The sequence below is a fragment of the Astatotilapia calliptera genome, chromosome 15 (genome assembly GCF_900246225.1).
Source record: "Astatotilapia calliptera chromosome 15, fAstCal1.2, whole genome shotgun sequence".
NCBI lineage: Eukaryota > Metazoa > Chordata > Actinopteri > Cichliformes > Cichlidae > Astatotilapia > Astatotilapia calliptera.
This window is the reverse complement of record NC_039316.1, coordinates 25,979,087-26,048,440: the sequence shown is the minus strand read 5'-3', so window position 1 is coordinate 26,048,440 and position 69,354 is coordinate 25,979,087. Positions and strand designations below refer to the sequence as shown.

At 42.2% G+C, this 69,354-nt stretch overlaps 1 protein-coding gene and 1 long non-coding RNA gene across 2 annotated transcripts; one reads left to right on the top strand and one right to left on the bottom strand.

Moving 5' to 3' along the window:
• The first annotated feature begins 43,845 nt into the window (after nt 1–43,845).
• Nucleotides 43,846–44,457, top strand: LOC113037655 (uncharacterized). Its single transcript, XR_003274646.1, has 2 exons — nt 43,846–44,221; nt 44,303–44,457. It is a non-coding gene; the product is annotated as an uncharacterized LOC113037655 (long non-coding RNA).
• Nucleotides 44,458–63,563: 19,106 nt separating this feature from the next.
• LOC113037654 (uncharacterized) lies at nt 63,564–68,579 on the bottom strand. The gene is made up of 5 exons (XM_026194952.1): nt 68,555–68,579; nt 64,989–65,200; nt 64,729–64,876; nt 64,541–64,650; nt 63,564–64,210 (listed from the first exon to the last, which is right to left on the bottom strand). Exons 2-5 carry the CDS (start codon nt 65,052–65,054, stop codon nt 63,899–63,901), a joined length of 636 nt encoding a protein of 211 aa, XP_026050737.1. The 5' UTR covers nt 65,055–65,200; nt 68,555–68,579; the 3' UTR covers nt 63,564–63,898.
• Between the last annotated feature and the right edge of the window lie 775 nt (nt 68,580–69,354).

Genomic DNA, 69,354 nt, shown 5'->3' with positions numbered 1-69,354 from the left:
ACAACAGCTTATCAAGCTTAAACGTGCAGCTGTTGTTTATCCGCTGGTTTCCTCTTTCTGGCGCAAAGTGGGCGATAAACAAACAAGAGAGACGGGACGTGTGACCTTCAGGCTACACCTGACCTTCCTCTGATTTGGACAGAGAAACTGTCAAACTGGGCCAGAACTTTCTGGACACTTCCTGTGGGAATGTACCAAGTGTGGTATGAAGAAGGGGAGGCTATTTGTACTCTGATAACTGTTTCCTGTTGTTTTCAACAACAACCTCGGGACCCTCTCCCTGCTAACACATGGAGCAGGAGAAGCTCTGTGATTGGACGACACCTTCACAACCTGTCTGCGATCATTCCAGGTCAGCAGGCCTCGCCAAGTGAATCAGGACTGAGGTGGCTCCTGAAATGTAATCAGGTGATCAGATGACCTCTTGAAGACTTTAAAGTGCCCAGATGTTTCTGTACAGAGGTGAAAATGATGTGACAGATGTTTTTTTTAACAGCTTTAAATGGCTCTCATTTCTGAGAGCTCTTTGTGTGCTGATAAAGCTCTTCTCATTTAATTTTAAAGTGACAGAAACATGAAAGGAGGGGGGAGAGAGCCAACAAGGAAATCACAAGGATTCTTTTCTTTTTCCGAGGCACAGTGAGGCTTGCTGCTCCGGGCCACTGCACCTCTCAGGGTTACAGGCCAGCTCGCTAATAAGCTCCAACACAAAACCCCCAGCAGGCTGAGGGGGAGGGTGGATGAGAGTGGAGGAGGGTGGAGGAGGAGGTGGCAGATGCCAGACTTGGGACCCAGCAGATGGAGCCTGATGAATCCTGAAAAGAAGGAATTGAAACCCGGAGAAGTTGCCAAGCGGCCGGCTGTAATTATCGCCACGCCTGTGGGTTCATTGTCAATTAGAGAGGCGGTTGGGGCGAGTGACAGCTGTGGCAGATGGTAAAGTTCCAGGGAGAGAGAGAGAGGGGGGTTCCTCTCCAGTGCAAAGCTCAGACCATCAGGCTGCGATTCAGCAGCGGCTCACAGGAAACAACATTATGACCACGTTTAATTTCATTTTACAGTTATATAAATTTTTCATTGGTTGGTGTTTTGGTGACATCGCTCACGTTTCCACAGATTTCCTCATTTACATATTTTACATTTATCCCTTTAGTCTTTTTTTGGGGGGGGATGTGGCAGTTTTTGGGTGAGAGTGGGGTGCTGGCGCAAAGCAAGTAACAGACACGTCACAGCGCCCCCTGATATGCACCTCAGGTATATTTGAACAGTTTTCAGTTTGGGTGTTTTAATCCAGCTTCAGTGCCTCCAGTGTGATTTCATTTCATGAAACAAAACTCGAACACACTTTATGTTTAAAAAGAAGAAATGTAATCAGGTAAAAGAAGATTTCCCATTTCGGATCAGAATAAATGACAATTATAATTAAAAACTACCGGGGAGGGGATCCCGGAGCAGACCGAGAACACGCTGGGGACATGATGTCCCTCGGCTGGTTTGGTCCGACTCAGAAGAACTGCAAGAGGAGGCTGGAGAGGTGCAGGGCCTAGAATGGATGCATGGAAGGATATATCTTACAAGCTGCTCTATCCATCCATTCTCCGCTTATCCATGTCAACGACCGCACCACCCTCTGTTATACTAAGATGAGAGCACTGGTACTAAATCTTTGAATCTTTGGATGGGTAAATGGATGGGTGTTGGGTGGAGGCTGGGCCATGTATTTACATATTTCTGTAGGAGCAGGTGTGGTTGGACCCGTGCTCTCTGTGGAAGTGGCAATTTGGTGGTTTGGTTTTGCCATCACACGTGTTCAGACGCTTGAGAGCATGTTAAAGTTTAGATCATGGTCACCCGTGTGTCCGTCTGGTTTTGGTGTTGAACTTGTGAAGATGTAATTTTTTTCTGCTCTGCAGACATGCTGAACTGTTGTGTGTTTGACTCCGTCAGTGCTCCGCTCTGCCTCCACCTGAACCTGCACTGCTTGGTGATTGCCATGAGTCGATCTGAAGTTTATCTCAGACACACATGTGCACCCTAAACATGTTAATGATTCTCATTGAGTCCATTCAGTTCAGTCACTGTGCTCCTGATCTTTGTTTTACTCCGCCTCCTCAGCAACATCATTATTACACCTCAGACCAGTAAAAGTGAACCGAGTAATTGTGGAATAATAGCCTCCTGGGCTGCTCTGATTACTCGTTCATACAGTTATTTATAAGCATGAGGGGATTTCGTAGGGTGACGATGAGGAATACTGCGGCTCATCCTTCAACACAACAACTGTTTGATAAAGTTCATGAGCTTTTTTGTTTGTATCCTGAAGTGCCTTGAGGCGACTTATGTTGTGATTTGGCGCTATATAAATAAAATTGAATTGAATTGAATTGAATCCTGGAGATAATGTCTGGACAAGACACTGGGACCACAGACGATGGTTTTACAGTGAGTACAAGCACTTCAACCTCCAGAACAGCTAATGGGGTTAAGTCAAGCTAACCGCTAACATGAACAGTTAGGGCTGCTCAATTAATCGAATTTTAATCACGATTACGATCTGGGCTTTCAACGATCATTAAAAATGACTGAGCCGATTATTAGCCCCTCCCTAATTTATCCGCGACACCTTAAAGGCCGTCCGTGAAAATATTGTCGGGCATAAACCGGTCCGTGGCGCAAAAAAGGTTGGAGACCGCTGATTAAGAGGACCCGAGGGAAGCTCGGAAAGCTAAGCAGAAGTTATTTGGAGAGGAGAGTGACTGCCGTTGGTTGAAAAGAGTTTAAAAAAAAAAACTTCAGTGGTGTTGCACACTATTTTATATTATTTTTTAAAGTCATTGTTAACCCTTTAAAGCCGGTCAGAGCAGCACGCTCCGTTTTGCGTAACTATTTTTAAATCCCTGTAGAACCTGAACCTTGTAAGCTAGCGCAATAATTTGTTTTGCATATGAAACCAGAGGAGTTGTACTTACATCTTATGCCATCAGCTTGTCCTCGGTCACGGTTTCGTTCCACATATAGCTTTGCAAAAATTGCATAAAAAGCGCTTGCAGGAACAAAAACATAATATTCCAGAAACACGCTTTGCCGATCCATCAGCTGTTCGTAACACTTCCCACAGTGAAATGATGCACATGCTGTTTTCTTTGCAAATTTGCATCATAGGATTGTTTTTTGTTTTTCCTGCAGTATATAAAAATTGCTGTATCTCCAAAATAAAACTATGAAGACACTCAAAATAAATTTCCTGTTGTTGTAAACTATTTTTTGCAACTTAAAGTTTTGAGGGATAAACCTCTTAAATTTCTCCAAGTAGAAATATATGTAAACAAAACAAAAGCGATTTTCAATTTTTTTTGTAGTTTATTGCACTTTTTTGCAATTTATGTAATTACTATGGACTTAATGCATACATATTATTAAAATATGGGCTATAACAGTTGTATTGATGTATAGCAACTTGAAATGCTCCCACAAATGGCACTACAACATGTAAAAAAAATAATATAAGCTCTGGCGGACTTGGTTCTATAGTAGGTCTTAAAGGGTTAAATAAATATCGTCAAATAATCGTGATCTCAATTTCAGTGAAAATAATCGTGATTATCATTTTTGCCATAATCGAGCAGCCCTATGAACAGTGTCAGGTGATACCTGTGCAGGACCTCATGGAGCTGCTGGAGCTGATCAGAGAAGCTCTTCAGCTCTGACCACTGATAAGGAATCTGAGGTATCAACTGCTGGTTATTAGTAATTAAAAACTAGTTAGTTATTTAGTTAGTTACGTTTTAGTTGCTTATGAGTTTATCACCTGTCACCAGATAAAGGTAAAGATATTGTTAACAAGTATTATTAAGGAAGGACACCTGGTCACAGGTGGATGGCGAGCTAGCACAAATACATCTTGGTAACAGGTGCATTAACCATGGCAAAGGGCCCTACAACAGGTAGTAAAGACTAAGCCTACTGGCCAGTGATGTGTACCATGACCGCTGACCCTGTCACCTTAACAACAGCCTGTTTGATCACCTGACAGATTGGAAAGACTACAGGTGTCTCAAGTTTTTCCCTGTGGATTAAACTCACAGTTATGTACTGCATCATGCAGAGTGGGCCTGAGACCAGCAGATATTGATCTCATGTTAGTGCATGTGATATTATTTTCACCCTTCCATTGTTTTAATCCACTTTATCCTGTCCTGTGTTAGATGTTGTTGTGTTCTCTGCATGGCTGTGTTGGGCTGAATGATGCTGCAAATTTCCTGCTTTTAAAAAAAATGAAGGGGCGTCACTCCGAGACAGGATATTTCTAATTTTAGAGATGTTGCTCAAATGGAAGAAAGCAGTCCTACATATTTGTTTAATATGTACATTGAAGGTAGGGCTGCCACAATCAGTTGACTAGTCACGATTACGCTAACTATCAAAATTGTCGATGACTAATTTAATAGTCGATGCATCGTTTGAAGCTTCATAAGATTCCTGGGGTTCAAGGCTCACCAGAGCCGGCAAGAACAGGGAACTCCCCGGCACATTGTTTTCAGATCCTGAGCGGTCTTTCGCTACTCAGGTTAAACATGATATTTAAGTCACTTAGATGACTTAAAAATGTTATTGTTTGGCTTTTTTCAGTGTTTTATTTGTTCCTGAGTAAATCGGTTTGGCTGAGATTAAAGTTAAGGTTTCCTACAGCTGAATAAACGGCAAGCAGAAAACTGATCATTGTCTTGTTATATTTTAAACACCAAAGAGCAGACGGCTGAGTTTATTAAACTCCACCGAGACAATCTGCAAATTTCATTAAAAGTTTAATAAACTATCATCTTGTCTTTATTTTTGGTTAGCACATGCCTTAAACACTTCAAGCTGTAAGCTAATGATATAAAAGCAGATGCATGCTGGGCCAATACGCTATCCTTTTACATCCAATGGATGATGATCTGATTAGTCAACTAATCGCAAAAATAATCGGTGAGTAGTTGACTATCAAAATAATCGTTTGTGGCAGCCCTAATTGAAGGACATATCCTGGTCAAAAGATTCCTCACGAATGATTTAGCACTCCTCTGGGTCACGCCAGGCGCCAAAACCAACATGTTGGCAGCTTTGATCTGTGGGTGAAGAGTACAGCTGACTGTTGTTACTTTTACATATGTTTACATCATTATTCAAATCTTTGGTCCCATTTAACATGTACATACTTTATTCTCATACTGAAGATGGAAGCCCTACCCTGGTGGTTATCTTAGAGCCTGATTGGCTGACAGATAGTGGACAGCTTTAGCTGAGATGGTGTTCACTGGTAATAAAGAAGATAGATGGCTCTAATGCTCACTCACTCATCTTCATCATGGTTTTAATTCTCAGAGTAATCGAATCTGAAAGTTTACAGTTGAATATGATATAAAATTGGCTTCTAGATGTGACTCAGAGGGAGTCACGTTCAGAAGCCCTTTCACCTGCTCTCACCTGTCCCACAGGCTGATATAAGTACAGAAGTTTACCCAGAACACACTTTGTGACTTTTCCTGCAGCAATCATCACACTGATGCTGGTCACGTGATCTGAGAGTAAAACCAATCAGGTCGGAGTTTCTAGCAGAGCTTAAATGTGTTTGTAGCCCTGGAGGATTTTGAAAGTTTCACATGTAACTACATTTAACTGAGATGGAAACACACAAGGAAGAGAATTTGAGCAAGACTTTAAAGTCTTTAAAACTCCCAATTCAAACATGCTTCAAAGCAAGAAGAAAGACGTTTCAACACGTTAAATGTTATTCTGGGCCTCCGTCTCCTGTTTTTTGCAGCAGGCTCAGACTGAGGTGCCCCCAGAGGCCCCCAGACTCTTCAACCTGATTACAGCTGTAGGCAAACAGACTCACAGAGGAGGCAGCTGCACACTCCAGAGACATTAACATGAGAAAGAGGTCACACACACACACACACACACACACACACACACACACACACACACACACACACACACACACACACACACACACACACACAACTTTAAAACCCTCTGAAAAATAATATTTTCACACACAAATAAAATAAAATAGAAGCACATTGATTGTTCTACAGTGGGTGGATGTCTTAGTGCCGGGCTGGAACAGCCAGCAAATGAGTTTGTGGTCTTGGAGGAATCACCTGCTCCTAGGAGATGGTGACTGACATCAGCAGGTAGAGGATGGCGCATCCTGGGACACAAGGATGTCCATATCCAGAATGAGCAGGAAGACCAACCCAGAGGCTCTGTTTCCTACCAAAGCTGACGTGTGCATAAAAATGATTTCCTATCGGTCAACTGTGGTGAGTCCAAAGTACTGCTGTGGTCTGCTGGAAGCTGGTGATGACATCAGACACAGGACAGGAACGCTGGCTCTGTGATTGGCTGTGGTCGAGAGGAGGTCAATAAACAAACTGTTACAGATCATGGATCATCGTGACTACCCACCGCGCCACTTAGTGGATCAGCTCCTTCTCTACAGGGGACACATACAGGAGATCTGTCACATCACATGTTCTCACCCACTGAACTACAGTTCATCTGTCTGACTGACAAATATCTACCTCATCTTATTATCCATCGTTTCCACGAGTATTTCTAGTCTCATTTTATTAAAAAAAAAAAACCCCTGATATTTGGCCCCTAAAAGTAGAACTATGGCTGTCAGTCAAGTCTAAGAGTGACACAAAGGAATTTGTACACATGGTAGGAACAGTTTCCAGTTACAGGTATCTGGGACTGTTTGTACACTAACCTCACAGCAGCCATCTTATTGGTCACATGATGTCATTAAAATGCTCCAAAAGGCACCAACGGCACAAACACAGTCCAGATATCCAGTTCAGGGACTCCGGTTAACTAAGGTGAAGCTAGCAGACAGCTAGCAGCTACAGCCATCTGTTTCACCATCCACCTGTCAGTCAAACAAGCCACGCCCTTAATATTACAAACATTAAGCCTTAATACAGTTTAACCAGTTGAGTTATAAAAACCTCCTCCCCTGTACAGGTGTTATAGGTGTCTCTGACTTCTGATATGAAACCAAGATAAACCATTGGTCTCACTCATCTTCAGTATATAAAACTGTGTCATCTGCATATAGTGACACTCTTCTTCTGCTCATTCCTCTCTGTTACTTCCTCTTTACTCTGTAACAAAAGCTGAGTATAGTTGTTATAAAGGGAAAAATTATCTAGAACCAAAACAACAACCAAAATAGTTGTTGTATCAGGCTGTTAGTGTTTATTGTTGACTGATTGACTGCTGCCTCTGCTGGACATTAGTGGGACTGCAGGTCCTGCTGCTAGATATGGAAACAGTTTTACCTGCACTTTAATTATAAACAAGCTTTTGCCTGTTTTCTAATCAAAGTTTAGAATGGCCACAGCAGGCAGCTCCAGTTTTTTAAGACATCATGAGCTTCCTCCTCTTCCTCTTGGGATAAAACTAGGATCATTCACTTGATCACATGTGAATGTGTACAGCACTAAGCTGTGGATCCACTAATAAAGCATCAGTACATTACAAGCTGTTTCTGTTCCTGGTGGATAAACGGCTCTTCTGCTTGAGTTAAAAACCTTCAGTAGATCCCTGATCTCCCAGTTCAAACCAGCAGGACTGGAGCAGGATGATGTCATAGTCTAATTCTCTCAGCTGATAGGTTGATGAGTCACCCTGGGGGCGACAGTTGGCCCGCAGGCTGCAGATTTTTAATCTCTTCTTCTGCACTGTAATGAAGGCGAGTAAACAGCAGTAGCGTCTTTACCTCGTCCTCCTGCTGGGATTCAAATGACACATTAAATCTAACAAGAAAGCGATGAATATTTAGATTCTCCTCCTCACTGTTTTCTCCGAGGATGGAGACTCCTGAGTATTTTCTCCCACACAATCACTCTGCAGTTCTGTCTGCTCACTTGTTCTCTATTCTCTTGTCTTTGTTGTGCGTGCACGGTGATGGCTGTGCAGCATCCAGCGCTGGTAGTAATGATGTGTATTTTCGTGTGTGTGTTTGGAAATGGAAATAAGTCTGAGGATGTTAGATCCCTGCAGATTTGGGAAAATGTGAATACAATCAGTGTGTAAGAAACAGGCCAAGCTTAGCAGCTTATTAAAGACGGGGGATTACAGCGAAGGGCGCGTCACGCTGTTTTCATTCTGGTTTAATTCACACATTTCTACAGACTTTCATTATGTCAGCTGCTTAAATCTGAACTCGGAAAGTCAGCAGTGAGCTGAAAAACCTCTGACATTCAGCTCTTTAGTTTGAGGGCTGGGAACCATTTCACCCTCAGATCTTGAAATCAAATTGAGATCCAGACTCTTCAGGTCCAGTAAAGCAATGAGTGTGGCTGTTCTCTCGAAGCTTGATGTCTGGGTGTGGAAAAAAGAGGCTTTAGGAGGTTTAGCAGAGGAGGAACAGGTTTGTGAGCTGGTTTCACACCAACTCTGCTTGAGCTAAACAAAACAGGTCAGAGTCAGAGTCTTGTTGAGGGTCATCAATGGGAAGAGACAAACACTGTCATGTGACAGGAAGAAGATCATGAAAATGATCCAAGCTTCAGCCCAGAGAAAGTCTGAGATGATTCATCTACCGCTGGATGACTTGGATGGCTTGTTGTTTAAATGTATCCTGGTCTTCACTGAGATCTTCTCGTCAGCAACATCAGCTTTCATTCTGCCAACCTGCTGCTGTTGGCTGAGTAACGTCTGAGGAGTTTAGACTCCTTGATCCAAACTCAGTGACAAACCTGAAACTCTGAAGAAACCCCACCACCAACAGTAAAGCTCTGGTGTGGCTCCCATGGTCTTGTTAGAGGCGTGATGCCGGCTGAAATACACACAGTGTCTCCTGAAGACGACGGCAAGAAGCACAGGGTCACTGTCTGAGTTCCAATAGGATTCATTTTCTGTTTCAGTATCACTGAATGTTTATTCACACTCAAAAAATCAGAACAATCAAGCATGATATGAAAAAAAATCGTTGATGTGGAATAAGACATTTTTACAAATTTTGCACATCTAGCTTGCAGAGGTGTTCGTGGACCTCACGGTAAACTGATGGGGCTCCAGATTTCATACTTTAGAGTTTAGCTTCACAAGTCTAAACTCTAAAGCCTGAGGACTGAACCGGTGTCTCTCAGAACAAGTGAGAGAAGGTGAAAGGTGTGTTTACCTGCATTTGTTCCACAGATCTGGGTGTTAGCAGCTAGTTGATATCTGAAGATGATGTAATCTGCTCTGACTCTGCAGATCCTGCAGCTGAACCAGGATCTGAGCCAACAGACTGCCAGGTCTGATGCGAAGTTTCCTTCCTCTGTGGGTTTTAGTCAGTGATGAATGAATGAAACTTGTTTGAACATGTCCAGAAGACAAACCCCCAGAAACTCCGAGCTCTTCTCCTCCTGTGCAGGAGGTGCAGGTCACACACACTCTGCTCCTCACACAAGATTTAAAGGGTTAAAAAATGAGTCAGAAACAGAAAAGGAGAATGATAAATATTATTATATTATATCATATTATATTATATTATATTATATTATATTATATTATATTATTTTATATATTTACACTTAATATTATAATAAATATGAACTCAGTCCAGTGAGATGTAACCATGGATACCAGCTCCAAATTTAAAAGGTTAAATGTGCTCATCTCGCTCTGGGGTCCACAGATCGGCACCAGTGTGCTCTCAGTGATGAAGATCTACAGTTTATGATGGAAAAATAGCATTTAGACCCTTGTACTGAAAACTATAACACTGATACTGAACTGTTACTGAACTGTTGACAGTACAGATAGAAAGTACAAAAAGTTTGTTACTGTATTTCAGTACAATTTTCAGCTCTTTGTACTTTACTTGAGCATTTATTTTTTGAGTACTTTTTAGTTTCACTCCCTACATTTCAAAACAGGCTCGTTACTTTGGGTTCAGCTGCATCATTAGTGATAGTCTGGAGTTCAACTGGCTGGAACAACTGCAGGTGTCCACATGTTGTATTCATGGAACGTAGCATCTAGCTAGCCCTACAGAAGAGGAGTGGGCATAAAGGGAGCAACGTTTTTTAAGTGTTAGGGAATTTGAAATGCACCATTTCATTCAGCTCAACAGACATTAACAAATACACAAACTGTTTGTTTGCAGTTTGTCTCACAGTGTTTTGCAGCTAAAGGTCTAGCTGCTGTATTTCACAGGGAGAGAAAAGAAGGAGAGCTAATTTCACTCAGAGAAAGATAAGAAAGACAGAACAGGAGAGGAAGAAGAGCGCTTAGATTTAAAGGGAAGGACTGCTCATTTACAGCACACATGTAAGTCCTCATGTTTTTACATCTGTACATGTGACATTGTTTTTTCATATTGCAAAACCTGCTGCTAAACAAACTGAGGCAGATTAGCTGTGTTATTTAAGGGCTGCACGAAAATCCTCTGCAGGTTATTGCAGGATAAACAGGTTAGTTTGCTGCACTGTGGTGGATTTACAGTAAAGAACAGTGTGTGACTGGTGCACAGTGGCTGTGATTTCATGGTCACGGTTAGCTTACATCAAGTGTAGCAGAGATTCATATGCCTTGGTTGCATAGTGTCTAATATAAAGACAGCATAAACAGTGTACTGTCAGTGTAGAGAATGAAATCAGCCAGGACAACTCAGGGAACATCTGCTCACATTTGATTGAATTCAGGTGTGTACATCCACAAAGAGCAGCAGGTCAGCTGATCACAGCCTGTACACTAAGAAAATCTACTAAAGTTCTAAATAGAAATTATTATGAGTTATGATTATTTTCCCCACACTGAGACATTACAAGTCACCCCTTCCTCCTACCTGCTGAATCCACTTTAACACCTCACTGTACACATTTTCCTATTTAGAGGTAAAGTCCCCCTCTACAGTGGAGGCAAAAGAAAATGAGGAATGTGTGAGTATAATGAGGAAATGTACTTGAGTACTTACCAGAAGTAAAACAACCGCCTTACTTATTTATAATATTAATAATGCAATATTTACACACCATAAAGCTACTTATTAAAGAAGCATGCCTGTCTCGCCTCCATCCATTCCTCCCAGCAGGTATAAAGCATGACACGCCTCCCCCATAAACATAAAAAATATTGGTTTTATCATGGTGGTAATGATTATTTATGAAGCGTGCAGGAAACGGATGGAGGCGGGCGGAGGGCAGCTGAAGGCGGCAGCGTTATCAGCTGATGATAATGTGGCTATTTGAATTTCCAGCAGGCGATGCATCACATAGATTTACTGCAGGAGTCGTCTTCACTGCGGCTGATTAATGCAGGGAGAATAAAGGCAACACTTTACTACCTGCTGCACTCATCTCCATCACTTATGATGACTTATGTATATATATATGTATATATTGTACTATTCTTAGTTAGCGTATTGTCTGTCTTGTCTTAATGTTGGTTTATGTTGGTTTATAATGGAGCACTGTAACAAAAAATAATTTCCCCCAGGGATCAATAAAGTATTCTGATTCTGATCACCTCCACCCTGCAGTCAGTGAAGTAAGGCACATGTGAAAGGTTTGTATTGTTAATTCTGAGCTCTGAAATAACCACCATGGTGACTTACTGGGGAACTCTGTAGGATAAAGACTGAGTGGGTGCTGGATCACTGTTAGATCTGTGAAACAGCCCCAAGATGCTGAAACTACATCAGCACAGCGCCGCGTCATATTTAATAACTCTGATCCATATACTGAACAATAATGGCTTTGTGGTGTCACCAGGATTATCCCTCTGTGGTGGGTCCGCTTTACGTTTCCAGGATTGTGGCGCGCTACGTTATCAGCTAATCCTAGCTAGCTTGTGTCATGGTCCTGGGCCATGTGGGTCCTGGCTCAGCTTCGGCGCCTAATAAGCTCATCACTGGACCCACTTCAGTTTGCCTACCAGCCTGGCATTGGAGCGGATGATGCCGTCATTCACCTCCTACATCGTTCCCTCGCTCACCTGGAGACCGCTGGAAGCACTGTGAGAATCATGTTCTTTGATTTCTCCAGTGCCTTCAACACCATTCTTCCCTCGGTTCTAAAGGACAAGCTGGTGAACTCTGGAGTGGACCATCACCTCACTACCTGGATCCTGGACTACCTCACCGACCGACCACAGTATGTGAGGACTCAGGGCTGTGTGTCGGACAGGGTCGTCTGCAGTACGGGGGCCCCACAGGGAACGGTTCTGGCTCCGTTCCTCTTCACCATCTACACTGCAGACTTCTCCCACAATTCCACCCAGTGCTTCCTGCAGAAGTTCTCTGATGACTCTGCAATAGTCGGCCTCATCACTGATGGGGACGACAAGGAGTACAGAGGTCTGACCCAAGACTTTGTGGACTGGTGCCAGCTGAACTACCTCCAGATCAACGCCAGTAAAACCAAGAAACTGGTGGTAGACTTCCGCAGGCACAAGCATTCTCCACTGCAACCACTGAACATCCAAGGTATGGACATTGAGGCTGTGGACAGCTACAGGTACCTTGGTGTTCATCTGAACAATAGACTGGACTGGACTCATAACTCAGACGCCCTCTACAGGAAAGGGCAGAGCAGGCTGTACCTGCTGCGGAGACTCAGGTCGTTTGGAGTGGAGGGCCCACTCCTGAAGAAATTCTATGACTCTGTTGTGGCTTCTGCTATCTTTTATGGCGTGGTCTGCTGGGGCGGCAGCATCTCTGCTGGGGACAGGAAGAGACTGAACAGGGTGATCCGAAGGGCCAGCTCTGTTCTAGGATGCCCTCTGGACCCAGTGGAGGTGGTGAGTGACAGGAGAACGGCGGCTAAGCTGTCATCCCTGATGGACAACATCTCCCACCCCATGCAGCAGACTGTGACAGCACTGAGCAGCTCCTTCAGTGGGAGACTGCGGCACCCACGGTGTGAGACGGAGAGATTTCGCAGGTCTTTCCTCCCCACTGCTGTCAGACTCCATAATAAAGACTTTAACTGATCAAGCACACACATCCATACATATGCAATAATACTAAGTGCAATAATCCTTTCTGTCATCGTTGTATTTTTACTCAGTTGTATATAGTATTTGTATTTGTATTCTATTTTTATCTTATTGTATATTTATTTTATTTTATTCTACTGTATATAGTATTTTATTTTATTCTATTCTGTACAGTTGTGTACTGTATTTATTCTTATTGTATTCTAATTTTTGCCTCATAACTTTTGCACTGTCCACTTCCTGCTGTGACAAAACAAATTTCCCACGTGTGGGACTAATAAAGGTTATCTTATCTTATCTTATTCTTAGTTCCTTGTATTTTTGCATTTCGTTCCTTAGGCCATGTTTCCTGAGTTGCCCTGTTGTGTTGTTCCCTAAGTGTTTTCCCTTCGTGACTCTTACCCCCTGTGTGCCCCTCTGTGTATTTATGAGCCCTCGTCTCTCTTTGTGTTTTATTCTATGTTTTCCCCAGCCCGTTATGTCTGTGTTCTCCCCGTGCTCTCTCTCCTCCTGTCTGAACCTCTGTACTTCCTGTTTTACTTTGCCCGTCTCCCGTTAGTGTTGTGTTCACTCCTGCCGTGTCTTGTTATGATTATCAGTGTCACCTGTGTTCCCCGTGTGCTCCCACTTCCCTCGTTAACCCTCTGTGTATTTATGTCTGCGTCTCCCTCAGTTCTGTGTCGCGTTCTCCCTCATGGTGCGTGGATTTCCCTGTGTCTCTCTCTCCGAGTGTTAGTTTACTTTTCCCAGTTTAGTTTTGTATTTTCCTACGTTCTGCCTCTTCAGCAATAAAGCTGTTTTTTGAGTTCATCCCCTGAGTCTGTGAGTTTTGCGATTGGGTCCTCATCCTGCCTGCCACACAGCGACCATGACAGCTTGTTTATCATCAGATAATATGAATGCAGATACCTATCAGTCAAAGAGGCCATGCCCCTAATAATGCAAACATAGTTGATTGACTTGTTTCTTGAAATCCATCCCAGGTGCAACGCGTTTCCAGCACAAGCTCAACGTAAAGTGAGGCTGAAGCATGCAGGGACTGTGTGAGAGCGTGTAACTGAAACTAGACACGAACCTGCAGAGATTCCCAGCAGGCTGCATTAACAGGAAAGCACAGATCTTATTTAATGTCAGCAGCAGGAGCGGGAATAATTGAGTAAGTTGGTATTTTTCACGATAAAGAGTAAGAAATAACAAATATTTCATTTTGTAATTTGAGATTCTGAGTGGACTGAGGGACGAGTGCTCTTTATCGTATTTTGGGCTCCACGTTGCTATCTTGCTGGGATCAGGCTCTGCTGGTGTGACGTGATGGATCGGGCTTCTGTGGTTGTTTTTCATAGAAATGAAGTGAAACTAATGTTGTTGTTTTTTTAGTGGAAGAAAGGAAATCAATCTAAAGCAGTGTGTGGAAACCTGAGCTGTCTGATGTAATCAAGCAGATAGTGCTAAGCGTGTGCCGCAGTGCTGCTCCGCATCACTGTAATTGCATCAGCGTCCATTTTCTGACACGCTCCAACACAGGCTGAGGGATTTCCATTTCCATAAATCAGCCTTCGCGCCTCATCTGAAGCACCGCCTTCTCCTCTTTAATGTTCACTCCGGAGAATTTCAGGGTGGAATCTTAGGGTGGAATCTCAGGGTGATGTAAACCATCAATGAGTCAAAGCCAACAAAGACTCCAAATGCTGCTGACTGATTTAAAACCACAGCTAAGGGCCAAAAGAGCACCGAATGTCAGACAAACACCTGTTTGTGTGACAGAGCTTTTAAGAGCGTAGCATTTAAAAATAACAGTGTGAAGTGAGACCTAAAAGGGAAATAAAAGCCTAAAACGGTCTGGAGGTTTTCAGCATGGCAGCTAATGTTAGATCTGTTATGTTCCCTCATTCCTGTTATGGATCTCCTCCAGCGTGTTGAAGCAGCGATCCATGTCACCGATCCAAAGATTGACTTTCAGAAAATAAATCAAATCCTGTTTTTAATGAGCTCTGAACAAGCTGGCAGTTCACAGAGTTTCTCCTCAGGGCGTACAAGCCTGCAAATATCTAAAAAACACCAGCTCTCTCCTCAACTCCATGTGCTTCAGCCCTAACCCTGCAGAGATAAACTAGTCACTGAGTTAGGGTTAGGGTTAAACTCGGTGAACCAGAAGCTGATGAAGTCTGAGGTGGGTGTGATCTCAGGGTGGGAGGTAGCACTCGGATTGTGTTTCTGGATGTGGTGTGAAACCCCCGTTAGCACTTTGTTTTCATGTGGCTGAACTGTTGAGTCTTCATGTGATGAACACCCACAGCTTCTGTCCTGCGTTCAGACTTCAGCTCGTAAAGACTCTTTCCTGGTTATGAACAAACTTGTGGTGGTCTGGTCTAACACCAGCTCCACCTGCCCCACCTCTGAAGCTGCTGAATTACTGATGATGATGATCATCATTTATTTAATTATTTATTTTTAGTATTTTATTTTTGCTTTTACAACTGAACACAACATCCTTATACAGATTCAACTGTAAACAATTACTACAGTTAGCATATGTGGACTTGTAAGCATGAAGACAAAAAAAATGAATAAATGGAAAGTAAAATACCTGAGGAGGTAAAAAAAAAATAGAAAAAAAAATAACAATAATGAATAAATAAATAAATAAATAAAATGGGAAGGTGCACACGGAGGGGGAGGTATAAGATTAAGAATGATTAATTTCTAGGAATTTTAGAAATGGCTGCCAAATCATGCAAAAACGTGCCATTTTTCCTTTCCTGTCAAATCTTATCTGTTTCACCCTGGCAACAGTCACCATCTCATTAAGCCACCTCTTAAAACACGGGGCCGAAGGGGACCGCCACTGCAAAAGAATGAGTTTCTTTGCAGCAAGCATACCTGTCATGGCTACTGGACGGACTCACGTGCAGACAGTTCCTTTCTTAGAGAACAAAAGGAAATTTATTTACAACAGGGATCACCTAAGTGCTATATATATGTACAGTGAGTTGGGAGGGGGGTCCAGGGCTCCAGGGAGAGAAGGGGGGGGGGAATCCACGCACACGCTTCCTCTTCCACACAGTCACCGCCACAGCTCCTCCGCACACACGCACCCCTCTTCAGCCGCACTTGTTCCAAAACTCCACACATGCTGCCACACCCGGGCAGGTCCCGTGATTTGGTCCAGAAGAGGGATATCTACACACAAAAGTTAACGTTAGTTCCACAGCAAAATACATACAGTGGAATCTTTTGATAATGCCGAGAGCACGAACTCAGGAGGTTCAACGTTCCAGCGGTGAGCTGCTCTGTGCCACTGCCTTAAATAGCAGCTGGGGAAATCAGCCAGATCAACAGCAGGTGGACACAATCACACAGGTGCGTGGGCCAAGAGTGAGAGCTTGTAATGAGCTCCACCCAGGCAGAGAGGACGAGGGACAGACAAAGAAAACAAAAACAAAAAAGAACAACAACAAAACCTGTAGCCAGCGTGAGCCAACCAGAGAGACACGGGGACAATGACAATACCCATTGTGATTATCTGTTTTTGTGAACAGGACAAGGATTCAATTGAGGCAGAAGATCCAAGTATAGCCAGTGTACCATCAAGTGGTACTTTTTTCCTAAATTGGTTTGAAAACCATGTAAAAATCCGGTATCAAAAAGCATTCAAGACTGGGCAGTGCCAAAATAGTTGTGCAAGGAAACCTTCATCAGCGTTACATCTATCACATAGGGGGGATACAGAGTTATAAATCCAGTTAAGTTTGAGTTTAAAAAATGTGAATGACTTTAAACTGGATTAGTTTGTATCTGGTGTTATTGAGCCTTTCTGAATGCTGGACAAGCAGTTTAACCATTGGTCCTCAGACAGAGGGACACCGAGGTCTTCAGCTCCTGTATTCCTGATTCGATCAGAATCTGCTGGAATTGTAAAGCACTTAACAAACTGGGATATCAGATGTCCCACCACCAGTGGCCCTCTGACCACTGGTGGTGGTCAGAGGGCCCGGTGGCGCCAGTCTCCGGCAGCCTCGCCTCTGTCAGTGCACCCCAGGGCAGCTGTGGCTACAATGTAGCTTGCCATCACCAGTGTGTGAATGTGTGTGTGAATGGGTGAATGACTGAATGTAGTGTGAAGCGCTTTGGGGTCCTTAGGGACTAGAAAAAGCGCTATACAAATGCAGGCCATTTACCATTTATATATGTTTAGAGTTTGCTTTCAGAATTGTTTCAAGGTAAGTATGATTTAGTGGTTTCAGTGGAAAGTCTGGAAAGTTTCGTTGAACAAAATTCCTTATTTGAAGATAGCGGAAAAATTGTGATTGAGGTAACTGAAACTTTTGTTGGAGTTGAAAGAAAGAAGCAAATTTGTCATCTATATATAAGTCCTCAATATGTTTCAACCCCTTTTCCTCCCACTCTAAAAACACCCTGTCCATTTTTCCTGGTTTAAACAAATGGTTGTGTTATTGGCATTCTTACTGAGAGGTCAGGTGATTTAAGAGATTTCCTGATTTGACTTAATATCTTTAGAGAGTGTATAACAACAAAATTACAACTGATCCATTTATTAGAGGAACTGGTGTTAGAAAACAATACAGCCGGTAATGAGGTTTCAAATACTATTGCTGACTCTACCTGAAGCCAGAGCGGGAGATTATCATAATGGTGGTCGATAGGCCGACCCCACTGCCAGTGTAATAGAGCTCTTGAGTTTGCAGACCAGTAATAGTGTCTAAACACCGGGAGACCCAACCCCCCCACTGGAAGTACTTTTTTGAAGATGAGCTTGGATAATCATTTATTTATATAGCACTTTAAAAACACACTTGGTAGACCAAAGTGCTGTACAATACAAATATAAATATAGTAATAAAATAGCAAAAACCACACATAGCAATAAAATTAATTTAAAAAAAAAAGTCAGTCACCCACAGAGTTAAAAGCCAGGGAATAAACATAGGTTTTTAATCCGGACTTAAAAACTGGCACTGATGTAGCTTGTCTAATATGGAGAGGAAGGTTATTCCAAAGCATTGGAGCCACAACAGAGAACGCTCGGTCTCCTCTAAGTTTTAGCCGTGACTTTGGTCCTGAAAGCAACAGTTGGTCAGCTGACCGAAGCGAACAAATGGGGACATGGGGCTTCAACAAATCAGACAAATAAACAGGTACCAGACCGTTTAGAGATTTAAAAAACAATAAAAGAACTTTAAAATGGATCCTAGATTCAATTGGAAGCTAATGTAGAGAGGCCAAAACGGGATTGATGTGGTCGAATTTCCTTCTGTCAGTTAAAAATCGTGCCGCGGCAATTTGTACTAGTTGCAAGCGTGACAAAGTGCCTTGCCCAACTCCTATTAAAAGAGAATTGCAATAATCGAAACGTGAAGTAATAAAGACGTTAATAACACTTTCCAAGTCACGCTTGGAAAGAAAGGGCTTAACCTTCGATAAACGTCTGAGGTGATAGAATGCTGATTTCACCACCCTGTTTACGTGACCATCAAAGGTAAGTGCAGAATCAATTTTTACTCTGAGATTTGTGATCGAACTCTTTAAATGGGGAGTCAAAGCGGCAAGATCAGCATCTGGAGCCTCAGAAAAACCATTTGGGCCAAATAAGATCGCTTCCGTCTTACGATAATTAAAATTTAAAAAGTTTTTTGCAAGCCATGCTTTAATATCACTAAGGCAGTCAAGCAGAGATTGACTTGGGAGACTATCAGAATGACTAAAAGGTAAATAAAGCTGGCAGTCATCTGTATATAGATGGAATGAAACTTTATGTTTTCGGAATATCGCACCAAGAGGCAAAACGTACAGTAAAAGCAATAATGGCCCAAGAATAGATCCCTGTGGTACACTCCAAAGCAGAGGAGTCATGTCCAACAAGACCAGCACTGCATATTTACCACGGTCTGTCGTTATCAGAATGTCATTCATAACTTTTACGAGGGCTGTCTCCGTACTGTGAAATGGCTTAAGGCCGGACTGAAAGATTTCCGACAATTGAGAGTCATTCAAATAGTCCATCCACTGAGTATAAACAATTCTTTCCAGAATCTTACTAAGAAAGGCAAGTTTAGAGATGGGTCTAAAATTTGACATGACTGAACTGTCTAAGCCTGGTTTCTGACTTCATCATTACATCGGGGACGATCCACATCTGCACGGCACGGCTTAAGTGTTGTTTTGTCACAGCTGCGGCGGCAGTCGTGTGGGGTTGAAGGGATAAGGACCCAATCGCAGGCACTGACGATGCAATGAGTGAGCTTAATTTACATGAGGTGATAATACAGACAGAGCAGAGATGGGACAGATAGGAACTAAGAACAAACCTAAACTGGGACAATCTAACCACCAAATCTGAAACCATAACTCAAAGGAAAACATAAAGGGTGGAACACAGGATGACGCGTGGAGGTAACACAGATGCACCAGTAACAAGCAGTAAAAAACACAGGGCTTACACACACACAGGAGCAATCAGGGAATGGGAGACAGGAGGGAAACACAGCTGGGAAAAATCAGAGCTGTCGAGACAAGGGGAAGCAAAACCAGGCACACTACACATGGGACAGGGACTATCAAAGTAGAACAGGAAATACAACAGGTATGCACAGACACGAGCTTAACACAAGACATAAGACATGGCAACAGCGTGGGGACACAGAGATGTGGGACCAGGGCAGGCACCTAGACACCGAACAAAAGGAGCTCAAAATACAAAACAGAAACCAAACCTAATGACAAGGAAATCCTAACAAGAATTAACCTGAAACATAAGATAATAATCAAAACCAAAACAATTGAGTCCACTGGCTCAAGACCATGACAGTTTTTAACGTTGGAAGATAAAAAGTGAACACTGACGATTGAGAGGTGCTCTGTCAGCGTGGAGCAGCTGAGCTGAACAGCTCCAGGTTTCATGAGTGAGAAAGATGAGAAGATGAAAAAGAAAAACAAAAAGAGACAAAAACATGAGAAAAGAACAAAACAAGGCCATAAAACCCCAAAACTCTGTTTAATAATAATAATAGATTGCATTTATATAGCGCTTTTTTGTAAACCCTCAAAGCACTTTACAATTCCACTATTCATTCATACACTGGTGGAGGCAAGCTACAGTTGTAGCCACAGCTGCCCTGGGGCAGACTGACAGAAGCAAGGCTGCCATATCACGCCATCGGCCCCTCCAGCCATCACCAGTAGGCGGTAGGTGAAGTGTCTTGCCCAAGGACACAACGACTGTCCGAGTCGGGGCTCGAACCAGCAACCTTCCGGTTACAAGACGAACTGCCAACTCTTTGAGCCACGATTGCCCACGATCTCTGCTTCCTCATGATCCTCTGTCCTATTTCTACTCTGATTCAATCCTGTGTCACGAAAACATTTCAGTGTTAATTTTAGAACAAGTCTGCTTAAAGTTTTAAAAAGAGGCAGATGGTTGTGACGTGGTGGCGTTTGCGTCATGGCCCATGGCCCTCATGTTGAGACGATGTCTCACATACGGATTAAAACTTAAGGACTTTTCTAGAGTCAGGCTTTTATCCAGTCATACTCAGAATAATCAGCAGCTCAAGAAGTTAAAAGAGGAAAATGAAAGTGAATCTGTGCTGTGAGCAGCTTCCTCCTACAGCTCTGTGAGGACCTTCAAGAAGAGTTCTCGGGGTTCTTCTTTGGATGTTTCTGCCTTTTGTTCTCTGTCAGGATGATCTCACACTGCTTCAGTCATGCTGAAGTCCAGCTCTGATAGAGTTCCCCTGTGTGTTTCTATCCAGGTTTTAATGCACAGCAGTGTGTTTGGATCATGGTTGAGCTGAAAATGAAAGCAGATAATAAGATGTTTCCAGATGTTCCTATATGGTGGACTCTGTAATTCATCAGTTCATCAAAGATCTCCAACACCACTGACTGACCTGCAGCTGAAACTATGACAGAGTCTCCACCCTGTTTCACAGATGGCTGCAGACTCTCAGTGTTGGACCTCCTCCTGACATCTTCTTACTGACCATTAAGTTGATCCATCAGACCTGTTCCTCTGGTCTTCAGACCTCAACTTTTCCTCTTGCAACTTTGGGCTGACTCAGCATGTAACAGAGGCCACACATAATAGAGGACACACTCTCGACCTACTGATCTCCAAGAGCCTGAGCATTTCAAACATTACTGTGTCTGATGTGGGCTTATCTGATCATTACTGTGTTTTCTTTGAAAGTAAAATCTCAGCCCACACAAATATATCAACAGCAGTGATCACAAAACGGTGTATAACTGAAGACAGTAGTGAGATCTTTAACCAGGTCTTCCCATTAACACCTGACCTGTCCAAAGGTTCAGTCAATGAGCTTGTCAATAGCTTTAATGCAAAAATGTTAAATGTAATGGATACTATTGCCCCCATTAAGGTGAAGGTTATCTCTGGAAGGAAAAAGTCTCCATGGAGAAACTCCACACTAGTGAAAAATGAAAAAAGAGAGTGTAGGAAAGCTGAGCGCAGATGGAGAAAAACAAACCTCCAGGTTCTCTATGACATCTATAAAGAGAAACTTCACAATTATAATTTACAACTGAGGAGTGCAAGAAGGTCCTACTTCTCTGACATCATCACTAAAAACAGCCATAATGCTCGGGTCTTATTTTCTACAGTTGACAGGCTAACAAACCCTCCTGTGCCAGTGGCAGCTGAACTTCATTCAACCATGGCCTGCAATGACTTTGCCAAATTCTTCACAGACAAAATCCAAAAGATTAGACAAGCAGTTGGTACATCAACAGCAGATCCAGGATATGTACTGTGTCCACCGAAAAACTGTTTAAACACCATCAAACAGTTTCACCCGATTAACAGCAAAGACCTGGAGGACATCTTAGGTCAACTGAACTCCTCCTCTTGCTGTTTAGATGTCCTGCCAACAAGTTTTTTCAAAAAGGTCTCAAAGACTTTAGAGTCAGACCTGTTACAGATCGTCAACTTTTCTTTATTATCAGGTGTGTTTCCAGAATCACTAAAAACTGCTGTAATCAAACCTATACTGAAAAAGGACAATCTTGACAAGACACAAATGAACAACTACAGGCCGATCTCAAATCTCCCATTTTTAAGTAAGATCATTGAAAAAGCAGTTTCTCAACAGCTCAATTACTTCTTAAAACAGAATAATTGCTACGATGCCTTCCAGTCAGGTTTTAGACAGAACCACAGCACTGAAACCGCTCTGACCAAAGTGTTTAATGACATATGTCTGAACACAGACAGTGGAAAAATGTCAGTCCTAGTTTTACTGGATCTCAGTGCAGCATTTGATACAGTTGACCACAACATATTACTCAAACGACTGGAGAACTGGGCAGGTCTTTCAGGAATTGTACTAAACTGGTTCAAAACATACTTAGAAAACAGGAAATACTTTGTATCAATAGGTAACTTCACATCTGAGCAGACAAGTATCACATGTGGAGTTCCCCAAGGTTCCATCTTGGGACCCCCTCTGTTTAACATCTACATGCTCCCACTGGCACAGATTATAAAGAACAACAAAATAAACTACCACAGCTATGCAGATGACACACAAATATATATCACAATGTCACCAGGAGACCGAGGCCCTGTACAGGCTCTTGGTAAATGCATTGAGGAAATTAATGACTGGTTGTGCCACAATTTTCTCCAACTAAACAAAAACAAAACTGAAGTAATAGTCTTTGGCGCCAAAGAAAAACGATTACAGGTCACCAGAGAACTTCAATCTATACATCTAAAAACCACAAACCAGGCGAGAAATTTGGGTGTAGTGATGGATGCAGACCTAAACTTAGAAAAACACATTAAGACAATAACAAAGTCAGCTTACTATCACCTCAAGAATATTTCAAGGATAAAAGATCTGATGTCTCAACAGGACCTGGAAAAACTAGTCCATGCATTCATCTTTAGTAGGCTTGATTACTGTAACAGCATCTTTACAGGTCTACCTAAAAAATCAGTCAGACAACTACAGCTCATTCAGAACTCTGCTGCTCGAGTCCTCACTAAGACGAAAAAAGTGGACCACATCAGTCCAGCTCTGAGGTCTTTACACTGGCTACCTGTCCGTCAGAGGATAGACTTTAAAGTTCTGATGCTGGCCTATAAAGCTCTGAATGGTTTAGGACCAAAATACATCAGTGACCTCCTGACCCAGTATGAACCTTCCAGATCCCTCAGGTCATCTGGATCCGGTCTTTTATCAGTTCCCAGAGTCAGAACCAGACACGGAGAAGCTGCATTCAGCTTTTATGCTCCTTATATCTGGAACAAACTCCCAGAAAGCCTCAGATCAGCTGAAACACTCAGTTTATTTAAATCCAGGTTGAAGACTCACCTATTCTCAGCTGCATTCGAATAAAGCACCAAATCCACACTTTTAAGCTTAAATTTCAAAACTTACACTAACTACTGATCTTATCTATTTCTGATTTTATCTGTTTTGATTTTATATACTGTTTTGTTTGTTTGTTAAGCTTAAATTTCAAAACTTACATTAACTACTGATTTTATCTGGTCTGATTTTATATACTGTTTTGTTTGTTTGTTTGTTTGTTTGTTTGTTAAGTGGGTTTAGAGCTCTGGGTAGCTCCCCAGCTGGGTCTAGACTGGGTCTAGAGAGTATTTTAAATTCAGGGAATTTAAAATAGAAAGTAGCTCTTCCACAGAAGGACTGGTAGCTCCCCTTACGATAAGGGTTCAGATCGCGCGAACAGGTGTGAAATGTGTGTGTTTAGTTAGTTAGTTTGTTTGCTTGTTTTAATCAATTTTAAATCATGCTTTTTATTTGTTTTTGTTTCTAATGTCTCTGTAAAGCACTTTGAATCACCTTGTTGTTGAATTGTGCTATACAAATAAATTCGCCTTTGCCTTTGCCTTTGCCTTGTTTCCCTTCATTATGAACGTCTTCCTGTTAGCTGTCCTTCAGACATGTCTGTGAGGCTTTTGCGAACAGCAGATGATTAGCTGAAGATCCAGATTGTCTCTCAGCTCCTGTGTTGGGTCTTTCAGATGCTGCTCACCTGCTATAGAGTTTGTAGGCCTTAGACAGGAGCTCAGAAAGGCCAGCAGGTCATAGTTTGATGGATTTGAAGGTTTGATGAGAGTTTATTTGAGGGAGTTTATTTATTTATCTAAATGAGTTTCATCTTCAGACCTGTGATGCAGCTGTGAGTTACTGATCTTGCTGCAGTTATTTGCAGGCTTGTCTTTCTGTTTATTGAGGATCTGTCTGCTCTCAGCAGCTTCCTTTTTTTGTGAAAACAAAGACCAATCAGAGTTCAGGGCTGAGTGAGCAGCAGAACAGCGGATCCTCGTTTTCCTGCAGTTACATAAGGAAGATAAGCGAGGCCGCCCAGCATGCCTCACACCTCACACAGTAAACAGATTAATTACAGTTAATTGTGCTGATGAAGAGCGGCCGGATGCTGATTGGCCTGTCGCTTTGATGCATTGCCTCCTCAGCGGAGTCGCAGAGAAAACCTACATCATTAAACACGGACGTGACGATCTACCCATCCTCCGAGTGCTGCCACGGCTTCATGGCCACATTTTTCTCTCTGGTGTCCTTCTCATATTTTCACCTAAACATCTCCATCCAAACATCAGGAACAAAGAGAAAGCTGCTGTTTGGTGCAGAGACAGGTGAGATGTTTGAGGCTGACAGGAAAACACACACCTTTTTCAAATCTCACGAACGGCTCCATTAGCAGCAGAAAACAGCCGAATGAACATTTTCAGATCATTATTAATGATTAGCCGGGTGATTACTTTTTCTGGAACATCACTCTGGTTATATGTCTGATCTCAGGCTTGTCTATCTCTGAAAGTTATCTGATTACATTAATGTTTCGAAGCTCTGGAGTCTTGTCCAGCTCAGCTCATTTGATAAAATCAAAACTCGTCTGAGCTGAAGAGCCACACAAACATGGAGAGCAGCAGATCAGAGGCTGAGGCTTTTAGTCTAAAGGGCCTTCAGTCGCTCACAGTTCTCTTACTTGTCTCCATGTGCAGAAACCTCTGTTGGGAATGAAACTGCAGGGCGGTGGATAAATTTACAGCTGGGCGATTCTAATCTGATTTTACATTTTTTTCTTATTATCATTAAAATAAAACTTTCATGACTCTGTTGGTCTGCACATGAATAATTTCACACGCTGACCTGCCAGCCATTCAGAATCCTTTACATGTATGTTCATGTCTCTGCAGCTCAGCAGCAGCACTGACACAGAAATGTAAACACTCGCTCAGTATTTCAGGTAAAGTCTGAAATACTGAGCGAGTGTTTGCACAGGTGAGCATCTGAGTGTCGAGGCTCCGGGTGAGCAGGTGACGCTCCGAGGGCGTGCAGTGAGTCAGCGTCTCTCCATCGAAGCGTGACAGACAGCTGACTGACTCACCTGCCTCAGTCCCCACAGATCTGTCTGAGTCATCAGGTTAGGCGTGATGTCACCTGATGAATCACTGAAAATCTCAGGAATCTCAGGAAGTAGATGAGGCAGGACAAGGTGATGTTAGTGCCCCCCCCCCCCCAGAGGCTACCTTAAAACCACCGCATAGACAGGTAATATCACAACACAGACACACACACACTGATATACACACTCTCAGGAATACACACATCACTTCCTGTCCTTGGTTTGTGAGGTGGAGCTCAGCCTTGTTAGAGTCCAGACTATCTTGTGACCCTCGGGCTTTGACCTCTGACCCAAGCTGCTCTGACTAAAGGTGTCAGTGACCTCTCTGAGTGAGGTCAGAGACTGTAATGAGGCTTCTTATTGGTGGTTACAGACAGCTGAGGACGGTGTGCTCTGACCTCTGGGATTTGTGCCGCTGACCTGTCAACTCGTTTGCGCAGCAGACATGCTTGATTTGGTGGTTTGAACCCAGCGTTGGCCACAGGTGAGCAAACCTTGGCGGTGTGGGTGTGTTTTCCTTGGTAGCAGCATTTTTTTTCTTTTTTAAATCAATGAAAAGGTTTATTGTTCCATAAACACTAAACTAGTGTTGGCACACAGTCACAGAAGGTCATAGCAAATCTCTGGATCTTTTAGCTGCTCTGAAGTCCAAACGTTGGATTATTAATCACAGATAAACCTGATCAACAACCTGCTGATAACACTTGTTTGAAACATGGAGCTGACCTGACGTATGCCTCATTTATTGATCGCTGAGGCTGTGGCGGGTGAGCGAGCCTGAGCTGGATTTCAACCAATCGAACGCAACAAAATGTGATGTCACCAGGATGTCAGTTCCTCCTGTTCTTCTTCAGTGACATCACTGAGGGTGTGACATCTCCCAGAGTTTCTGTTTTCTGTTTTCAGGTGTTACAGGTGTTTCCAGTGCGGGACTGACTCCAGTCTGTTTTGTGTGTGTGTGTGTATTGATGGTCTGCTTCCAGAGGGCACCCCTCTTTCACTCTTGTATGCTTTTCATACAAGTTTCACACAAGACAGATACAAACTTTATAAGATTTATATATATCTTTTCCACATGTGTGACTACGCCAGCTGGAGGAGTTTCCAGGATGTTGTAATCAGGCCACAAACACCAGCATCATAGCATCTGCACTCAGTTGTATTCATGTTTATGTTCCTGCACCTGGTTTCATTATGAACATCACCACTGACAGCAGACAGGTGGGATGGCCTTTGCATGCTTGGATCCAGGATCAGCTGATCACAGGTGAGCAGGTGCAGGTGTGTGAGCTCCTCTGCAGGTGAAGGGTATCATATGATATTTGGGGTTTTCTCTATATGTATTATTGTAGAGTCTACCTTACAATATAAAGCGCCTTGAGGCAACTGTTGTTGTGATTTGGCGCTGTATAAATAAAATTGAATTGAATTGAATAGATCACACCTTGAGCAGTTCAGACTGAATGAGATTTCTAAAACCTGCTGCTCCTGTCTGATTTCCTGTCCTCCTCAGCTGTTCAGCACCAAATGACTACCATACAAACAAATACAGAGCTTCAGCTTAGTGGACAAACACCTCTGTGACACTTAAACGTAGGGGAATATCAGGGTTTCTCCACCTCCATCTGTCTAAACTCTTTATGTGGTGTTAGTCACTCTTTGTCTCCTGATGTCCAATTTTACCACAATCAGTGAATCCGGGACCAAAGCCAGGGGACAGAAGGCCAGGATTTGGTCCCTTGGATGAGAACGTGTGAAGGAAACACGAGGATATTTGGAGGACTTCAGGTTACTGAGCTGTTCCTGCAGCACTGACAGAACACAGAGCCAAGAGACGTTTCCTCTCATTGCGTTTTACTGAACGCCTCTGAAAGCACCGTTTCCATCATCCTGTGACACTCACCATCAGCAGCAGCACTTCAAACACCCAGCAGCCCTGGGCTCCCTGCTCCTACATCTATTTTTAATTAGACAGGAGCGACACCCCTGCTGGGGCGCCGGAGTTCACCGAAGTTCACCGGCAGGTCTCCGTTTGATGTTTTCAACTTCCTGAGTCGACTGTCAGGGAGACAACATGGCGGGAAATCAGTGCAGTTACAGGGAGGTACGAAGGAAAAAACTTGACAAAAAAAATGATTAATGCAACGATATAAAAATGCATCAATAAAATATGAAAATCCAAAACAGAAATAATTTAAAAAATTCTTTTGCACTGTGCTACCAATGAAAGCTAAATTCATCATAATACTTACCTATAATCACCAAAATCATATTTTTGAACAAATTATTGAACTAAAAATACACAAAATTAATACAAAAATAAAATTATATTAAATTAATAATAAAATACAAGTAAAATAATTTGAATTATTTTAATAAAATAAAAATGAGGCTCAGCTGTGTTTAATGAGTGCCTGGGGGCGGGGCCATGAATAATGTATGTTTTGTTCTGTTTCAGAGCAGCGCTGTCATGTGATGGCTGTTGGAAATTAAAGTGCCCGCGGCGGGATCCATGAACCTGTACTTTGGATACTTCAGGACATATCCAGACCCCTCCAGGCTGTCCTGCAGATTTCACACTTAAGTAACATGCAGGGTGTTGTTCACCTGTGGAGGTAAAAGGTAAGACAGCAGCCTCAGGTGAGTCCACTCTGGAGCAGGTGTTTTCTAGGACGATCTGTGGATGATCCACGGTTGTGACAGTTCTTGGACGGTTACTGATCTTCTACACTCAGGTATTCACTGTCAGTTAAAACATAAATGCTCAGTGGACCAATAGTTCTCAGTGTGGAGCTCAGACGGGGGGTGGAGGAGATTTTTGCTGGAGCTGATTCACATCAGTGGATTGAGCTACTGGTCGTCACATCCTGTTTGTGTTGTGTTGTGTGTACTCAGTGGAAGATTTTGTCTCTGTGTTTGGAGACGAGGCGTCGATCTGCTGCTGAACGTGTCCTGAGAGCTCGGCTCTACAACAACCGCTCAGTTTACTGCTCCTGCTCATTATTTCCATAAAACCACGTCCTGTGTTTGTTTTAAGATTAAGCACAGAGAAAGCTCTGAAATACCTTCTATCACTGTGTTGTGGTCAAAGCTGTGAGAGTTTCCATGAATAAACCTGTGACAGCAGGACGCCCCCATGAGAGCATTTCTGCTTTCATTTCTTCTTCCAAAGACAAAAACAAAGAAAACACGTACACAACGTGAACACCTAGAATCTTCGATCTCCCCGACATATCGATCTGAAATCTACATCTTCTGGAAGAAAAGTGAAGGTAGACGTCGCTCCATCATTATAAACTCATTCCTCATCACATTAATCTTGGTAAAATGAGAGGACAGTTGAATAATAGAGCATCCTTCATGCACATAAAAAGTGAGATGAATCACCTCCATAACACACCCTGCTCCCTGAAAACTAGAGACTATAATGCTGAAATACAGTTTCTCCATAAAATTATGGAGAAATAAAGCGGTACATAAATGTACTTACAGTATGACTTAAGTATTTGTAGGTAAACATAACTACACTGTAGTTTCTAATAAATTACTTATTATCAGGCTGTATAATAAAGTGTTACTGGCCTCATTAAAAAGAAGGTGATGTGTTCAAAGACACAAAAGGAAGTTGGAGAAAGCCCCTCCGTGTCTTGGTGTGTGTGGCTCACCTAGCACACCTGAAGCTCCTTTTGTTGCTGAGAACCACACGAAAAACCAACTGATATCTGACATGAACACATTCACTTCATCACAAAAACACAGCTCGTGATTCAGGAGACGAAGGCGCCGTGCCGGCGTTAGTGTGTCACAGACGGTTTGAGATTTTCTGAGCTGAGCGCAGCAGCTGAATCCTCCCGGTCTGCATGCAAATGAGGAGCATCCCAAATTACCTCATGCATGAAGAGACACAATCAATAATTATCAGCACGGCGACGCCTGCTCTGCATGCTGATGGAAACCTCAGCAGAGCTGCGGCTTCACATTTTCCTGCTCATGTCATGACCGACACATGTATCAGCCTCACACCTGACTTCAGCTTCAGGGCCAAAGATTGGCTTATGTTACAGGAAAAGAAAGTCACACAATCTCTGATTCTGTTCATCTGGACATAGCGTGGGAGAAACGTTTCGTCACGCATCGTCACGCATCGTCACGCATCGTCACGCATCGTCACTGCAAGAAGTCACTTGGATGAGTGACGAAACGTTTCTCCCACTGAAAATGCTACGTCCAGATGAACAGAATCAACTTTTGGAGATTTACTTACCTGGATGATTGAGCATGCATCAAAATGTCACAGAACATTATTTCATTTTTTCCCGCTGTCATAATTTCTGCAGCCACCAGAGGGAGCTGTAATTTAACTGCACCAAGTGCTGCTGGAAGGCCGGACAGCAGCTGTGATCTGTGGTGACAGTAGGTGGAGCCTGCAGAGGTGGAGGTATGCTATGGAGAGAAGTGGAATGAAATTCAACAGAAGCAAAACAGAATACATGAGTATGAAGGAAAGCCATCCACAGAGAGATGAAGAAGACACACAGGATGGAGTGGGTGGAGGCAAGTGTGACAGACGGAGAGCAACAGTGAAAAGGAAAGTTCAAAGATGGAGGTGAGCCTTGCTGTGATGGAGATGGTAGAACTGGAGATGTTCGAGGCTTAGGTGGTCTGAGCATGTGCAGAGGAGGGAGGGTGGAGGATGAATATGGAGCCGCGGGCAGGAGAAGAGGAAGAGCTCAGAGGAGGTTCATGGATGAAGGAGGACACACAGAGGGCTGGAGTGACACAGGAGGATGCTGGGATGGAGGCAGATGTTTGGCTTTGGCAAATGTAAGACATCCGTCTCCCCTCGGCTTGCTTGGCTCCACCAATCACCAATCATCAAGATTCAGAGCAGGCGAGGACGCATGGGTCCACCTGTCTGACTCTTCTGTGCCACTCTACACAGTGAACAGGGAACTTTTAGAGTCACCTGGAAAATATACCTGCATTAATGAGTGTCAGTGAGCAGACTTCTTCTCTTAAATAATAATAATAATAATAATAACTTTATTTATAAAGCGCTTTTAGACAAAGTGCTGTACAGCTATTTGAAAATAAAGAGATAAATAAATAAAAGCAATACAAGTTAAAAACACAATAACAAGTTAAAAAAATATTAAAAGTTAAAAACGATAAAAATTGCAAAGCTTCTGAAGCGTGATCATCGAACAATCAAGAGTTTCATTCAAAATAGTCAACAGGGTCGCAAGAAGCGTGTGGAAAAACCAAGGTGCAAAATAACTGCCCATGAACTGAGAAAAGTCAAGCGTGCAGCTGCCAAGATGCCACTTGCCACCAGTTTGGCCATATTTCAGAGCTGCAACATCACTGGAGTGCCCAAAAGCACAAGGTGTGCAATACTCAGAGACATGGCCAAGGTAAGAAAGGCTGAAAGACGACCACCACTGAACAAGACACACAAGCTGAAACGTCAAGACTGGGCCAAGAAATATCTCAAGACTGGTTTTTCTAAGATTTTATGGACTGATGAAATGAGAGTGAGTCTTGATGGGCCAGATGGATGGGCCCGTGGCTGGATTGGTAAAGGGAAGAGAGCTCCAGTCCGACTCAGACGCCAGCAAGGTGGAGGTGGAGTACTGGTTTGAGCTGGTATCATCAAAGATGAGCTTGTGGGGCCTTTTCGGGTTGAGGATGGAGTCAAGCTCAACTCCCAGTCCTACTGCCAGTTTCTGGAAGACACCTTCTTCAAGCAGTGGTACAGGAAGAAGTCTGCATCCTTCAAGAAAAACATGATTTTCATGCAGGACAATGCTCCATCACACGCGTCCAAGTACTCCACAGCGTGGCTGGCAAGAAAGGGTATAAAAGAAGAAAAACTAATGACATGGCCACCTTGTTCACCTGATCTGAACCCCATTGAGAACCTGTGGTCCATCATCAAATGTGAGATTTACAAGGAGGGAAAACAGTACACCTCTCTGAACAGTGTCTGGGAGGCTGTGGTTGCTGCTGCACGCAATGTTGATGGTGAACAGATCAAAACACTGACAGAATCCATGGATGGCAGGCTTTTGAGTGTCCTTGCAAAGAAAGGTGGCTATATTGGTCGCTGATTTGTTTTTGTTTTGTTTTTGAATGTCAGAAATGTATATTTGTGAATGTGGAGATGTTATATTGGTGTCACTGGTAAAAATAAATAATTGAAATGGGTATATATTTGTTTTTTGTTAAGTTGCCTAATAATTATGCACAGTAATAGTCACCTGCACACACAGATATCCCCCTAAAATAGCTAAAACTAAAAACTACTTCCAAAAACATTCAGCTTTGATATTAATGAGTTTTTTGGGTTCATTGAGAACATGGTTGTTGTTCAATAATAAAATTATTCCTCAAAAATACAACTTGCCTAATAATTCTGCACTCCCTGTATAACTACAACTGTCAGTGTGTGTGTGTGTGTGTGTGTGTGTGTGTGTGTGTGTTTCCTGTGAATTCGCTCCTCCTTCTCTCTCTCCCCCTCTGAGCCGGGAGAGCAGACAGAGCAGCCTAGCGTGGCGGGAAAATGAAGTCTGTCGCAGCGTCAAGGTGGGGTGAGTGTGTGTGTGTCTGTGGGCTGAGTGTGTGTTCTGCATAAAGATTAGCTGTAATGAAAAAGAGGGAGGAGATTCTGGCTGCTGATTGGCTGGCTCCTCGGTGGCATCTGTGGGTTTCTCACCGTTTACCTTCTGCCTCTGAGATCTAAATGTTTGGGTGCTCTCTGTTTCACTGAGCACTGCCAGCTGATAGAAAACAGCTGACCTCTAAGGATGCTTCACGTCTCTGATATGATTCCGACTACACTGTGAGGACACATGTTACTGTTAGTTATTAATATAGACGATAACCTGGACTGGGTCAAAAACATCGCTACCCCTCTGCAGGAGGGGTCAGAGTCTCTGAGGTCTGTTAACATCTGCCAGACAATGCTCAGGATTTTCTATGAGTCTGTTGTGGCCAGTGCCATCCTCTGTGTTGTTGCATGCTGGGGCAGCAGGTTGAGGGTCACAGATGCCAACAGACTAAATAAACAGATTACAAGGACAGTAATGTTGTGGGGATTGAGATGGACTCCCTTAGGATTGTGTCTGAGAGGTGGCTGTTGTCCAAGATAAGGGCAATGCTGGACGATACCTCCCACCCGGGGTGGGTGGGAGGTATCGTCCAGCATTGCCCTTATAAATGATTATTTGAGGTCCTGGTTCTTAGCAGCTGGAAGCACTTAGGGTTAGGTTCTCTTCTGACCTCTGACCTCAACAAGGTATTTTCTCCCAGAGAACTGCTGGATAATTTCCCCATTTTCAGACCTTCTTTCCAAACTTGTACAGCATGAGTCATTGGCCCCATTCATATCAGCACTGTTTCTATCTAACATCCACACATGTTCATGCTCTGATGGATAAATTTCAAAGCAGCGTGGAGTTAGTGTCGTGCCCAAGGATTTTTGGCATGCAGACAGAGCAGCCAGGAATTGAACCGCCCACCTTGCGATTAGTAGATGACCCGCCCTCTCTCACCCTCAATCCCAGCAGATCGGTGTTTTCTGAAACACACACACCAACAGCCGTGACAGATTCAAACTCACCTAAATCACCTTTCTTCATGAATGTTTGGACTTCAGCGATTTGTTTTCATCATGTCTGTATGCCTAAATGAGCTGCTGATGTGATTGGCTGATTACATATTTAACGAGCTGCTGAACAATTGTACCTAATAAAGTGTCTTGCTGAAGGAGCAGCAGCAGGCAATGACTGGGCTGTTTGAGCTGCTGTTGATGTGCTGCTCAGTGCAGTCGCAGATGTTCTCTGACAGAAACACGTTCATGAACCAAAGTCTGCGATAAACCAGCCGAGACCAAACATTCAGGTTTGTAATATTAGCAATGAAGGCTACACATCTGTTGTTCTTCTGCATGTTTCTGTGAGGAGGGACGAGCCAGAGCCAAGATCAGTGATGACTTCAGTAATAATTAGGTTGAACACTGCAGGAGCCCCAAAGCCACCATTACTACCAAGTATGTGAGGAGCAGGATTTTTAACGTGGATTTAACAGGAAGCCAGTGAAGAGAAGCAAATATAGTTCTCTGTCTGTTCTCTGTCTAGACCCTGTCAGCACTGTGCTGCATAATAATAATAATAATAATAATAATAATAATGTGTGTTAAGGGTAAATTTAAAATGACTGCAGCAATGATGTGAATACTGTTGGTGGTAAAAGCAGAGAAAATAAGAGGAGCGCCAACGGAGATCAAACATAAATATCACATAACATCCAGCATCAGTCCAACAGTTGCTGAAGGGTCTCTGAGTTCAGCTGCAGAAGAGGAGGGCGGGTCTCCGGACTCCTGGGCTTACTAGACAGGCGCTAATCCGTTTCCTCCTGAAGGAGCATCTCATTATGAGCCAACGGTCAGTGAACAAGTTATCATATGCGCTCTGCATGCCGCCATTGATCATCCTCTTTGCCATGGAGTCGTCAGCTCCCCTCTGAGCAGTTGAACCTGACAAACAGTGAATCAGCAGAACACGGGCCGCCGTCCATCAGAAAGCACTCACGAGGAAGAAGTCGATTGAAGCAGATGAGGTTATGATTGGTTCTCTGCTGTCCACAGTCTGACGCGTTATTATTCACAGGAAATACAAAGACTTTTAAAGACGTCACAGTGCAGACGTTTTTAAACAAGCGCTGACTGCACTGTGACCAGAGGACCCCCCACATCAGAGAAACACAAAGCAATGAAAACCCAAAGACCCCCACCAGCGTGACAAAGGTGGAGCGACTCTAACCACCAGGACCGCGCCTGCTCAGGTTTATCAGCTGGTTCTACTCTGTTGTTCTTTTCTTTTGTTTGACAGATGTCACAGCGGCGCCTCCTCCATGCACTAATGCAGAGTGTGGGCTACTCAATGGTGTAACCGATGAAATCCCAGAGCAGTTTTACAGGAAAAGTTTCCACGTTCACCTTTTAATATTTTTTCTTTTAACCTTTTTCTATATCAGTGATTTTCCCATAAACATGACGTGAAATACCAAAGTCACAGATGACCTCAGCCCGGGCTCAGATTTAAAGGAAGAAACAAAGCTGGGAAAACTTTGGACTTCCAAGGTTAAAGTCATACATTAAAAGAATAACTCTGAGTTTATGAGAAACACCCCAGAATAAAAACCTGCTGTAAAAACTGTGTAAAGTTGTTGGTTTGATCCCTGGCTGCTCCGAACTGTGTGCCAAATGACCGGAATATAAATGTGTGAATGATGCACGCTGTATGAAGCACTCTGAGTGCTCAGGTAGAAAAGCACAAACATGAATCTAAGATCTTAAAGACTGTTACACATTTTGATATCAGTCAGATGATTAAACATCTTGTGTTTAAAGAATCATCAAAAGTCTCATTTTCAACTGTGTCACAAAAGGACAGGACAGAAGCATTCATCAAACCTCCAAGCTGATCGTGTGTCTGCAGTACGTACTGAAAACGATAAGATTCACGGCCCAGTAACCACCAGGACCCCACTCATTGAGTTTCCAGAGCTGCTATCGCAGCACATGGTTTTAATATGTTCACAACTTTATAAGATTCAAATACTGACAGATAAAGCTACAACTACTGACTGAATGCATGACCTTACTGTCTCTATTAATAACTTTGATCCAGTAAAAGTAGAAAATAGAGAGTACCAGAGCAAACATTAGACCCTTCCTTTAAGATGATCTCATTTCATGAATTAGATTAAAGATTGGATTTGTGCAGGATTCAGTCCTGCTGGATTTTAATATCTATGATCAGCTTTATTGAACAGGATAAGTCAATCGGCTGCTCCTTTTCTCTTCAGCGAGCTGTCAGTCCTGAATGAGAGTCGATGGAGTCCCAGCATCCGTCCTGATCACCTCTATACAGGCAGTGCAGAATTATTAGGCAAGTTGTATTTTTGAGGAATAATTTTATTATTGAACAACAACCATGTTCTCAATGAACCCAAAAAACTCATTAATATCAAAGCTGAATGTTTTTGGAAGTAGTTTTTAGTTTGTTTTTAGTTTTAGCTATTTTAGGGGGATATCTGTGTGTGCAGGTGACTATTACTGTGCATAATTATTAGGCAACTTAACAAAAAACAAATATATACCCATTTCAATTATTTATTTTTACCAGTGACACCAATATAACATCTCCACATTCACAAATATACATTTCTGACATTCAAAAACAAAACAAAAACAAATCAGCGACCAATATAGCCACCTTTCCTTGCAAGGACACTCAAAAGCCTGCCATCCATGGATTCTGTCAGTGTTTTGATCTGTTCACCATCAACATTGCGTGCAGCAGCAACCACAGCCTCCCAGACACTGTTCAGAGAGGTGTACTGTTTTCCCTCCTTGTAAATCTCACATTTGATGATGGACCACAGGTTCTCAATGGGGTTCAGATCAGGTGAACAAGGTGGCCATGTCATTAGTTTTTCTTCTTTTATACCCTTTCTTGCCAGCCACGCTGTGGAGTACTTGGACGCGTGTGATGGAGCATTGTCCTGCATGAAAATCATGTTTTTCTTGAAGGACGCAGACTTCTTCCTGTACCACTGCTTGAAGAAGGTGTCTTCCAAAAACTGGCAGTAGGACTGGGAGTTGAGCTTGACTCCATCCTCAACCCGAAAAGGCCCCACAAGCTCATCTTTGATGATACCAGCCCAAACCAGTACTCCCCCTCCACCTTGCTGGCGTCTGAGTCGGACTGGAGCTCTCTGCCCTTTACCAATCCAGCCACGGGCCCATCCATCTGGCCCATCAAGACTCGCTCTCATTTCATCAGTCCATAAAACCTTAGAAAAACCAGTCTTGAGATATTTCTTGGCCCAGTCTTGACGTTTCAGCTTGTGTGTCTTGTTCAGTGGTGGTCGTCTTTCAGCCTTTCTTACCTTGGCCATGTCTCTGAGTATTGCACACCTTGTGCTTTTGGGCACTCCAGTGATGTTGCAGCTCTGAAATATGGCCAAACTGGTGGCAAGTGGCATCTTGGCAGCTGCACGCTTGACTTTTCTCAGTTCATGGGCAGTTATTTTGCGCCTTGGTTTTTCCACACGCTTCTTGCGACCCTGTTGACTATTTTGAATGAAACGCTTGATTGTTCGATGATCACGCTTCAGAAGCTTTGCAATTTTGAGACTGCTGCATCCCTCTGCAAGATATCTCACTATTTTTGACTTTTCTGAGCCTGTCAAGTCCTTCTTTTGACCCATTTTGCCAAAGGAAAGGACGTTGCCTAATAATTATGCACACCTGATATAGGGTGTTGATGTCATTAGACCACACCCCTTCTCATTACAGAGATCCACATCACCTAATATGCTTAATTGGTAGTAGGCTTTCGAGCCTATACAGCTTGGAGTAAGACAACATGCATGAAGAGGATGATGTGGACAAAATACTCATTTGCCTAATAATTCTGCACTCCCTGTATTTATTATCTGTCCAGCTCTAATTTAAATGTGAATCATTTCATGTTTAGTAACAAACAAAACGATTTGTATCAGAGCTGACTGTAAGCAAAGGAATGATGAATCTCAGGACGTATGCAGCGTCTGTAACCTGTGGATCTTCACTGACAGCCACACTTGAGCTGAAGAAGTCCAGCAGTGTGCTCAGATGTAATGGGTCTACTGAGAGACACTGAGATGGTCAGGGCTAGGGTTAGGACACGTCCACCTGTCAGAAAGAGTCTGAGGAAAGAGGCATTCGTTTACATGAACGGCTTCCTTCAGCTTTGAGTATTTGCTGTATTCAATATGAAAATAAAGTGAAGCTTTTTAAAACCATGTCCAAACCTCCATGGTGTCTCAGCATGTTTGGCTGTGTTTCTCAGGTCCCATAAACATTGTTAGTTGTTTATTATGAAACACTCAGTCAAAATAAACATGTTCCACGAAAATCCTTCTAAAACTAGTGTACCGTATTTTTCGGACTATAAGGTGCACTGGATTATAAGGCGCATTATGCGAAACAAAGATCATGAGAATCCTTGGCAGCCTACGTGTATTGCAGCATAACTAAGGGAGGATTCAGGGTCACCTGGTCCAGCCCTAACTATATGTTTAGCAAAAAGGAAAGTTTTAAGCCTAATCTTAAAAGTAGAGATAGTGTCTGTCTCCCGAATCCAAACTGGAAGCTGGTTCCACAGAAGAGGGGCCTGAAAACTGAAGGCTCTGCCTCCCATTCTACTTTTAAATACTCTAGGAACAACAAGTAAGCCTGCAGAGCGAGAGCGAAGTGCTCTAATAGGGTGATATGGTACTACAAGGTCATTAAGATAAGATGGGGCCTGATTATTTAAGACCTTGTATGTGAGGAGCAGGATTTTGAATTCAATTCTGGATTTAACAGGAAGCCAATGAAGGGAAGCCAAAACAGGAGAAATATGCTCTCTCTTTCTAGTCCCTGTCAGTACTCTTGCTGCAGCATTTTGGATTAACTGAAGGCTTTTTAGTGAGTTTTTTGGACATCCTGATAATAATGAATTACAGTAGTCCAGCCTGGAAGTAATAAATGCATGAACTAGTTTTTCAGCGTCACTCTGAGACAGGATAATTCTAATTTTAGAGATGTTGCGCAAATGGAAGAACGCAGTCTTACATATTTGTTTAATATGTGCATTGAAGGACATATCCTGGTCAAAAATGACTCCAAGGTTCCTCACAGCGTTACTGGAGGCCAAGGTAATGCCATCCAGAGTAAGAGTCTGGTTAGATACCATATTTCTAAGATTTTCAGGGCCGAGTAAAATAACCTCAGTTTTATCTGAATTAAGAAGCAGAAAGTTAGCGACCATCCAGGTCTTTATGTCTTTAAGACATTCCTACAGTTTAACTAATTGGTGTGTGTTATCTGCCTTCATAGATGATCTGTTAGCTGTTTGACAACTACTCTTTCAAGGATTTTTGATATGAAAGGAAGGTTAGCGATTCGCCTATAATTAGCTAAGACTGCTGGGTCTAGAGATGGCTTTTTGAGTAAAGGTTTAACTACAGCCAGCTTGAAGGCCTGTGGTACATAGCTGATTATTAGAGATAGGTTGATCATATTTAAGATCGAAGAATTAATTAATGGCAGGACTTCTTTGAGCAGTTTTGTAGGAATGGGGTCTAAAAGACACGTTGATGGTTTGGAGGAAGTAATTATTGAAGTTAACTCAGAAAGATCAGTTGGACAAAAAGAGCCTAAATGAATATCAATGGTACTGAAAGTAGCTGTAGATAATATTACATCTGTGAGATGATTAATGGTAATTTTTTCTCTAATGATAAAAATTTTACTTGTGAAGAAGTTCATGAAGTCATTACTAGTTAACGTTAAAGGGATTGTTGGCTCAAAAGAGCTCTGACTTTTTGTCAGCCTGGCTACAGTGCTGAAGAGAAACCTGGGGTTGTTCTTATTTTCTTCAATCATTGACGAATAGTAAGATGTTCCTCCTGCGGAGGGCTTTCTTTTTTTTCTTTTTTCTTTTTGCCTGTCCCATTTGGTTCTTTAGCCAGAATTGTTGTCTGAAGACCAACAAGGGTACCCAATGGATTTATTTTGCCAAATGGATCATCGTGGCATTGCCGTATTGGTCCATTTGATCGACCTTTGTTTTTATTGATTATTTTATTTTATTTTCAGTTGTTACAGACGGGACAGACATGAGTGAGGGATAGGAAAGGGAGAAAGAAAGAGGAAGGAAAAGAAAAACAGAAGCGGAGAGGGACAGTGAGAAAGGGGGGGGGGGGGGGGGGGGGAATCTCCTGGATCACCTGTTGAGAGAAAGAATAGAAAACAAGCAAAAAGGTGTAATTTAGGTCTACGAACAGTGAACACCCATGTGCACACCTGTGTGGATCAGCGCGCTTGTATGGGCTCAAAATGTGGTCATAAATATTTTGTACTTGTAAAAAAGATTTGTATGTGTAAAAAAAATTTGTGCGTGCGTAAAAAAGATTTGTATGTGTAAAAAAGATTTGTGTGTGTAAAAAAGATTTGTGTGTGTAAAAAAGATTTGTGTGTGTGTAAAAAAGATTTGTGTGTGTAAAAAAGATTTGTGTGTGTAAAAAAGATTTGTATGTGTAAAAAAGATTTGTGTGTGTAAAAAAGATTTGTGTGTGTAAAAAAGATTTGTGTGTGTGTAAAAAAGATTTGTATGTGTAAAAAAGATTTGTGTGCGTAAAAAAGATTTGTATGTGTAAAAAAGATTTGTATGTGTAAAAAAGATTTGTGTGCGTAAAAAAGATTTGTATGTGTAAAAAAGATTTGTGTGTGCGTAAAAAAGATTTGTATGTGTAAAAAAGATTTGTATGTGTAAAAAAGATTTGTGTGTGGACTTAGCCCAAAAAAAACCCTGCAAGTTACAAGTACGAATTTTGACCCTATTTTTCTTCCTTTAAGCTGATTGGTCAATGTCATGTCAATCACAAATTAAACAATCCAATCAGAGAACAGATGGGTTTGGCTGTCGGAGGGGCGCTTTTTTGAACTGCAGGTCCTTGAAGGGTAATCTCTATATAAATATCTGATAGCAGCTAGGTCCCCTTACTTTCAGCAGCTGTTGAAAGGATAAAGTTGTGGTATATCAGTGGTTAGAAATACCATTATTACTTTAGGATTAGTTTAACACAAAGTTAGGGCTGACCCGGGACCATTGCTGTGAGTCACAGTGTGCAGCATAAAAGTCCTTTCACATCGGACGCAGGATGTGCTGCTAATGCTAATTGCTAACTAAAAGCAAAGGATCCAGAATTTGTTGCGCTGGCTGCTGGGCTCTGTGGGTTTTTGCAGCAGCTCTACCTGTACTAGATGCACCTGCTCCTTGTCTTTTCTATCTCTGACTTTATGTGAACTACAAGAGTTTGTGGGGTTTTTTTTACTAGTTCTTCAAATGTCATTTCCAAAACACTGCCCCCCCCCCCGCGTCCGCAGCGCTGTTGAAAAGGCTGTATTAAACACGTAGTCCTGTGACACAAAAATCACCAAACTCGGACGACCACAGACTGTTTTCCTTCGTGGTGATGAAGGAAAACGCTGGGTTGGCATGTAAAAGGGCATTTATTCCCTTCAAAGACCTGCAGTTCAACAAAAGCGCCCCTCCGACAGCCAAACCCATCTGTTCTCTGATTGGATTGTTACATTTGTGATTGACATGACATTGACCAATCAGATGAAAGGAAGAAAAATAGGGTCAAAATTCGTAGTTGTAACTTGCAGGTTTTTTTTGGCTAAGTCCACACACAAATCTTTTTTACACACACACAAATCTTTTTTACACATACAAATCTTTTTTACAAGTACAAAACCGATTTACAAGTACAAAATATTTATGACCACATTTTGAGCCCATACGCTTGTATTCAAATGGTTTCCACATGTAATGGTCTACAAGAGGATGTAGAGAGCCATAGCCCCGTCCCCCAGGGCATGAAGCAGGCATGGAGGAGATCCAGGCCCCAGACATCTAGAGGCCCCAGAGTGCGAGAGCCCAAGGAGGACCACCAGAGGGGCATCCGTGCCACCCTCATGGGAAGGGCTGAGGATCCCCAGACGAGGCGTCACCCAGTAGCCACCGAGCAGAAGCTAGAGGGGGCTGCAGAGGGCTTTCTTATAAAGCAGCAAACTATTTCTCCAGGCTAAATAATGATCCTCTAAATTTGTGACACACCATTTCCTCTCCAGCTTATGAGTCATCTGCTTTAGGCTACGTGTTTGAGAATTATACCACGGAGTCAGGCACTTCTGATTAGAGACCTTAGTTTTCACAGGAGCTACAGTATCCAGAGTCGTACGTAGTGAGGAGGTAAAATTATTAACAAGATAATCGATCTCTGTTGCGTTCAGATAGCTGCTCTGCTCTATGAGCATTGAAGATGATAACAGTGGGTTGATTATATTCTTAAACTTAGTTACAGCACTTTCAGAAAGACATCTACTGTAATAAAGTCTGCTCCCCACTGCTGTGTAATCAATTATTGTAAAAGTAAATGTTATCAGGAAATGATCAGACAGGAGAGGGTTTTCAGGAAACACTGTTAAATGTTCAGTTTCTATGCCATATGTTAAAACAAGATCTAGAGTGTGATTAAAGTGGTGGGTGGGTTCTTTTACATTTTGAGAGAAACCAATTGAGTCTAATAACAGATTAAATGCCATGTTGAGGCTGTCACTTTTAGCATCTACATGGATGTTAAAATCACCCACAATAATTATTTTATCTGAGCTCAGAACTAAATTAGATAAAAAGTCTGAGAAATCAGACAGAAACTCTGTGTAAGGCCCAGGTGGACGATAGATGATAACAAGTAAGACTGGTTTCTGAGTTTTACAGCTGGGGTGGACGAGGCTAAGCATCAGGCTTTCAGATGAATTAAAAGTCTGTCTTGGTCTTTCATTAATTAATAGGCTGGTGTGAAAAATTGCTGCCACACCGCCCCCTCAGCCTGTGCTTCGAGATTTCTGGTAATTAGAATGACTCGGGGGTGTTGATTCATTTAAACTAACATAATCATCCTGCTGCAACCAGGTTTCTGTAAGGCAGAGTAAATCAATTTGTTGATCAATTATTAAGTCATGTACTAACAGAGACTTGGAGGAGAGAGACCTAATATTTAATAATCCACATTTCACTGTTTTACTCTTAGGTTCAGATGTGGATACTGTATTGTTCTTTCTTTGTAATTGTTTATGTTTAAGTTGTTTGTTGCTGGTTTTTAGTTTGTGTTTTTGGGAGCTGACACAGTCTCTGTGGAGATGGGTTTTTGGGGGGGTAGCAGGAGGAGAGAAGCTGCAGAGAGGCGTGTCAGACTGCAACTCTGCTTCCTGGTCCCAACTCTGGATAGTCATATTTTGGGGGGTTTAATAAATTTGTCCATATTTCTAGAAATGAGAGCTGCTCCATCCAAAGTGGGATGGATGATGTCTCTCCTAACAAGACCAGGTTTCCTCCAGAAGGTTTGCCAATTATCTATGAAGCCCACATCCTTTCTGGGACACCACTCAGACAGCCAGCAATTTAAGGAGAACAAGCGGCTAAACATGTCACTCCTGGTCTGATTGGGGAGGGGACCAGAGAAAACTACAGTACAATTGGTTCGAGGTTAGTAAGAACAACCAGAATTCATACTTCAGGCTCACCAGATCATAAGGCACACTGTTGATTTTTGAGAAAATTGAAGGACTTTAAGTGCGCCTTATAGTGTGGAAAAATACAGTAAGCTGTTAGTAGCGGGTGGAGCTACATCAGTGTTGTGGTTGGAGGTTTAGGGGGTGAGGTTAGACGTGCTCATCCTCTTCCTCACCGCTGTGGTTTGGATTTCCACCGTGTTATGCTAACGACGCCGCTGCTCTCTTGGGGAGAATTCCCAACGACGCGGTTTACAAAATATTCCAGTGAGGTAGTTGGAAATGTGATTCAGAAGTCTTGGGGGAAATAAGCTCACAGGGTGGTGTAATATCCTTACCCTGTTAGACGAAGCAATAATCTCCACAGAGCCAGCAAGGGGACGCCTGTATCCCCGGGACGCTGAGCAATGCCAGGGGAGAGACTGCTGGCATTCATGAGGCCGCCATCACAACTGGAGTCATCATGTTGTTAAATCAAAAGACACAATGTCGTAGTCTCATCCAAGCGCTTTATTCCTTATGCCATGTTTTACCGCTCACTCACAACTAAAACTCTCCGCAGGTAACAGTATCTCGCGATATAACAGAAAATAACAAGTTAACAATCTCCCTCTTTCTTTTAGAAAAATAAAAAATAAAAGTATAAACACCCCCTGCAAACATTTGTATACATATAGATATATAAACAAAACAAAAACAACATTTCAATGTGCTTGCTTTACTTAAAGCATACTATCATTGCACACAGTAAACAATAGTGCATTTTAATGCAAAGAAAACTTAGTAAACAAGGGATCACAGTATCCAGAGTCCTTCATGTAGTGCTTTTAGAAGGGTTAAAGGTGAAACTCCCTTTTTTGTTAGACAATCAGCAAGTTGGGATTTTGGAATCTGACCAACAAACCTGTCTGATTTTCTTGGCTTGTATAAGCTCTTTAATGCTGCTTATTTCTAGCCTCAGTCTCTTCTCTGTAACCTGCTTAGTGGACTTGAGTGCATCAAACAAGGAATGATTGTTAGTCACACAGATCAACGGAAGAGCATTCAGACCAGTGTTACCAGTTGTAAGCTCAGAAAAAAGTGTTGCCAGGAAGACAGCACTGTCTATTCCATCTGACATTCACTTCATCAAACACACCATTACTTTGCCAGCTCTCAATCTCCTGCTACTTAGCAGAATCAAAGGAAATATCTTTTGTTATTGTCATCCAGGGAAGGATGGATGTTGTTTTACTTTGCTGTGTTTTAATGTGAAGTGTGCTTATTTATTTTTTATATTGCATGTTTTGGTTATATCTTGTGGAGTGTTTTATTTATCCTGCATGTTTTGGTTGCATCTGTCAATTTGTCCTGGAGAGACTCCGCCCTTTTCCTGTTTTACTAATTGAACACACCTGAGAGGAAAGGAGCGAGTGGTAATTTACAGAGAGTGCTCAGTGACACATGGGACTGGTGAAGCTTGGCGTTCAGGGAGAGAGGAGGATACAGCACCAGCAACGCGGAGCGAGCAGTCCGACTGCTGCAGCAACAGGAGGCCAGATTACGCGTCTGTGGGAAATTAGAGGCGGCGAGGCGGGCTGGTGCCGATTACAAAGAAGCGGCGGGCAGAGTTAAGAGCTCTGCCCACCCGGGGTAAGTCTTTTGACTTGTCCCCTTTTAATGAATGAAAGCTGCCTAAAAGAGTACTGACTGCCACTGCCTCCCTTTCTTTAGCGCACCGGGGCGCAGAACGCGGAGAGGAAGGCGAGGACGCCGCCAGGTTTCCCTCCTGCACCGCTTCACTGGATTTTTAATTCTTTGTAGTGCCTGTTTATTTCGAGTTATTGTCATGTTTATGAAAATAAATTTTTCATTTGGAAAAATGTTAACATGTGGTCATTTTTCATACATGTATTATGAAACACACAACTACATATTAGTTTGTTTGGTTTTTTTAGACTTAGACTACCAGTGAAATACAATAACATTCATGTTTGAATGTTAGGGGGTGTAAGGAAGAGGACTCCCTTACTGCATTTATTTATATTGTATTGTCTGTATAGCACTTTAGAGCACACCTTTCACTTTATTAAAAGCACCTTATCAAGCAATTTATGAGCATTGCACTTTAAGCATGGATTTGCACACAAGTTTAAATATTTATTGACTATTTATTGGGAATTTTAAAATCAGTTGGTGGCCTTATTTCAGATCCTGCACAGCTGCTCCTCGTCAAGGAATGTGGTGGTTGTCTGTCAGGAGAGAAGAATGGTGATTGAGATTGTGATTAAGGTTTACCAATAAGGAAAACTAATGCAAATGTGTGTGTGTGAAATCTAGGGATAAAAGTGGTGCAAATAAGTGTTTGTAAGTTAATGATTACTCACCTTTCTTGCCTGTGTCCTCTTCAAGGTGTTTGGGCAAATGTTTCCCCAGGGGTCCAGACACCATTTAAAGGTTCCGGGAGAGACCATTGGTAAAGAGAGTGTGGTGAATCTTTTTGTGCTTGGGTTTCTGGGTTTTTATAATATTGGGTTTGGTGTAACATTAAAGTGTGAAGTATTTATTAATATGTAAATGTGAAAATGTATTTATGTATTTATTTATTCTTATTGATATATTGTATACTGTGGTGGAAGGTTGGGATTTAAGAATTTACCTGAGAGTGGAATAATGGTTAAGTCTGTGACAGCTGAACATATTTAAGGCTGCCAGTTGTCATTAGAGGATGGATTTTTGTGCTGCGAAGAAGCTCGACAAGTTAATTGTTTTAAGGAGAGCCATATAGCAAATAAATACTTTGTTCCACTACACTTTCCTTGGTCTGTCTCACTGTGTTTCCAGCCGCTAAGGGCTGCACTGTTACAAGTGGTGTCAGGAGTGTGTCACTCATGCCACAGTGAGAAGATGATGACAAGAGGTGGAAGAAAGCCAGGCCAAGAGGAGCAGCCTGATGAAGGAGTTGGAGCTTCATCTGAGCTAGAGGCCATGGCAGCAACAAGCCCTGAGAACAAATTGGAGGAGTTGACAGGGTTGGTGAAATCTCTTATGCGGTCTCAAGCAGCCAGAGACCAAAAGTGGGAGAAGGATTTGTCACGTCAGGAGCAAAGGTGGAAAGGCATGCAGCATCAATTTCAGCAAATCCAGCTACAAGTTAACGCTGTAACTGATAAGCCTGACCCACCAGAGGCGCCAGCGCCCCCTACAACATCTGAAGAACAAGAACTTGGATTCAATGATGTCAATAGACCTCACAATGTGAAGAAATCCTTTAAGTCTTCAGTTCAGGATATTAAATGTTATCACTGTCATAACTTTGGCCATACACAACAATTTTTCCCTGCACTTAAGTCAAAACCATCTCTTTTATGTGCAGTTCCAAGACCAGCCACAGAGCCAGTAGGAAAGAAAGCTTGTACTATCCCTGTTTTAATTAATGGGCGTAAAGAGGAAGCTTTGCTTGACTCTGGGTGCTTCCAAACTCTTGTACACTCTAGCATAATTTCAGGAGAAAAGCTAAGTGGGGTTGGGGCTACAATAAGTTGTGTGCATGGAGACGGACACAGGTACCCCACTGCTGAGGTCTACCTGACAGTAGGAGGTCAAACCTACTTGTTAGTGGTAGCTGTTGTTCCCAGTTTGCCATATTCAGTGATACTTGGTAATGACATCCCCACTCTTTTTGATCTAATAGATCAGTCGGATTATGACCCTCAAGTGAGTGCTGAGAAAGACATTCAAGGCTTAGGTGATGAATCTGGAAGCTCACTTCCTCTAGATATGACAGTTGAGCCATTTAAATCCTGTCATGTAGTCACAAGAGCACAAAGTGCAAAGGAAATGATGCAAGAACTACCCTTTTTTTGAGGAGTCTCTCGAAACGGAGCCAGGGAAGATTAGGAAGTCTAGGGCTCAGAAAAGACGAGAAAAGTTCAAAGGCTCAGGGGGAAAAGGTACAGCATTGTTCCCTAAGCCAAATAACCAACTTGAGTTTGATGTTCCCTCAGATTTAGGTGCACTCCAAAGAAGCGACCCTACTCTAAAACCCTGGTTTGAGAAGGTAACCGAGGTAGAGGGGGCTAGTCAAGGTCAGGTAAGCTGTCTTGCAGACACTGTTTACTTGATTAAAGGAGGCATCTTGTACCAGAGAAAGGGGAAGTGCGAAGCTGTGGCACTCCCACAACAGTTCAGAGACAAAGTTATGGATTTGGGTCATTCAATTCCATGGGCAGGTCATATGGCTTTTCACAAAACACTGAATAGGATCAGCAGCCGTTTTGTTTGGCCAGGGATGTATGTCCAGGTTTCTGAGTTTTGCCGTTCCTGTGAAAAATGTCAGTTGACCTCAGGTAAAGGAGTAGCACGAGCCCAGTTGCAACCGCTGCCAATTATTGAAACACCGTTTGAGAGGCTAGGCATGGATATCGTGGGCCCTTTAGAGAGGAGCTCCACAGGTCATCGCTACATATTAGTCATATGTGACTATGCAACACGGTTTCCTGAGGCCTTCCCACTCAGATCAATTAAAGCTCGTCACATTGCTAATCGTCTTCTGCAGCTTTTCTCTAGGGTAGGCATACCAAGAGAAATTCTGACGGATTGTGGAACGAACTTTCTATCAAAGTTTTTGCAGCAGGTTTATAAGCTGTTAGGGATAAAGGGACTTAAGACCACCCCGTATCACCCCCAAACGGACGGGCTAGTGGAGAGATACAACCAGACTCTCAAAAGTATGCTGCGCAAGTTTGTCTCTGACACAGGTGCTGACTGGGATCAATGGCTGCCATACCTTCTGTTCGCCTACCGGGAGGTCCCGCAGGTTTCCACTGGCTTCTCGCCTTTTGAACTTTTATACGGTCGCCAAGTGAGAGGCCCCCTGGATCTGCTTAAGGACTGCTGGGAGGAATCCAAAGCAGAAGGCGAAAACATCGCAGCCTACGTCATCACCATGAGAGAGAGGTTGGAGAAAATGGCATCATTGATGCAAGACAACATGAAAGCTGCACAAAAACATCAAAAGACTTGGTATGATCAGAAGGCCAGGGATAGGGTCTTCCTTCCAGGTCAGAAAGTACTGTTATTGCTTCCCACCAGCGATAACAAGTTGCTGACAAAATGGCATGGACCATACGAGATCGTCAGACAAGTGAGTAAAGTCACTTATGAGCTGAATATGCCAGAAAGAGTTAAAAAATATCAGACATTTCACGTGAACTTGTTGAAGGAATTCCACAGCCGACAAGAGCCGGTCTATCAGTTACTGGTGCGTTCAGTTAAGGATGAGGAGGTGACTGAGAAGTTCTTTCCAACTAACATTCAAGTTTGTGCTTCAGTTGACCTTTCTCATTTGTCTCCTACTGAGCAGGCTGATATAAAACCACTCGTGGACCCACAGCTCTTTCGAGAAACACCAGGTTTCACATCACTGGTTCAGCATAAGATACGGGTGAAGGAGGATGCACCCGTTCGACAAAAGAGCTACAGAATTCCAGAACGGTTGGTGCCAGTGCTGCAGAAAGAAATAAAACTGATGTTGGACCTGGGAATCATTGAGGTGTCAAGTAGTGAGTGGTGCAGCCCGATTGTTTTGGTACCAAAGAAAGATGACACCCTGAGATTCTGTATTGATTTCAGATATTTGAATGCAGTATCCAAGTTTGATCCCTACCCAATGCCCAGGGTGGATGACCTGCTGGAGAGAGTTGGATCAGCAACGTACATTACAACACTTGATTTGTGTAAAGGATACTGGCAAGTGGCTTTGGCACCAGAAGCAAGAGAGCTGACAGCCTTCAAAACTCCGTTTGGTATGTACCAATTTAAAGTCATGCCATTTGGTCTTCAAGGTGCACCAGCGACATTCCAACGATTAATGGACCATGTACTGAGAGATGTGTCAGCATTCTCTGCAGCATATCTGGATGACGTGGTGGTGTACAGCCAGTCCTGGGAAGCGCATGTCATTCACCTACAGAAGGTGCTACACTCCATCAGAATGGCTGGACTGACTATCAATCCCAAGAAGTGCTCCATAGCCAAGAGAGAAGTGGAGTACTTGGGCTGTGTAGTTGGCTCTGGGAAGATAAAGCCGCAGGTTGGAAAGATTGAAGCAATTCAGTCCTTCCCAGTTCCGACAACTAAAAGGAAGGTGAGAGGTTTTCTGGGTCTAGTAGGCTGGTACCAGAAATTCATACCTTCTTTTGCAGAGCGATCCACTGTACTTAATAACCTCACAAAAGGCTCAGCCCCTAACAAAGTGCGTTGGACGGAAGACTGTGAGCAAGCATTCAGAGACCTCAAGGAAGCAGTTTCCACACATCCAGTTCTACACAGTCCAGACTTCAACAAGCCATTCATCTTGCAAACTGATGCTTCGGGAGTTGGCCTTGGTGCTGTCCTTCAGCAAGAGGTGGATGGTGAAAGAAGGCCTGTGGTGTTTCTGAGTCGGAAACTACTCGACAGGGAGACGAGGTACTCGACGGTGGAGAAAGAGTGCTTGGCCATGAAATGGGCTATTGAGGCCTTGAGGTATTATCTTCTGGGACGTCACTTCACTCTGGAGACTGATCATCGTGCCCTCCAGTGGTTGAACCGCATGAGGGATGCGAATGCCCGCATTGCAGGATGGTACCTGTCTCTGCAGCCTTATGACTTTACGGTCCAGTATAGGCCGGGGAAGTCAAATGTGGTTGCTGATTGTTTATCTAGGATGACAGAGGACTGAAGCACTTCGCGCTTAAGAGAGGGAGGAGGAAATGTAAGGAAGAGGACTCCCTTACTGCATTTATTTATATTGTATTGTCTGTATAGCACTTTAGAGCACACCTTTCACTTTATTAAAAGCACCTTATCAAGCAATTTATGAGCATTGCACTTTAAGCATGGATTTGCACACAAGAAGTTTAAATATTTGTTGACTATTTATTGGGAATTTTAGGGTCAGTTGGTGGCCTTATTTCAGATCCTGCACAGCTGTTCCTCGTCAAGGAATGTGGTGGTTGTCTGTCAGGAGAGAAGAATGGTGATTGAGATTGTGATTAAGGTTTACCAATAAGGAAAACTAATGCAAATGTGTGTGTGTGAAATCTAGGGATAAAAGTGGTGCAAATAAGTGTTTGTAAGTTAATGATTACTCACCTTTCTTGCCTGTGTCCTCTTCAAGGTGTTTGGGCAAATGTTTCCCCGGGGGTCCAGACACCATTTAAAGGTTCCGGGAGAGACCATTGGTAAAGAGAGTGTGGTGAATCTTTTTGTGCTTGGGTTTCTGGGTTTTTATAATATTGGGTTTGGTGTAACATTAAAGTGTGAAGTATTTATTAATATGTAAATGTGAAAATGTATTTATGTATTTATTTATTCTTATTGATATATTGTATACTGTGGTGGAAGGTTGGGATTTAAGAATTTACCTGAGAGTGGAATAATGGTTAAGTCTGTGACAGCTGAACATATTTAAGGCTGCCAGTTGTCATTAGAGGATGGATTTTTGTGTTGTGAAGAAGCTCGACAAGTTAATTGTTTTAAGGAGAGCCATATAGCAAATAAATACTTTGTTCCACTACACTTTCCTTGGTCTGTCTCACTGTGTTTCCAGCCGCTAAGGGCTGCCCTGTTACAGGGGGTGATCGTGGCTCAAGAGTTGGCAGTTCGTTTTGTAATCAGAAGGTTGCTGGTTCGAGCCCCGGCTCTGACAGCCTTGATCATTGTGTCCTTGGGCAAGACACTTCACCCGTTGCCTACTGGTGGTGGTCGTCAGAGGGCCCAGTGGCGCCAGTGTCCGGCAGCCTCGCCTCTGTCAGTGCGCCCCAGGGTGGCTGTGGCTACAATGTAGCTGCCATCACCAGTGTGTGAATGGGTGAATGACTGGATGTGTAAAGCACTTTGGGGTCCTTAGGTACTAAGTAAAGTGCTATACAAATACAGGCCATTTACCATATTTAATACTAAGTAAAATTTTGATTACGTTCAGTTTACAATATTAAGTAAATGGAACAAAATTTTGGATTAACTGACCATCTATATTTCAGTTACATTGACCAGTGTTATTTACTTAATTTTTTCATGTTTGTGTAATGACTACAATTATTCATTTCAAATTAATATGTTTAAGCTTTAGTTATTCAATTGATCAAGTATATTGAACAGATTTGACTGGTTTCAAATCTACTCAATATTTTTAAGTGTAAAAGTGTTGCCTCGAAAATTTTAAGTAAATGTCAGTTTTAGTTTTTAGAGTGAACCACTCCTTGTAACTAAGGTATGAAGTGAAACATGCTGAACATCTCTCCACCCTCTGCCAGTGGCCAAAACATTAAACTTTCAGAATGTGGACAAAAGCTGACATTATGGTTGCTACCCCCATCTTTCATATGGGGGTAACATAACATGGACTGAACCACCACTCACAACCACTAGCACTTTATATAGCCTCTGTAGGAATTATATGTCACTTATCTTTTTTGGGTTTTTTAAAAAATATTTTTATTGAAAAAAGAAAACAGTACTTGCATGCAAGTACTGTTGTTAGTACTGTACTTATATCTGATAACATTTGGATAATTAAATGCAAATCAAAAGAATCATGTTGTATTAGCTGAATATCATAATGTTGATCTAACTAACCTTGTTGACTTAAATTGAGAAGACTAAATAAAACCTTCTCAACCAAAACAAGCTCTACTTACTTTAAGAAATAACATGTTGTATTTACTCCACCCAGTTATGTCAACCGGTTCCACACAACTGGGTTAGTGAAATATAAAATGTATGATACATTTAATTTGAACAAGAAATTTTAAGTAAATCTGATAAATCTACTCACCCATAACACGCTCTACTGAAACTAGAGGATTAAATCACTTTAACAGAATTGCAACTTACTCTATTTAGGTTGTAAATGAAATAAATCGAACACAAGTTTATTCAGTCAACCTAACTTCAATAAGACTTTGTGTAAAACTTCTTGAAGCATACTTTGAGCAATTCAAATGCTTCTAGATCTTTTTTCCTAAACAATCTTTACATATACTCAACTGCATTTTAAGTGCAGGAAGACAAGATACAGAATGTCTCGTTAAACTGAAATGATTAAAACTGGAAAGTGTTGTGATTCCAACATTTTTAACATTAACATGACTTAATTTAAACTTGATTTGGCTACAATGAAAAGCCCACAATACAGCCCTGCAAACAGCTGGTAGAAATTACTTTAGTGTCATTTTTGTCCATATTTAGAAAAATAACCTTTGCTTCAAAACTTCAACTGAAGTCCAAAGTTAGGAGCAGTCTTTTTCAGTATAGTTGGATGTTGGTAAAAGTTCAAGAACAAAGAATGCAGAAAAGTGAAAGGCCTTGCAGAAGTTCTTGTGGCAATTCAAACACAACAGTTTATAAAGTGCAAAGAGAAGGGTTCAAGAACCTTAAAGTTCAGTGTCCTCTATAGTTCATTGCAGGCTGTTTCACTCAAGCAGTTTGTTTTTCAGAACCTGCACCTTCATGGATAGGTTGTTCCCATCCAACTCCATCAGCACCTTCTGAAGAAATTCAAATGTGTATTTCAGGTGCTTTGGGTAGCTCAGATTTAGACTGTAGATTAGTCCAAGCAGGAGGGCACAACCCTTTGGCACATCACTAAGAGCTTGCAGCACAGTGCATCCTTCTATGATGACACCAATGTCCTCAGGTGTATCTGCAGAGTCTGCTTCTTCATGTCTGACAACATAGACTCCCAAAGTCAGCTGCTCCGTTTCTCTGCTTGCTCCAAGATCCACATCCTTTAAATAAAAATAAAAGAAAAAGATAAGTTAATTGCATACATATACATATGAACAAGTAAGTCCACCTTCCATTTCCAATCCTAAATTAAAAAAAGGAAAATAACTGATCGTTTTCCTTTTTTAACTTACCAAGAATTCTTTGAACAGGTCATCTGGCTTTTCATTTAAGTAGACACAGACAGCTTTCAGAATGCATTCCCGTCGAACATCAACGCTGGGATTCTGGTGGAGATAAGAACTCAATATGAGAGAAGTTTCCTATTTTGGTTCCTTTCAACCTCTTTACAAAACAAAGTCAAAAATATTAACACATAATCCAGGTAAGTGATTAAGCAATGTTTCATAACGCACATCAGTGACGTGCAGTGAGGTTCATGATTGGTAAGGCACTGACTCCTCTGTGTCAGATTAACAAATATATGAACCCAAAAATCGAAGCTTTTCAATTTTGATGATTTTGATAACGTGAAAGCTTTCATTTTAGCATCCGAAGCTTCTCGGATGAGAGGTGAAACGTCTTCAAGCAACTTGAAGAAGTCCAGACGCTTTTCTTTCCAAGCTCCTTAGATAACAATAAGAGTTACAATAAAACATCATAATAGTATTTTTGCCTATAAATCTATCAATGCAGCCTCACAAATACTGCAAATTAAACTTCGCAAATGTGCTATTTAGACAAACCAGCAGTTATTTATCTTGTTGAATTGATGATAAGTTTGACATTAATGGAAGTAATAGTCTCAACTAAATTATCATTTATTTATTTTTTAGAGGTTTGAAAGCAGTCTATCATTTTAATCACATAGGACGTGTGGTATCACAATATTGATAAGCGATGCAATAAGTGCCCAGCCCTACAGAAGATGCATTAAAATTTATTTAGGTTTGGGGTGTCTCATTTTTTGTGTGTAGTAAATAAATTGGTCAAATGACTTGGAAGCAATTATAGGAAAATCATTAATTTTACATCAATTTATTAATTTATAAATAAGAGATGCATTCAAATAAAATTGGTGCATCTCATTGCTTAGGACTGATTTGGTGTCAATTTGTCCTTTGTGAAATTTACTGATGTTCCCTAAGAGTACTGCTTTATCCACTGTGTCAATGGCGCTCTCAGTGTAATGTGATTACACTGTGAATCCATATACGTGTACCTCTTATACATGTTGCCTTTAGGTTTCAGCACTGCCCTCCATCAGCCTCACTCCATGCATTTTTGCAGCACATTTATGACCAACAACATTAAACATGTAACACACATTCGTCAAATAAATTAGGTCTGCATCAAGTCATCATTTGTATTACATGTGTAACCAAACATGTATGTTGGCGATTTAGAGAAACAGCAGAGGGATTGTGCATGTGTGTGTCCGTGGTGAGACACAGCATAATCATTGCCTCCTCTCAGCGTTTTACCTGGTATTTGAACAGAAAATCTGTAATGACGGCAATTTTGACCATAAAAATATTGAAATCACACAGAAAGAAAATTTAAAATCTAGTGTACAAATTGAATTTCTCTTTTGTTAGTATTTTACTTCTAATTAAGGTGCCTCACTTGACTGCATGTCACTGATTCACATGTATCCACAAAATATTCAAATACACAAAATTTCAGTTGAAAAACATTTCTGAGTAATGACAGACACAGAAGTTGAAGCATTCAAATAATTTCAGAGCTCAATCAAGGTCAACTAAAATACATACCCTATCCATGGCTGCCATGATTAAGTTGATATTGCGTTTAGCTGTTCCCCCCTTCTTTTTGAACACTCTAAGAAGGTGGTCAGCGTAGTGGTCCAGCTTGGCCATGAAAGTCGACAACAAAGGGACCATGGTGATGCGGGCGAACTCCGCAACAACCTGAAACATATTAAAAATTACAACTAGAGAGTATTCTCTATTACCGTAATTGTCGGGCTATAAGCCGCTACTTTTTGCACAAGCTTTGAACCCTGCGGCTTTTAGTCAGGTGCGGCTTTTCTATGGATTGTCCATGATTTTTGTGATATCGTAAGACGATTTGTTTTATTTGTTCCGCTGTTGTACGGCACTACGTTGCCTGGCGGAAGGGCATGTGATCAGACACACAGTATCGGGGTTCAAGAGTGGTATGTTGGTCACATGTCCATCCGCCAGGAAACATAGTGCCGTACAAGTAGCGCGAAAAACAAACTTCAAAGTAGCGCTACGCGTTCAGCAGGAGGCGTGGATGACGAGCGGTGATAAACTTGCGAAAAGCAAGTTATGCTCAACTCCACCAGTGGAATCTGACAGCGTGGAAAAGTGTGAAAACATCCATGATCACCAACAGATTTCGAAGGGCTGGACTGCTGCATGATGGAGAGGAGGACACCGCCAAGGCCCTTCAGAGGGTGTTCGACTCTGACACTGACAACGAGGATTTGTTTGGGTTTGAAAGTGACAACGAAGGAAAGAAGCGGAGAGTGGATGAGTAGCCATCCTGAGCCTGTTCGTTTCCGACACTGGAGAAGAGGACTTTGGTGGTTTTAGTGCGCAGGAAGAAGAGAAAGATGGTGGTGAATGACTGACTTTTCTTTTTGTTAAAGCCGTGTCACTGCACCTGAGCCTAAAAGGTAGTGAGAATCTATTTTTCTGGTGTACTGTAGGTTATTGTTATGTACTACATTTGTTACTCATTTATGAAGCACAGTACATGTTTCGTACTTGTAATTACCGCTACTTGTACATATACCTAAAAAGTTATGCAAATATGTACCCATAACTTGTTTTTCAAAATATTAATAAAAGGGGCGTGTCTCCAAACAGCCATCTCTTTCCTGACAATTCCCTTTGTGCATATTCTCTTACATATGATAAGTCAACATTGAAACACCTGCGGCTTTTAGTCAGGTGCGGCTAATGTATGTACAAAACAGGATTTTCCCCTGATTTTAGCTTGTGCGGCTAATATTCAGGTGCGCTTTGTAGTCCGGGAAATACGGTAATTTGATTAGAGGCCACATGCAAGAATGTTACAACTTTCAGTCAAACATTTTGTATCTTTTAAAATTAACAGTTTACAGTACTTTGTTCTTCTTCGCCTTGAGGCAACTTTTGTTGTGATTTGGTGCTATATAAATAAAATTGAATTGAATTCAAATACAAGTTCTTATAAGAATGACTTGCAATAACAAAGTTAGTAAGAATTACCTCAGTCTCTGAAAACAGGGCAGGCCATCTGTTTTTGACCTCTGCAATGAATGGCATGTCTTTGATGATTTCCTGTCTTCAGTAGGCAAAGTTTTTTTCCATTTTTCTTTTTATTAGTTGATCATTATTCTTCTTTTTGACCTCTAGTAGAAGAGCTTTCCTTTCTTCCTCAAGGCTCTCTTTAGTTTCACCTGGTGGATAATCCGGACAGAAGTTGACTTCTGCCTTCCGTGGCTTCTTCACCTGGTTGGGACCTGGACCCATGCCACTTCGCTTTTCTTTCACTGAATTAATGGTCAGCTCTTGGCAGCCGATGTTCCTTAGTCTAGTTCGATAGTTTGCCATTTTGTATTTCAGGCTGATTTTCCATCCATAATAGCCAGTGACTGAACCGTGCTCCTTTAAGCATGGATATTTTGTTATCAAGGCCTCCGCTACATTATCAAATTCTGCGCTGGAAGAATAGATTTTGTATTTGACCATTTCTGATGCCAAACTTTGCAATATATCAGATTTGAGTTTGGTACTTGGATGCAGAAGAGTACCATTGTTAAGGAAGGCTTGGTTTCCTTGTTCTAACTGAAACTGAACCTCATAACTAAACTGAGGTATTTGGAATTTCAAGGGCCATGGTTGTGATCTCAGTGAAGAATCTGACGAGGTAGATTCAGCAGAAGAAAGAATGTCTGTATCAGCTAGAGAACATGGGGTGGAACAGTCATCTCTTTCCTGGGGTGTGGCATTGAGGGAGACTACATCCGACTCAACTGGCAAGTAAACAACTTTAACTGTGGACTTGTCTTTGATTTCTGAAGGCAGTGTAAAGTTCACAAACTCGTTGTCAAATTCAATGTCTCTGTACTGAAGCCTGAAGTTTCCAGTCAAACCAAATTGCCTTCTAATTTCTTCCTTAAGGTACTCTAGTGAACTGGGTATCCCATTGGGAAGAGATAATTTTGATGCGTTGTCCTCTCCAAGAATGATTCTTAAAGTTGCAGCCATCTTGTTTTCATTCTGGAAAACAAAAAAAACCAAACAACTTTTCTTTTCATTTTGGTGGAATTTATTTGCAACTAAATTACCCGTTAATGTTTCTTAATGAAAACCAATCTAAAATTAAATTTTTAAGCCTAGTTTATATTTCTTCGTCAGTGTGGGCACAGAGACGTGCCGTGTCATTTTGCGCAAGCCAAGCACCCTGTAGCAGACTCGCAAGGACGGACAGAGACATGCCCAAGTTTTTAGATAAATATCAAACTCCATGGACAGCGCAAGCCTGTGATTGGTCAGCTAACTACTTCAATTCAGGAAAGTCACTCTTCCGGTTTTCTCATCTCACAAAAACAGCGATTTAAGAGGTAAAGAGAGAGTAGAAAGCAGAGTTCTACCATGGAGCAGATTGAAGAACATCTAGCTGATGAAGTCTGACGATACAAGCTTTAAACAATCGGTCCCGGAAAGATTAAAAGACAGCGAGTCACATGAGTTGTGCCAGTCTCAAGAAGCAATGCACCACCTTGCTGCCCTGGCAAATTGCTTTGAAACAGTCACAAAGCAGTGGAGAAGTTTGAAAGGATCAAAGCTCCATCAGTGTGCCTGAGTGTATGTATTGGTCTCCTGGTGGAGAAGTATAAACTAGGCTTTGTGTTACTGTAAATGTGTCAAAGATCTGAAGTCACCAGTAAGAAAAAATATAAAATAAAACTTACCAGCAACAGGTACAAATCTTTTTAAGGTTACCATTCGTAGGGATCCAACTTTGTATTCAGCCAATGGATAGTGGTCAGCAAGTTCCTTCTGATCAACTGCTGCGAACTCTCTTGTTGGATGCAACTCAAAGGCTCGATAATTGTTCTCTATAATCACTGCAAAAACCCACCTCCTTAATACTAGAAAAATACACTTATTTTTGGTGAAGATTTGCTTAAAACAAGTGAAATGTTGGTTGGCAAGATGGCGTCGTAGCGCAAACACCCGTCTCGCTGTGCTCCGGTGAGGTCCCCCGATTATCCGTCTAAAATACGTGTTCACCTGGTGAAACGTTACAAATGTGCGTGGGAGTAACTCTATAATGAGTCTGGACGACTATTTTTCTAAAATGCCTAACGTCAGGTCTAAGAAAAAGACAGCTCCGGTTGTGCAAGCTAGCGACATTGTGGGTCCTATGGCGGCTGAGCCTGAAGAAGCTAACGCCAGCGACACAGAAATCTCCGCTGACGCTGAGGAAACTGGGAGTGATATCGACCCGAATATCCTTGCGGCTCTGAGTAAGATAACTGACAGCATTACAACTTTATTGGATGTTAAAGTTGATACTGTGCTGGCCGCAATCCGTGAACAGACATCTCGGATCCAGGCTCTGGCGACACGGGTGGGAGACGCCGAGATACGGATTTCAGGCGTGGAAGACACGGCAGGTGTATTGCAGGCGAAAGTGGCTCGACTCGAAAAACAAGTAACTGACATGGCAGACCACATGGACGATTTAGAGAACCGCAGCCGCAGATGTAACCTTCGCCTGGTCGGGCTTCCCGAGGGCACGGAGGGAAATGATGTTGTCGCCTTCATGGAGTCATGGCTCCCCTCCTATCTCGAGCTCACAACTAAAAATGGGAAGATCAAACTAGACCGCGCTCACCGCTCTCTAGCACCAAGGCCGGGCCCCAGCCAGCGCGCCAGACCCATCATTATGAAGCTTCACAACTTTGCTGATAAACAACGTGTGATGGCCGCAGCTCGGCGCCTGGCTACGCAGCCGAACCAACCAACAAGTCGGATCAAAGTCTCCTTCTTTAATGATTATTCAGCGGCGGTAGCCAAGAAACGCAAGGCTTTCGACGAGGTGAAAAGCTGCCTGAGGAAGAAGAATGTGGATTATGTGCTTCTCTACCCCGCCACACTGAGGCTGTTTGCCAACGGCAAGGAGAAGAGATTTAACACACCGGAGGCAGCTGCGTCCTACGCGGACTCGCTGCCCTGAATCCCCGTAACCACCGGAGTACTCCTTTTCTTCACACTATGCCTTAATTAACCGGTGTGAGTACTTGCCGAATCTAGGCGTATATGACTCTTTTTTTTCGTCCTCGCTGCTTATAAGCGACCAGGTGAAATCTTCCACCCCATCGGGCACCGGACGGACTGTGTTTTCGTCTATGGGTAGGCGTGAGTTACGCGTGTGCAATGCCCTTCGGCTTTCCCGACGGGCAGGAGGAGATTGGTTTTTCTCTACATGTTTAGTAGGGCTGTTGCCAAATCACTGTTCTTTGAATGTTCCGTCACACAGCTCTTTCATGCCTTTTTTATTTTTATTTTATTTATTTATTTTTTCAACCAGGGTGTGGTGAACCCTTTGGCTCAATATGCTTTGTGTGATACATGAATAAGTCTAATAATGAGTAGGCTGCGAATATGCACCTGGAATGTACGAGGGGTTCACAGCCCTATTAAGAGGAGGAAGATATTTACTTGTCTAAGAAAGGACGGTGTAGATGTTGCTATGTTACAAGAGACACATCTTGATAATAATGAACACTTGAAGTTGCAACAAGGATTATATGGACAAGTGTTTTTTTCATCCTTCACTACAAGAAGTAGAGGAGTGGCAGTGTTGATTAGGAAAAATGTACCTTTTGTAGTAACTGATTGCGTTAAGGATCTGAAGGGCCGCTACGTGATAGTCAAAGGGATTTTGCAAGGCCAAAATATCTTATTACTGAATGTTTATTTTCCACCTGCCCACCCAACTACCTTTCTTACCAAAATGTTTCTGGAATTAGCCCCATTTCTTCCTAACTCTACCGTTATTATTGGTGGTGATTTCAACTTAATGTTAAATCCGCTTATGGACAGATTTCCACACAGCATTGCAACTTCTTCTCCTCAGGCCAAAGCGCTTCATGCTCTATGCGACGAGTTTGGACTTGTGGATGCTTGGAGATATACTCACCCCTCCGATAAGCAATACACATTTTTTTCGGCTCCGCATAGGTCCCAAACTAGAATTGATTACTTTTTTCTCCCGAAAACTGACTTAGGTTCAGTAGTATCGTGCGACATAACAAGTATAATCATCTCAGATCACGCTAGGGTAATCATGGATCTCGATCTTAAAGCTGCGCTTCATAGGTCCCGCCACTGGAGGCTTAATACCATTATTCTTAAGGATGAGGAATTTACCTCTCACTTCTCTGCAGAATTTAAAGCGTTTTTGGATATCAACACCCCCTCAGCTACTACTGCCTCTGTTTTGTGGGAAACATGCAAAGCTTATGCGAGGGGCCTAATTATTTCGTATTCTGCGACAAAGAAGCGACAACGGATGGAGGAACAAAAATCTTTAGAGAGCGAATTGATGGATAAGGAGAAAACATATATTGCCTCCCCATCACCACCATTATGGCAAGAAATAACCGCACTCAGGTCAGCGCTGAATTGCCTTCTTACCAGAGATGCAGAGAAGAAACTTAAATACACCAGACAGAGGTTCTACGAGCATGGAGATAAGGCCGGTAAATGTCTGGCGTACTATGTTAAGAAGCGCGCAGAATCGAATACCATTGCAGCGATATCTGATGAAGGTGGCCACAAGATATATGAAAACAAACTGATAAATGACTGTGTTAAGAAGTTCTACGAAGCCTTGTACTCTTCTCAACAAGTCCCGGAGGGGGTGCAGCTGATGCATAATTTCTTCACCCAATTCGACTTACCAAATTTGTCAGAGGAACAGAAGACTGCCCTTAACAGCCCTATAACTAAGACCGAAGTCTTTAAGGCTATTAAATCACTGCGAAGTGGAAAGTCGCCAGGGCCTGATGGCTTCTGTTGTGAATTTTATAAACAGTTTCGGGATATTATTGTGGAACCGCTTCTTGATATGGTCAACCACTCCTTCATTACGGGTGAATTCCCGCAGACACTGAAGGAAGCCAACATTTCCCTAATTCTAAAGAAAGGGAAGTGTCCTGATTTGTGCGGATCCTATAGACCTATAGCCCTCTTGAATGTAGATAGGAAACTGCTTTCTAAAATTCTGGCCACCCGCTTAGAAAATTTTTTACCTGTGCTGATAAGGGAGGACCAGACAGGCTTTATAAAGGGTCGAAACTCAGCCACCAATGTTAGACGCTTACTGAACGCTATTGTAGCTTTCAAGCAAAAATCTATTGACGGCCTGGTGCTTTCTCTCGATGCGGAGAAAGCATTTGACAGAATTGAGTGGTCTTATTTGTTGTATACTCTGGGCAAATTCGGCTTAGGGGAGAATTTTATAAAATGGGTCAAAGTTATCTACAATAATCCACAGGCAGCAGTCCTGACTAATGGACTTAGGTCTGATTACTTCAACACTCATAGGGGAGTTATGCAGGGCTGCCCCTTATCGCCCCTTCTATTCGCTCTGGCCATAGAGCCTCTTGCTGAGGCCATAAGGGCGACGCCCACAATACGTAGTTTAGAGATTGGACAGCTGTGTCATAAAATAACCTTATACGCGGACGACATCTTGATTCTTTTGACTAACCCTGTAACATCCGTACCCAGTCTCATTGAGGTGATTGACAGGTTTAGCCATTTCTCTGGCTATAGAATCAATTTGGCTAAGTCAGAGGCCATGCCTCTCGGTACTCTTTTCACACTGCCGGCTACTGTTCCTTCCTTTCCTTTTAAATGGTCTCCTAATGGATTTGTGTATTTGGGGATCTTTATTACCCCGTCTCTCGACCAATTGTACAAAGCCAACTTCACACCCTTATTTGGCAAACTCAAACAGGACCTAGAGCGGTGGGCGTCACTTCCTGTCTCCTGGCTAGGACGCATTGCCCTGATCAAAATGAATGTGCTGCCCAGGCTATTGTATCCTATCCAAATGATCCCCGTCTTGTTCTCTAAGAGAGTACTGAAGGACATAAATGGTTGGCTCACCTCTTTCATCTGGAACAAGCGCAGACCCAGACTCAAGATGGCAGTGTTGCATCTGCCAAGCTCCAGGGGCGGCTTGGATCTACCTAATATTAGATTGTATCAGCTTTCTGCCCATTTAAGATTTGTGAGCGACTGGGTTAGGGGTAAAACCTCAATCTGGTCGGATATTGAGACAGCTCTGTCACAATGCAAACTGAGCGATCTATTATTTTGTAATGATTTTAACGGAATTAAGGCCCTTTGTACAAATCCTGTAACAATCAACACCCTAAAAGCGTGGCGAATTGTCCGCCGTCTTGAGGGAAGATCGAGAATAACATCAACCTTTACCCCTATAATGAATAACCCTGCTTTCCCTCCGGGTTCTTTGGACCCCGGCTTTCAACGATGGTCTGATAAGAATATTAAGTCTCTTGGTGACCTTTTCTCGGGTGGTGAACTCATGTCGTTTGAACAGCTTACCAACAGTTACGGCTTGCCTAGACAGGATTTCTTTCGTTTTTTGCAAATACGACACTATATCACTCACAATACAACCCTTGCTGAGCACCCTGAAGTATCTGATGTTGAGAGGGTTTTGTTTGGGCAACAGCTGACGGTGTCTCTGAGTTCATTTTACCATGTGCTTAATGCTTTGACTACCACTGATGCGCAGGGGATTAGAGGTGTGTGGGAGAGGGAACTGTCGGTAACCATAGATGAAGATAAGTGGGATACCGTTTGGTCTCTCGCAAAAAGGATTTCAATTTGTACTCGGACAAGAGCAATCCAATTTAAGATTTTACACAGATTACACGTATCCCCTCACCGCAGACACCTCTTCAGCCGCTCTCTTTCCCCTGTGTGTCTTAAGTGCAAAACTGATGTAGGGACTTTAACTCACTGTTTTTGGTCCTGTTATAAGCTTCAAGAATACTGGGCTGACATTACAGGTGAACTGGGGAAAATCTTCCACGTTGATATAGAGATGGACCCTTTGTCCCTGATTCTAGGTCTTCCAAGTGACCGCCTAAAAGCGGCGGCCAACAAAAGATTGTATAACACTCTAACATTTGCAGCCAGGAAAAATATCCTCTTACAATGGATCAACGATAGGACTCCCACTGTCTGTGGCTGGCGCAAAATAGTTTTTGAACTGATTCCTCTGGAATACCTCACACACGTTATACACCACAGTGTGGGTCAGTTCTATGGGATGTGGCACCCCTTTTTGGACTATATTGGACCGGACCTTTCCGCTATCTTATTCAAAGGACTACTACACACGTGATCACCACCCGGGCGCTGTAAGACTGACTCACCACCTCTTGTATGTTATATTTTGTATTTTGTATCTTGTATTATGCCTTATTTAAGAGCTGTTGTGTACGTTTTGTGTTTGTACTGTTTTGTTGTTCTGTGTCTACTGTCGAGACACTGTCGTGTTAAAGGAAAATCTGCAATAAAAACAATGATGAAAAAATAAATAAATAAAACAAGTGAAATTATCTGCCCATGGGGTAAGTGTTTTTTTCTTAATAAGATTTCTTGAAATAAGAACAATATCTAGATTTAAATAAAGCTAAAAAATAAGTATTTTACACTCATTCCAGGGAACAAATCAGAACATTGAAACTTAAAATAAGCTTTAACCACTTATTGTAGGCCACAAATAAGATAATAAAGCTAAAAATAAGTCTTTTACACTTATTACAGGCAACAAATTAGAACAATTGAAACTTAAAATAAGCTTTAACCACTGATTGTAGGCCACAAATAAAGATAATAAAGCTAAAAATAAGTCTTTTACACTTATTACAGGCAACAAATTAGAACAATTGAAACTTAAAATAAGCTTTAACCACTGATTGTAGGCCACAAATAAAGATAATAAAGCTAAAAATAAGTCTTTTACACTTATTCCAGGCAACCAATCATGGCTTGAAACCTAAAATAAGCTTTAACCACTTGTTCTAAGTAAAATGTTGAAGAAATTAAATCTGAAAATAGGCATAAAACACTTATTCTAACAAACAAATCAAGGCAAATAATCTAAAAACTAGTACATTAAATCATTTTTAAATTTAGCTAAACACTACTTTAAGATTATATTGCTGATTAAGGACAAAACAAAACTGAAACAGAGTAAAAGTGTCCATCTTTATTTGTCCACTTTAACAATAACCTGCAGATAATAAAGATACAATTGAACAGTACAGGTCCAACATTATGAGTTTGTTTAAGTGGTTTCAACATTTCAACAGCCTTAGAGGTTTCGCCATTGCCCCATTAAAATTGACGAGTGACATAGGAAGACCACAAAGATTCAAATTTCTTCCGAATGACACCAAATACCACAAAACTTGTCTGGGTGAGTAAATGAACATTTTCCATTTTAGAAATAAGACCCAGATTGAAAAAACAAACAAAAACAAAACAGAAGTGCCCTCTCCTAATCTTATCTGAAATTTACACACTACTTTCCAATAAATGCATGCCATTCTGCCAGGGCTTTTCTGTAAGATGATGTAGTGTCATGCTCATGAATGGCATCCTGGAGAACTTCTGTCTGAATGACAGACAGCAGGGTTGCCACGCATTTGGGGTAAGTCAGATGGAGTGCATAAAAGTATGCCATCACATATATCATAGCCTCACCAATTTTTTCTTTGTCAAATGTTGTAACTGGTAAATTACCAACAGCAATGACACACTTGCAGCCATCGAACATCATTACTGGACATGACAAGCTTCGTTTCTGGAGGACAGCATCTGGATCTTCTGTAGGCTGCAAGACACAAAAGACATGACAGTCAACATCTTATGTTAATTGTATGTTTTTTTGCTGGGAATTGGTCATAACGTTGGAGATGTCATTATCTTGTTCTTTGTTGGTTACACACATTTTATAGTAGTTTTGACTTATGGTTTATCAAGCGACTTCTTATGTGACCACACTCGTGTACATTAAATACGTTATAAATTAATGAAAACAATAAATTATAGATTTAAGTCTTTCGGCTGAAACTGAAAAAGCATTTTTGAGTCATGTTTGACCGAAATATTTTGTTTGCCAAATTTTCTGTAGATCTTTATAAGCAAATTTTATAAAACTTACCTTCAGGACATGTAGAAATGCTTCAGAAGCATTCCCCATCTTTTTTGGTGGATGGGCAGGTGTGGGAAAGAGGGTTGGAAGAGCCTTCATCAGTGCAAGGTGGGCTTCAGCTGGACAAAGCAGAAACAAACCTTCATAAACATAAATTTTAAAGGATGAGAACTTTGTATTCAAATGGTAAAACTTACTTTTGTCCATGGTCATTGGTGGATTCATTGCCTTCTTTGACACACCGTAGAACTCTACCCTGGAGCAGAATTCTTCCCATCTCAGTTTTACTTGACTGATGAACTTGTTGTTGTGGGGATCCAAAATTCTGCGAAGCTCACCCAACGCCTACAATAGGTTTAAAAAAATAAGTAGACAAATAAAATCAAAATAACTTTACTACCACACCAAATATATTTGAAATTAAAGTGATTATTTATTAACTCTTCCAAAAACTTACATGATGCAATTCTTTAAAGCATGGATATGCATCCAAGATGAGGCAAGCTCTGTTCTCCTCTTTCATGGTGTCTGAGTCAATGAAGGATCTTCTGGCTTCAAACTCAAGGTCTAATAGCTGGGACACATATTCTTGGTTTGGTTTTGCCTTCTTACATATTTCTTGTAATGTTTTGTAATGTCTTGCTTGTATTTGCCGACTATCCTTGTCAGCTAAGATAGAGAGAAGTACAAGAGCATTTTGGTTTTTCATTGTTACTGAAGTAGACTTCCACAAAACATTAGTCAAAGTCAAAGTCAAGTCAAAGTCAACTTTATGGTCAATTCTGCCACATGTACAGGACATACAGAGAATAGAAACTTCGTTACTCTCAATCCCTAGATTAAATAGAAAATGAACATTTAAATATAAGAGTGATTAAAAATGCAAGTGAAATATTTTAAAGTAAAAAACAATTAAATAATATAATACAATTTTACATATAACAAGAAAGCTATACAATATACAATATAAGGGTAAATGACATTGAGTGCAAACCAGGCAGAGTAGTGCAAATGGAGATTTGGTAATGTACGGTATGAGATAGTGTAACACAAAGTCTTATGAGGTAATGGCAGTCCGATGCTCCACAAAGTGACTGGTAACTGGTGCAGGCCAGTGAGTGAGTCACAGAGTGTGTGTGTGTGAGTGTGTGTGACAGAGTTCAGTGAGACCGTGGAGGAGAGAGGGGAGAGGGGGCAGAATCGGGAGGGAGTTAAGCTTCCTGACAGCCTGATGGATGAAGCTGTCCTTCAGCCTGCTGGTCCTGGCCTGGAGACTCCGCAGTCTCCTCCCCGACGGCAGCAGCTTGAAGAAGCTTTGCATTGGGTGCGTGGGATCAGCCGCTATGCAAAGGGCTTTTTTAGTGAGACGGGTGCTGTAAATGTCCTGGAGGGAGAGGAGAGAGACACCAATGATCCTCTCTGCAGCTCTCACTATGCGTTGGAGGGTTCTATGACAGGACGCATTGCAGGCTCCAAACCACACAGTGATGCAGCTCGACAGGATGCTCTCGATGGTGCCTCTGTAGAAAGTGTGCATGATGGGGGCTGGTGCTCCTGCTCTTCTTAGTTTGCGGAGAAAGAAGAGACGCTGCTGTGATTTCTTGGCCAGTGCTGTGGTGTTGTACGTCCAGGAGAGATCCTCTGTGATGTGCACACCCAAGAACTTGGTGCTGCTCACTCTCTCCACAGACGCTCCGTCAATGGTCAGAGGAGCATGTTGGGTGTGCATTCTCCTGAAGTTCACAACAATCTCCTTTGTCTTCTCCACATTCAGAGAGAGATTGTTGTCAGCACACCACGTGGCCAGGCGTCTCACCTCGCTTCTGTAGTCGGTCTCATCCCTGTTGCTAATGAGACCCACCACCGTTGTGTCGTCCGCAAACTTGATGAAGAGGTTGGAGCTGTATGATGGAGTGCAGTCATGGGTCAGCAGAGTGAAGAGGAGGGGGCTCAGCACACATCCCTGCGGGGCCCCCGTGTTTAAAATGATGGTGCTGGATGTGTTACTGCCGACCCGTACTGTTTGAGGTCTTCCGGTGAGGAAATCCAACAGCCAGTAGCACAGTGAGGTGTTGAGCCCCAGCTGGACCAGTTTTTGAGTGAGCTGTTGGGGGATTATAGTGTTGAATGCTGAACTGAAATCTATGAACAGCATTCGAACATATGAGTCTTTTTTGTCCAGGTGTGTGAGTGCTGAGTGGAGTGCAGTGGAGATGGCATCATCGGTTGAGCGGTTGGGCCGATACGCAAACTGGAAGGGATCCAGGGAGGGGGGCAGGACAGTCTTGATGTGTTGCATGACTAGTCGTTCGAAGCACTTCATCAGGATGGGAGTAAGTGCAACAGGACGGTAGTCATTAAAGCAGGAGGGAGATGACTTTTTTGGAACCGGAATGATTGTGGTGGCTTTAAAACATGTGGGGACGACAGCCTGGATGAGTGATATGTTGAAGATGTCTGTGAAGACATCAGTGAGTTCCACTGCACAGTCTCTCAGTACACGACCAGGAATGTTGTCAGGACCCGGAGCTTTACGTGCATTGATCCTGCTGAGGGATCTCCTCACGCTGTCCGGGGACAGAGTCATCACCTGGTCACCAGGAGGGGGTGGGGTCTTCTGTGCAGTGGTGCTGTTTTGGACTTCAAAGCGAGCAAAGAAAGTGTTCAGCTTGTTCAGCAGGGGGATAGTGCTATCACAGGTCTGTGGTGGGGGCTTGTAATCTGTGATGGTCTGAATGCCCCGCCATAGGCTCCGTGAGTCTCTGCTGTCTTTGAAGTGATGAGATATTTTCCTGGAGCACTGTCTCTTAGCCTCTCTGATGCCACGGGAAAGGTTGGCCCTAGCTGTCCTCAGGCTTGCCTCGTCTCCATCTCTGAAGGCAACATTCCGAGCTTTCAGCAGCCTGTAGACCTCTCCTGTCATCCATGGTTTTTGATTGGCCCGGACAGTTATGGTTTTCGTGACTGTTACATCCTCAATACACTTGTTGATGTAGGCAGTAACAGTCTCTGCGTACTCCTGGAGGTCAGTGGTGTTGTTATAGGTGGCAGCCTGCTTAAACATGTTCCAGTCTGTGGTGTTGAAGCAGTCCTGTAAAGCCTCTGAAGACCCTTCTGGCCACACTTTTATCTGCTTACGAACCGGTTTGGTGACTTTAACGAGCGGTCTGTAGGCAGGCATTAGCATGACAGTGATATGGTCTGAGGCGCCGAGGTGGGGGAGGGGAAAAGCTTTGTAAGCTCCTCTCTGGGTGGTGTAAACAAAGTCCAGTGTGTTATTTCCCCTTGTTGGAAAGTCAATGTGTTGTTGTATTTTTGGAAACACGCACTTTAAGTCTGCATGATTGAAATCCCCAGCCAGGATGAGAAAAGCATCAGGATGGAAACTGATACAAGGAGTTAAATGCATTATATATATATATATATATATATATATATATATATATATATATATACACATATATATATATATACACACATATATATATATAACAGTGTTACACATTATTCTGCACTTCAATGACAACAGATGAACGCATGTCTTATACTTTACAAATCAAAGTGTTAATCGCTTAAACCCCTGAGTTTGACACTAAACCAGAAATCAACATGGAGTCGAATTCTTTCAAACAGCGTAGCAACTTAATTGATGCATGTTTCTAAAATACACTACACATGCATTTCATTTTTCAAACTACAGGATCGCTGGCGCTCCCAGTGGTCATTACTGATGTCAGGGAGCAGGTGCGGTAGATGTTGGGAGTAATTTTAAAACTGTCGGTCTCAGTAGGAAAGTCTAACCTTAACAGGAATCGCAAAAGATTTTGGAAAATTACACCGAAGCAGGTTCAACAATATTTGTTAAATGTCTTCATACTTCTAACACTTCTTAAGCTAAAGTGTTAAAAAATTTACCAGGCATCATTTGTTTAAAAAAAATGCAAAAGTATTCCCGAAAGTGTCAGAAGTTTATCAGTTAGCATACATTAATCAAATTTGTCATACTTAAATTGTTGTACTTACCAAATAATCCTCAGATGGCAATAGATCCTATCCAGGATACTAAGCACATGCAAGTCTCAGTTGAAAATGGCGGATGATCAAACTTCTACACTGCACATGTGCAAACTCAGAAGTACGGAGAGCCTCTTAGGACAATCCTCTTTAAATTAAAGTGCTCTTCATTTTAAATGAACTTTTTACATTGGATTTAATTTACTGCAATTTGTTGTATTGAAATATTGTGTTGTTAATTAAATTCAAAACAACATACTTGTGTTTAAAGTTAAAAACCAATTGGTGGCATTAGTTTTAACATAAAACATTTACATAATGCTACCAACATCAGTGTGTCATTTCTTAGAGTGCAGTTACCGAAATACAATCAACCTTTCTTCATTTTCCTAAGTAAACAAAAAAAAAAAAAAAAATATATATATATATATATATATATATGGAAAAAAAAAACACAACGCCCCCCCCCCCAGTCCCACACAGATCAACACAACCATCAAACATAGAGGAATATAACAGTAACAAAAGTAGATTTAAACAGGCAATACCTCTAGACTAGCAAAATAAGAGATAAAGGGTTGCCACTTGTGAAAAAATTTGGCTGTGCAACCTCTCAACGTATATTTAATTTTTTCAAGTTTTAAAAAAAACATGACATCTTTAAGCCACCGGGAAACAGTAGGATACTTAACAGGCTTCCAATGCAACAATGTTAGACGTCTCGCTAATAGGGATGTGAAGGCTATAATATCCTTTTGTGTGGAATCAAGTGTAAGTGAGCGAACAGGAATCCCAAATACAGCAATCAG

Excerpts from the sequence above, each read along its gene's own strand:
- LOC113037654 (XM_026194952.1), bottom strand. The coding sequence starts at position 65,054 with ATGAAAGAGGAGAACAGAGCTTGCCTCATCTTGGATGCATATCCATGC. Across the intron at positions 64,877-64,988 it reads GCTTTAAAGAATTGCATCAT|GCGTTGGGTGAGCTTCGCAG; the intron begins GTAAGTTTTTGG and ends AACCTATTGTAG. Across the intron at positions 64,651-64,728 it reads ACCAATGACCATGGACAAAA|CTGAAGCCCACCTTGCACTG; the intron begins GTAAGTTTTACC and ends TGCTTTGTCCAG.